This window comes from Falco cherrug, chromosome 10 (genome assembly GCF_023634085.1).
Source record: "Falco cherrug isolate bFalChe1 chromosome 10, bFalChe1.pri, whole genome shotgun sequence".
In the NCBI taxonomy this organism is placed as follows: domain Eukaryota; kingdom Metazoa; phylum Chordata; class Aves; order Falconiformes; family Falconidae; genus Falco; species Falco cherrug.
The window spans coordinates 8,887,696-8,959,784 of record NC_073706.1 but is presented as its reverse complement, the minus strand read 5'-3'; the positions used below and the strand labels follow the sequence as shown (position 1 = coordinate 8,959,784).

The window sequence follows — 72,089 nt, the reverse complement described above, 5'->3', positions numbered from 1 at the left end:
GGCTTATTGGCTAAGAAATAAAAGCTCAGAAATCGGTGCCCCCAACCAGAAGAGAAAATACAAAATATTCTTAAACAACTTACTATGAAGTCTAAAGCTACCCACCAAAATTTGGAGCAGGGTCTTACATAATTGTACTATAAGCAAAACCGTGACTGCATTGGAATCAATGGTAAAACATTCTTTTGATGGAATCAAAGCCAGAATTCCAACTGTTTTTTCTGATACTGATGAAAATAGTGCTTCAGAATTGAGCACCAAGAGAAGATAAATGGTCTTTTCATCTACCTTACAGGAGAACTGATCACCAGGATAGTTAACTTTCAGAAAAATGTGTTTTGTAGCCACATCGAAATCGGCACTCTCTGGAAAGCTAACAATCATTAGCTAAAATTGCAAATTTAAATCTGTTTTGTAAAATACTTTACCTTTCTGAAGTTTCCAATGCAGATAGAATCCAGGTGGTTGGGGTTTTTTACTTACAATTTCATACCAAACTCATGGGATCAAACTTTGCTCTTGCAAACTCTAGAATTTCAACTTAGACAGGGACTCACGCTCCCTACTGTTCACTGGCTCGTGAGCTGGCTTCTCTCCGTACGTAAACCCAAGGGGAGAAAGCATCCAAGGAAGGAACGACCAGCTTATGCTCAAGTTTGGTCTCTACAGACCTGGGGCAGGTTGACCGACTTGGCTTGTGAGTCTGAATTAAATCCGAGCTAACAAAACCAGAGGAGAGGTAGCCAGTTACTGGTGGGGAAATTTGGAATAGTTCTGTCACTGCTAATGAAGACACTCCAAGCACACAGCAGCGGAAAGCCCAGCATTCAATTTGCTGTTGCTTCTGCATGCGAGGGTTTAAAAAGCAATCAAGTATCAGGGATTCTTACTGGCTTCCCTCCTTAAACAAGTACAAGATGCTCCTAGCTGTGCTTCCTTCCTTTCCTACACAAAGCCAAAATGTGCTTTTATTCATGGAAATCAAATGAAGCAATGTAGCAGCGAGGAAAAGAGTAGGCACTAAAACGTAGCTTATGGGATCATGCATACCTACACTAAAAATTTCTATAGAAGAGTATCTAGCGATAGATGCAGCCTATAACAACGTGTGTTTTTTGCTTTTTTTTTTTTTTGTTTTTTTGTTCCCAAGTCCAAAGACTGTGAGGTTTCACTTTTCAAGACACAGTCGTTTTTACAGTGCACTTTCATACTGTCAGAGTTGCTGGGGAAGAAATTCAGTCAGCCATTAAAAGGTGGGAAAGCATCCTGCTGTTATGTATATGAGAGCAGGGCTTTGTCTTGTCACATGTCAGATACGCAGCAGTAGAGGGAGAGAAAGTCGTATTGGTAGATGATGGAGTTTGCAAGATGTCCTCCAAACCTTAATTATTGGAATGTGTCCTGGGATAAGTGATGCTGTCATTTGAACCCTGATTAGCTCAGAGGCAGGGCGGATGCAAGAGGGAGGAAACATGTCAGACTGGTTAATTAGCAAGCAAGCAAGAGCAACCCAAATTGTACAATCTGATGAGCAATTTGTCGCCCACTAATTTTAAATGAGAAATGTGGTATCACTTTGCATTTCCTTTAGATTTTCCGGTTTTGGATCTCTTTATACATGTGCTAACTTTGTGACTCCTCTGTTGAATAAGCGAGTGTTAGTGTACTTACTACTAGGTGAGATATACTCAGGACTGAGAAGAATAAATGACGTGTCCAGAGGTTACACACCAAGATCACTGGCAAAAAAACCCTACAAGTCTGAACTGGCAGCCATGTACTTTAGCCTGGTTTGGAAATAAGAAAAGATGGTGCAGAAAAATTAGAGAGATGGAGAAGAATGTAAAATTCAAGGTCAGAACATTCTGTCTGCTGATTACACTTCCCGCAGCACGTCCAAGGTTTCAGTTCATTTAGCATTCTTAGTTGGCATACAAAGTTTTAGGGCATGAGCTTGGGGTAAATACATTTTGTGCTGTTTTGGTGATACAAAAGCTACTGAAAGCTAATTTAAATTAGCAAGTGGGAGTTTCTATCTGCACACAGATATTCTTCCGTGACATGGTGCTGCCAAATGGCTTCTCTACCACCCCTTCTCTCATCATGGGGAGTCTGCAGGGGGGAACCCAGCACCAATGCCCCGCTGCACTGCACAGGTCAGAAACAACCACACAGAACGGACAGTGATTTTATTACTGTAGGGACTAGCCTGGGTCAAAATCAGAGACATGCTAAGCATTCTTCCTTCCACCTTTAAATTCCTGGGCTGCATCACAGCCATTACTTAAGATCATTTGTGGATGCTGAACTTCTAATATACCTGTGAGCCATTCTTCCTGACATTAATTATTTGAACAATTCCTGATACTAGTTATTTGAACGTTTCACAAAAGCAAACCCAGCTCTCAGCAGACTGCTATTTCTTTGTAAACGCTCAGTAAACATTACCGTTTAAAATGGAGAAGGGTAATCATCCAAACATGCAACTTGGAAGGTGTTCAGCCAAAAAAAGCAAAATCATTTCCTATTGTTCGTTTACAACAGGAAGATTTTCTTTAGCCTTTGAAATGTACAGAGTACTTTAGCATTTCCTGGATCACTTTTGAAGACTTGCAGCTTCTGAAGGAGTCCTTGAGCGATCTTACAAACGAGGAGTGCTTTAAAGCATCATATTGAGCTTTTATAATAGTGTCTTCAAGATGTCCATTACATTTAAAGTCTGAAGAAGGGCTTGTCTTTCAGAAGGTTTGTCTGTCTTTTGCCAGTCTAATCAGCTGATCTAATAAAGGGTATTACCCCTACCTACAAACTGCATATTTCTTGTATCTGTGGAGCATTACAACCAAAATGTTACTCCTACTACCACCATAATAGGTGCATGTGGGCACCAATAACTGTTTCCAGGAAATACTAAAAATGACCAGTTCAACAATTCCTCTCTTTAAAGAAAAGGAAGGGGAAAAAATGTTTTTAATTCTTAAACAACATATGTCTTAAGGGTAAAGATTTCCCATAAGTTCCCTGCTGTTCTTATAGGATTTGGGGATTGTGAACTGCCCTGAACTCTCCTGCTTTATCCTTGTGGTACCTAACAGTTTCCTGCTTTTTGGCATTTATTGATGCTTGTTATTGATAAGGATTTCGCAGCACAGAGTTTATAGCAGCTGTGAAGCAGATGCTTTGTGGGTCTTCTGGATTAAAGATCTGTCATGGATGCCTGCGGGTCCTGACCCTTCAGTAGTCCTTTCCTTTCCATATCGGTGTAACTCAGGATGTGACAGTGACATCTGGACAGAGAGGGAAATTTAGGAAGCCTCTCTTTGTATTTATAAAGCTTTAGAGACTTACATATTCAGAGCCCATGCGTGAACTCAGCTGAACCCAAAAAACAACATTCAGTGTTGTAGGGATCTTGGCAAACAGGTTTCTGTGACATTCCCAGCACATTTTCCAGTGGGAAATATATAGCTCCCCACTATAGCTTGTTCTCCAGCATAGTAATGAAATGCAGAGTATCTTGTGAGGAATTTAGAATAGTCATAGGGTAATTTTTGCTTTTCTTCCAGTAATTGTTGACCTGGTGCTGTATACGAAATGATTACATGCCTAATACAACGCTAGGCCAAGCTCTGTACACACATGGAATGTAAACCTACAGAAGTAATCTGGAATACGAGAGATGGCTAAATTTAAAAATTATATATATAACAAGACGAGGGAGAGGGGAAGGAATTTTTTTCCCTAAATCATCCAAGTTTCTTTGTCTTATCCAAAATCCTTCCACAGACTTTGCCTCTGATGTCAGATTAATTTCACACCAGAACAGAATTTAACATTTATAAAATTTTGTCTTAGATTTCAGGTACCAAAATCAAGATGTTACAAGTAAAATCAAGGTGAACTTAACCATCATTGGTTATTGAATAATTAATGATTAAATTAATGATTAAATGATTGAAAGTTAAGTCATAAACATTAGGATCTCAACTAGTAAAACTGAGTTTTCAAGGGTTTTAATGTTGCTCTCCGTTCTATATTTAAACCTAGGCTGGATACATCTATCTATCCCTAGGTTGTCTGTCCCGAGACAGCCCCACTGGAGCTCTCCTTCACTTGGTCCATGATGGCAATAGAGGCGGTGGACGTCTGTCAGGTGGTTAAATGTGTCACACCTCAGATACTAGTCCTGCAGCAATTCTGCTGTGTTGAAAGTGGACTATTTATCATGCCATCCCACTGGCTTTATTTTTGAAGAGAGAAAATATGACATGGTCAGATTTAACCTGATATGCTGCACAATTGCTTCTGATTGTTTTAACTTATTTCAAGTCAGTTGCTTATTATCATTTTGGCTAACAAATATTGACACATCAGTATTCCACCCATGGCTGAACTGACATGAGCATATAAATACGATGCTAAGCAAGCTGGCAAGTACCTTTTGTTCACAGCTACTCAAATTAAAGACAGGTACTTTGGTGTGTCTTCAACCAGAAACAAACTGTGAAAATTCATTTCCCAGTGCTATTTGGGTATTTTTGTAACTCACTATGATCACACTGCATATGCAGATAGAAGTTAAAAATAAGCTTTTCAACTCTTGCTTGTTTACACAATATTAGAAGCACTTTATAAAAGTGGATGTTAATTAATGCTGTATTTTAATGGCATTCCTGTGAATTTTTAAGTACGTTCTGGAGAGACTTTCAAATATAATTTACTTTCAAAACAATTGGGATCATCATGATCAAAATAATTCAAATATTACTTTTTTATTTCTACCTCCTTTACTATGAAATTAGTTTTGCTTAAATGTCTCACACATACAGAAAAGGAAAAAAAACTAAAGAATTTTTTTCTTAAATTTTTCAAAAATGATTTTTAAATAGATTATCCCTCTCCATTTCAAGCTACTCATTTTCAAAGAGAGCTAGGTAGGCATTAAGTTTTCAAAGAGGTTAGTTATAAATTTTTGCTTATATATTTTATATATATAAATTTATATATTTAATTTTATATTTAAGATATCTTGCACACAGCCAGCTGTCAGCCAAGCAGACTCACGCAGTCATAAGAACCGTACAAACATGTTAAGTGCAGCAGCATTTACGATGTTCTCCACAGAGATGCACTTCTTGATAACCCTACCTAAAATATTTAGAAGAAGATATGATGTTTTCAGTGGAATTCCTTCAAGTTGTGGAAATTATTTGTTATGCAAACTATGGTGTGAACTTTCCTGATTTAGCATGTCATTCTGTAGGATTGAGTGGAGAGCTTTCCAGTGCAAAGTGTTAAATTATGATCTGCAGAATAACAGGACCATACGCTGCTCAGAGGAGTGAACGTGTAGGGCTACGCCATATGCTGTGTCTGAGGGAAGGGTGGAAGCGTGGCTTTATGCACTCTTAAACCCAGCCTTGGGACAATCACCAAGTTCCCCCAAATGCTGAATGCCTTTGGCTGATGTCTTCATGCTCTCAATTCCACTGCGAAGCAAGAGCAGGTGTAATGGGGGAATTTGCTCAGGCATTTGGAGAAAGTCCTGTAGTTGCTCAGGGGAGTCAGTTAAATTGTTTCTTGCTAATAATAGAAAGAACTTGGTCAGAATAAATAAGACCTTAAACTCACTTGACTTTGCTATATGTGTTAACTACATTTCTGTATTTTTCTATATTTATGATTTCTGGATTGGGCTGAAGCCAAAAAAAAGCCAAAATATTTTTGAATTCATCTGTATTTGTGGTCATCTTCTCTCCAAAGCGCATTAGAAATGTTAGCAACAATGCCTTTTCTCACAAGATTTTTGTCTCTTACACAAAGAAAATGTTCAGATAAGCAGCCGTACTCTTGGGACCACCTCTGAACAGGCTGCACAGCCAGGCACAAGCTGCCACCTAAACAATTGCTTAATTATGTCAAGTTTCGGTCTTGAGCTGAGTTTAGAGGTTCCATCTCCACTAGCAACAACAGACTGGAACCAAAATCCTTCACCCAAAAAATCTCTGAACTTCTGGAAGGTCGCGGGCTGATGAGATTACAGCCTTCTTGGTTTGGACCCACCGCTCTTTCTTTGTATTATTTTTAGGGGTGAATTTCAGTGGGTTTAGTCAATACCAAAAAGACAGCCCCACTGTTTAACAGCTGCTGATAATTCTCTCTAGGTTTAAGGGTATGTGCCCAAAGTTTATTTGGCTTAGGGAAAGGAATATCTAAACTGTGCATCAAGGGCAGGGAATAGCAAACATTTCTGCTTCCACATCTATCTGAAACGCCAAGAGAATATCTTGTCCAGACAAGTGAATTATTAAACTTTCTTTTTAAAGAAAGCATAGGAAATGCTTCCTTTATCATCTGTCCATTAATTAGAAAAGAAGGTACGGCTTTCACGTCTCCCTTTGACTCCTTAAGTGGTACAGAAGGCTCATAACAGAACTTTTTAACCAGTCCATGGAATTGTCAAAACACGAGGAGGGGAAGGGGATGTGTCAGATGAAGTAAATACAAAGGGTGAAGCAGCGTAGTTGAAAGTTATTATGAAATGGTATGCTTCGTGCAAAAAATGATTGCAAATGCAGAGACAATAAAACTCGAAACATGTTAAAATCCAGCACAGTTACACATCTGAGTTTCCATTTATTATGGTTCACTATTTTAAAATGGATCCTGAGTCATAAACATGGCTGCCAGGAGGTCCACCTGGGTCCCATGAAAAAAGATAATAAATACCCCTCCCTGACTTTCTTCTGTCATATTGCAGATATTGCAGTGATTGCTTTGGGGCTTTCAACCAGGGCCCTAGGAACCGTGTCCCCTGTGCTTTCCTCTCTCCATAAGTCGTGGTTATAAAACATTTTCATCTGTGCTCTGTATCAGAAAGCATCTGCATTTTATTATATTTCATCCTTGTGCCAAGAAAGGAATATGTTTTGGAACTTCCGAGCACCATCATATAATTTTCATTAATAAAAGGAGGAGGGAAGTACCATCATCCAGAACTTGAAATGACCTTAGAAGGGGACCCGTGCAAAACTGCACAGAAACAAAAGATCTGGACTAGCAGGGCCCAGGTTATGCTAGGTGGAAGTTCCTTGGATGTTACAACAATAATGAACAATCAGTACCAACGTTTCGATATTAAAAAATGAAGGGGGGAAAAAAATACTGATTACTCATAGAACATAAAATACTGATATCCTGTAGTAGCCATATATCAGCTCAGCTTAAGTACGTTCAGCAGTATAACTAAAACGAGCCGTGGCTGTTTTTTAAAAACCTTGCAGGAGAAAGCAAAGCCTTTAAAGCATTTCTTATTATCATTTATTTCTAGAATAATCTGTGCCAGAATTTTCCACTGTCAGCAAAGAGAAGGCTGAACCAGCCTTTTTTTTATCTTCTTTTTTTTTTTTTTTTTTTTTTTTGGCAGAAATAGCTGTAATAGTGCAGCCACAAAAACTAAGGAATTCCCTGGCCTTTCACGGATGTTGGCAAGGCATTAACAACACCTTGCTCTCTCCTCATCTCATCCTTGCATTTGTTTTTTTAGTAGTATAAAGTGCATCAACATGTGCTGGCAAGTATCTGGTGGTCTGTATGGAGGAGATGTTCTCTCCAGTTACAGAGCTCGGTGTTGCTGGAAAAGCTGTTTGCTATACAGAAGAGTGAGCTCAGCCCGACTGGTCCCTCCCTGTCCTGTTTTCTGGTGACATCTATTTTCTTTGTGAATTTAGGAGATCATTTCATCTACCTCAGTTTCCCAATGTGTAAAATATTATTCGTCTCCATGAGACCATAATTATGGCAAAGAGGTCAATCAGAGCTCTAAGCTGAGAAGTGCTTTGCAAGTGCAAATTATTTTTCTGACATGGACTTTTCTGCAAAGTTATGTAGCTAATATTTCAGCTTCCCCCCCACCCCCCAACCCCGTTTTAAATTGTTATCTTGAAAATGCACAATAGCAAATTTTTACCAACTTTAGCCAATCAGGATCAGCCCTCCCAGATAATGTAAATACAATTAGTTGATTTAAAGCACATTTCATGTTATGCTTATCTGCTAAGTGTTTCGGTTATGGCGTTCATACAGAATGAGTCACTCATACATATTCCTCAAGGAAGACCCAAAAGATGGAAGGAAAATACAGCCTGAGGAAAAAGTCTATAAAGATTTCTCGCTTTTCTAATCCCTTCTCTCTAATGTTTCTTTGTAAATTTGTCAGATGGGAATGAAATTGCCTCATAACTCTCCAGACGTGAAGAGCATCACTGCACAAAATTACGTACTTGTCAAAGCAAGGGGAAATTTATGTTGGTGTTCCTGAGATGTGATTTTATTCAGTCTATTTCCTTTGTGCACATCATAGCAACCAGAAAGACAAAAACAACTAGTTTATGTATATCTTCTCTTTTTTTTCCCCCTTTTTTTTCACCTCTGGTGAATTTTTTAGCTTCTATTTTTCCCTTCTGTTTTCTTATCACCCCCCCTCCTTCCTTTTATCTACTGCTTATTGCTAGTGACAGTAAACTTCCATCCAACAACGCTGTGATGAGAGCAGCTATGATTCCACCAGCACCAGGCAGTTCAGACAAGTGCTACAGTAATTTCCCTACGGAGCGCGGAGAAAGGTGTGGCTTGTCCCTGGTTAGGAAAAATGTTGGTTTAGAAACCTGCAACTTTTCTTACTGGCAATCAAATTATTATTTAGATCAGTACTTTGCATTATATTTTAGTATTGTAATTTGAACTCTGTGCATTTTCACTCCAAAGATTCTGCAGTAACCATAATGATTAAACTTACTGAAAACTTCTTCCGATAATACCTAAGTCCAGGTTCTTTGTGCTATTTTGAATAATATTGTTCTCGGGGGGTTGTGTAGTATTTCTTCCTTTAGTTTAAAGCTGTTATTAAATGACGTCTAAAGCATTAGGTACATAAACTCCTCTGAATTTCAGCTACTTGGGGCCACGACCTTCTCAGACATTAAAAAAATTTAAGCTTTTTAATCCTCCTATTTGTGTTTCTTCAAAACACCTAAGATGGTTTTAAAACCAGTATTAATGGGGAGAGAAAAAAAAAAAAAAAGCCAACAAAACCAAGCTCTTCAAAACATTATTCATGATGGATCTGTTAACGTCTTCTAAGGAACTGGGATAACGCATCTCACCCAACAGGGCAAACAGGCATAGGATGAGAGAGATACAGATCAATCTATACTTCATCTCACCTGTCCTAAGTACAGGCCAGGGCTTCCCCCCTCTCGCATGCACCTATTTCCATCAACTGTCAAGGGGGGGGTCTAGATGACCAGCATAGCCCGGACATCTTTTAGGTGAGATGAATCTAGATGCAGGTGCCCAGCCAGCTTGGTTTATTTTACTCCACGTCACTCGCCTGGGATTGTGTTAGATCAGATGCCCCTCCATCCATGTTTCAGGAAGAGTCAAGCTCTGGTTTCATTTTAATTAAATAACAAACATAGTTTGGCTCCTACAATCTGGCCATATATGAAGCCTTGTATAACTGAAGATAAACCTAAGTTAATAAAAGCAAATGCCTCCACTTCTTTCACCCCCGCCCCCCTTTGGAAATTGGTGCTCGTTTCCTTACATATATGTAATGAATTCTGAGAGTGCTACAAGGGTAAACTTCGGTTTGCTCACATACCAAGACATGTCGTGTATTTACAAGTAAAAGAAATATTCTCAAAATGATGAATGTGGTGATACAAGACTAGGTGTTATGCTGAGGATGTCATGATTTTGCAAGGCAATGTTAGGAAAAAATGATTTAACTGGATGTTAAGTTTTCTGGGAGATGGACTGTGAGGTTATTCATTATCTAGCAAAACAGACTCCTAATGTATGCTTCTAAGTGCCGTTACAGTATAAAAAAATCATAGGTACTAAAGCCCAACTTGGCTCTGTCCCTGCTAAGAAAGCATACGTAAAAAATGTATTTGAACTAGTTGTCGACCCGGTTTTAAGCTGCAAAATCCTTCTTATGGACTCCATCACCAGTTCCTGTATGAAAAACACCAGGAGGCTATAGATAAGGCAAAGTCTGTGCAGATCCTCGTAATCAAACATCCTGTCTCTTTTTATATTACTAGGCTCTACAGCTTTTTGTATGACCTTCCAAATATTACCCTTATGCAGTCAAAACCAATCTCTCATTGTATACGATCTCCAAAAATAAATACGTGTTGTAGTATACAGAGTGATAAAAGGAAAGGTAGTGCCTGCCGCCTTCGTTACCACCGCTACGGAACACATTCAGGCTGGTACTAGCAGTGAAATAATTCACAGCTGAGAACAGTCAATCACAGAGTGTGTGCCGGGACAGAGATGCTTTATGCTACCTGTTGGACAAAAAAGATGAGTGTATTTCTTTTGCCTTCATCATGGTCTGGTCCTGTAAGTGTCTGTGTGTGAAACAGTCCTTGAAGTCAATGAGCCCTTAATGCTGTTGGTTAATATTAGATATCTATCAGCATTTTACCTTAGCGATGGTGTAAAATACTGGCTTAGAACAATGAAGAAGAGTTCCTGGAGTCATCCCAATGACTTCTTAAAGCAATTTTCCCTGCGGTATATGGGGTATAAAATTATGATGGTATTGATGGAGCTGGGAGGCTGGTCCTAGCAGCCTTGATCAGGGGCCTGGAGATCCCGTCAAAAAGCAGCAAAGTAAATGCCAACCCACATATTGTAAAGTAACAAGAAGAAATTTTATTATTGCTTTTTTTCCCTTTTGTATTTTCCTTACCATTTTGATCAGATGTACATTGTTTATAACCCCTAGTTTACTGGCCCCAAATATCATTACAGCGCCTGCACTATGATATATGTTTGGTTGTTACCCTTTTAATGGATAAAAAAAGATTTAAGTACTTCATTCTGTTGCATTTTGACAGCTGTTAGCCATCATTTTTCCATTCACCTGCATTTAGCAATCCCATAAAGGGAGGCAATCTTAGAACTAACAAGAGCTGGGCACTGCAAGGTGATAATTCTGTATCACTTTGGCCTATAAATACCTGACAGGCTTTGCGCTGAGTCAGCAGTCTGTAACAAAGTGGCAGCCATGCCCTTTTATCTGTGTGAGTGTTTCACAGCAATTGGACTATCAGCCCCTGCAGTGAAAATCCATAGTATCGATCAGGCTATTTCTCCACTGTAATTCTTTTGTAGGAAATCCCTGATGACAAATTTTATCTGCACCACTTTTTGATTGCTGGTTTGATGTAAGCGATCTCCAAGGGCAGAGTTAAGCTCCTGGCCGTTCCACATTATCAAGCACTAGCTTTATTTACTGAAACTACAGTTGTGGTCACCAACAAAAATAAAAAAAAAGCGAGAGAGAGAGAGAGAGAGAGAGAGAGAAAGGAGGAGGCGGAGGAGGCTGAAAATTAAGAGCAAAATAATATTTCAAAATGCAGGAGCGAGGGGGAGAAATCAGTTGCATCAGCTACTTGATTCTTAACCGTAAGTTATAAAAGCATGTACTGCATTTATAAACACATAGATAGTAGAAATATGCTTTGATGAAAACGTCTACATGACGTAGGTCTGTATCAGAAAAGCGGAGTGGGTTTGGACCTGATCCTGCAAGCTCTTGTTCATCTGAGTGATGCCACGAGTCCCCCTAGCACTGCCCTGCCTTGAAAGGACCATGCACATCAGTAAGCAGAAAGAACTTGATTTCATCCTATTTCCAAACTGATAAATACTCCTTCTGAGCTGCTTCACATGTCCTTACTGCAGTACGTCTCAGGCCACACAAGGGCTTGCTGTGTGATGAGACCAGGTTTTTCTGTAGTCTCGAGGGCTGCGGAGCGGGGGTCTGTTCAGACACACATTCAGAAGACCAGATGCTCATGAAAAGCTTATATCTACAAACCTCTGGTTTAAATGTACTTTCAGTAGAAACCTGTATTGGTGATACCACCCTGTGGATTAGTTTAGGCTCTTTAGTCTACAAATTTAACTTGAAAATCCTACAAAAAGTAGTTCAGGAATTTCTGGGTAAGACTGAGAAGCATCAGATATTATAGAACGCAGAAATGCTGTTAATGTGAGTTCAGATTTTTTTCCGGTTTTGATTTAAATGTGGGTTATTGTCTCAGCAGAGTTATTATGTATTATCCCTTGGACACCCTCAGTTTCTAATCGTTCAGTTCCTGATGAATGAACCCTTTACTCCTGTACCCTTAGGGAAGTTTTCTCACCGACAGTTGTTGCTGTAGTAGATTGGTGTTAGTATGACTTTGCAGAGATGTTTTCTTTTTTACCCAAGTATAGCAGTATGAAACAGTGAAACAGTGCCTTATGTTTTTATTTAAAGCACTGAGTCACCGACATATCCCAAACATGGCACGTGCAGTGCAGAATTGCTTAGGAAAATAGTCTACCTCTGGTTTGTTTTTTCACCCAAAACATGTTAAGCACAAAGTTAAAAATTTCTTGCATAGCAATGAGTTCTCCATCGACAAAATATCTGTTTGTATAGCTGGACTCCTGCATACAACTGTCATTCTACCAAAATGCAGTTGCCTAGTAAACATGTATCTTTGGATATACGTTTGCTAAGAAACATATATTGGATTAGGCATGGAGCCAGACCAATTTCACGACTACACCTTTGGAAAATTGTCTGATTAATACTGAGAGGAATAATTGCATGTAAAGGAAATAGTAAAGATTACCCACAAAAATGGATTTTCAGCAGATAATGTGAAATACTTTGTCCATTTGGAACCCTATCCACTTCAATCATTTCCTCCAGCAATAGCTCAGACTAAATAAATACCAGTTAAGTACTGAGAGTAATCGGCATTATTTGGGAGAAATTATTTTGGCTTTTCATATGGTTGGGCACATTGAAAGTCTGAATAAATTCAAAATTTCAGTAAGTTTGATTCATAAAAGTAGAATCATAAAACCCAGAGAGAGACAATAAGATTTTTCAGGGGGAGCTGAATGAATTTCAAAATCAATGAAATCCTTTATTTAAGTTTTATGGACTACATATCTCTGTCCAAGATTTTTGACATAATACAGTGAACAAAATTCAAAGCACACTGTTTCGCCCAAAGTCTGTTATTATTACTGAATTATCATAAATCCCAAATACATTGCACAACACTTTCCTCTAAATTATCATCGGGTAATCATTCATCCTTCTTTATACCCATGAATGTAATTTTGCCCTGTGCTTGAAAGGTTAGTGTATTTGTGACTGGATTGACCAATGTAAGATCTAATTCATTAATTACTGGTTTGGTTGATGTTCAACCTTGTTTTATAATAAGGCATTTCAAGTGCAGTTGCCTCTGGTACCAAATTGAGGAGAAAGCCTCTTGGGTAGTGCCTACCAGGATAATGCCAGCTTTGATATGTTGATGACATATTTGAAAAAGTATGTGACATGGATTGTTTATTAATTATTTGGATTTATTTATTTAATATTTTATCTTTATTTCTTCCTGATCAAAAGTACTAAATAGACATCAATAGAGACTCCTTTTGTGTGTGTGTGGTTTAGACAGGTGTTCGCTTGATGCTACATTAAGACCACCAACCCATGTCACTTAAACTACTGAACAGCCATCAAGTAATAATGACTTCCAATTACTACTAACCTGAGCTAGAGTTGAACCAGTGACCTTGAAATACTCTGTATCCCATTAACAGTTCCCTAAGCTGTCCAGTCCCATGGTGTTTGATTGTTCTGAATACAGCAAAAGAGCTTTCCTTCATTTTTCTTTATTTCATTTTTTAAAAATGCTTAAAATTAGGGGTGGATAGGTATCGAAATACTCAATTTACAGATTCTCTGTATCTCTAATGCCATGTCTAGAAGAACAGCTTTCATTTTCACTAAGAATACCTCCCGCTGAAATGAAATTCTCTTTTCTCAGTCCTTGATGCCTTGTCTGTCAGTGACGTATTTTGCACACCTAGATCTCAAGAATCAGTAAAAGCTGCCACACTTCTGCTTTGCATTACATTACAGTGTGGTCTCAGACTCTCATGATGAATCCTGGTATATCCTCTCTGTCTTAAGAGCATGTTAAGAGCTGACCAGACAATAAGAAGCGAGCAATTAAACGCTGTTTCTGTTTGTGGGATATACCTCATTAGATTTTCTATATTGATTAGATAATTTTTCCCCCTCTTTTTTTTTATGCTCAAAAACAGGTATTTGAGTATTTGATATTGTCACCAAGTCAGTTACCGTGCTGGGCTGTTAGATACCAGCATCCTGTGCCACAGCAAGTGCTTGCAGGGAGGGAGAGGGTGGTGGGGGCTGCAGGCTCACCTCTTGGGCTGGTTTAGCCTCAGCTTGTGTGTTCAAATAGGTGACGTGCTAATGGTAGGAGCAAGGCCAACAACACCTTTGTACTTGCATGTTAAAACACAAACAAGTTCTGTAGCATCCACCCAGCTGTAAGGATTTGCCAATTCGTTTGCACTTTTACAATGTAAAATAGGTTCAGCTGCAGCACTTTGGTGTACCTTTGTGACACCTTCTGCAAAGAAAAGGTGTCAGATCATTATGGTTTGTAACCCACCACCTGCCTGTCTCGTAGCCGCATTAAGAGAGCCAGTTGACATTGCTGGAAAATTTTATCCCAACTTCTTCTCCAGATCTCTGGTGCTTTGGGGAAAATGCAGTGTTTTCATTAACATTAAGATAAATCTGGAAAGAGCACAGACATTAATGCAGATTACAGGCCAGAAATGCTAAGCAGTAACAGCTTCCTTTGATCTACTGAGATACGTCAGCTGTAAATATTTTTGCATTTCTGAAAATCAGCACTGTGTAGCCCTAGTCCAGATAAACGGGGAATTTAGCCATAAAAATCCTGGTACTCCTGCTCTGCCGAGCACATATAAAGTCCTTTCCCAAACCCTGTGGTTTGGGTCTGATTCTGGGCTGATACAGAATGAGCCCCATTTTGATGAGGATGAGCAGAGCAACACACCCCGCGCAGCCAAGGTAACGGTGGGCTGGGGTAAGCAGGGCCCTCTTGGGGGGACTCGTTTCAGAAGATGTTTGCACCTCCAACTACCATGGTCTCCTTTAGAAAATGCACCAGCAGCAGCCACCCTCTTTTAAAACACAGGAAGAGGCAGGAAGGTCTGTCTTTGACACAGTAACTCCTCCTGAGAGTCCTTGCCTGGCAAGCAGCAGATCTGAGCTGAGCAGCTTTGACATCGGGAATTGAAATGCACCAGGCACCCCTGGTAGATGTACGGCCTCTCCCCTCAAACTTTAGTTTATTTTGCATAGAATAAGGACAATTTCCAGTTTTCCTGCTGAAGTTGTGCTGCTGTGCAGAAAGAAAAACAGATTTAAATGCCAGAAAGAGACCTACAGGAGCTTCACAGGTGGGTACATACCTTGGGGAAGGACCTTCTGAGGGCTTGGTGTCCCTCTGCCAAGGACTGTTTTATCCAGTAGTTTTCTGCTGTGAAATGTCAAACCATTCTTTGGCAATAATCATCAGGATAATTGGCGATAATCATCAGGATATAAAGGCACGTGCTTTCTTTGTCCACAGCCTTCCATCCCCATCTCCCCCTTTTTTTTAGGCAAGTGACACTTAAGATTTTCTTTCCAAGTCAGTTACTGTCTCTGGTTGTAACAGCACTTTCCAACAGGAGGGAATTAAACCTGGATCCCCGACCTCCACCTGGAGTGTTCCCACCCTGTGATCCGAGTGTGCACCAATGCAGTTTGCCAGCTTCAAAAGGAAGAACATAAACCCTTTCCTCCTGTACCAAAAGAGATCAGGAAATGGTTTTGGACAGTGGATCCTGAGCAGGAAAGACAGGAACATCATTCTTAAGGGCAGGATTTAAGATTCAACCACGTCTTTATTATTTCCTCATTGGCTCGACTTAGGCTTCTGCTCTTCCACTGTGGCACTGGGTTTGGCCCTATTCTCAGGGGCCTTGTTCCCCCCATATACTTTATAGTACGTTTAAGTGCCTAAGTGTTATATGATTTTACCAGAATAGTCTCAATTTAGGCTTCAAAATTGAATCCTTTCTTTACAAGGACTTTAAGATCAGCAATATAAAATACTAGGCTCGATACGTGGGAAATTATTCAGGCTGGAATTTACAGCAGAGAGATGCTGCTCACGCGCAGGTCTTTGATTTACCCCTGAAGAATGAAACAACTCTATTGCAAACAGCATTTGGGAAGTAAGATGTTTTCTTCCCTGCTCCAAACTTGCCATCTTGATGGTGTTCCTGGCTGCACATAACCTTTGCCTACAATTTTAATATGTGACAGCAAGGTAGGTCCAGTTTGGCCAGGTCTAAATAAATACGCTCTCAAAGGCAGTGAGCATTCCTTCAGGTTGTTTTATCTTGGCAGTTTGTATCAGAGAAAACTATTCCTTTTAGCACAAGGGTACTTCGCTTGAGCAAAACATGGCTATAGTAAATGTATCTTGCAATGAAATTACAATGATGAGTTAGTGAGGTTTTCCCCTTTAACACGCGGATGATATTAATTATAATTGTAAACGGTATGTCAGGTTTCATCAGACCTGTCTTCTACCATCAAACAAAAATAGTCTAATGTCAAATTACTGAAGACTCCCAGCTGCCGGAAATTCCACTTCCCATCTCCGAGTGTTTTTCTTTACCACAAAATAACAAGCAAGCCCCATGTGTTTGTATCAGTCCTGAAAGTGCTGTCTGTAAAAGTCATGTCATAAGCTCAATCAATCACTCAACATTGACCAACACTTCGGTAGATGATCCAGAAATACTACTTACCGGGATTATACTTCAGGAAATAACATATTGCTGGCTGACAGCAGCAGCAAAATACTTTATAAGGAGGTCAGATAACCCAGAGTTACCCAAGTAGGTTCTGTCTGTAGCTTCTGGGGCTGCGTCTATTCACACCCCCCTAAGTATATGCCACGAAGTGCCATATGGAAACTGGGTGGTGGGAAGAGCCCTGTGAGCTATCTGATGCCATGATTACACACAACTGCTGATGGCGAGTAGTTTATGGTATTCCTTACCTTTCCCAAAGGAGCGCTGGACTTCACAGCAGAGCTGTAGATATATAGTTAGATACATACATACATACAGCAGAAAGGATGCTCACTGTAGGGGGTTACTGAAGCAGGGTGCGTTGATGCAGGTGGAACTGGGGTGCTGCCCAGCACTGCCAATACACCAGCCATCCGCAGCGGGGGCTGAAGCCTTTGTGTTGCCAAGGTGAAGTGCAGAAGCGGTCCTTGGTCGGGCTTCTGCCCCATGGCGAGCCTGCAGGCAGCCAGCAACGTTAGTAGGTGGAGAGTATGTCAGAGCAGCACATCTGCAGCTGCACTTCGGAAAAACTTTTCTGGAACTGTTTTCCCAGAAAACCTATTTTAAATAGGACTTTAACATGGATCTCTTAAGCCTGGGAATCAAATAACTTGCACAGTAATTTTTAACCTAAATTACGTTACTACTACTAATTATTTTTCTAGAACTAAATTCCTAAATATAAGTAGAGTATTTATTAATTTCTTTCACTTGCTCATGAATATACATATTAAATTTTCTGGATATGGACATAGCTCACTAATTAATCAATCTGTTATGGAATAACAAAATGCTACTGACCGTTTAGATCCATGGAGAATACAGCCTGTGGATCCTAAGCCTGTCCTTTCTTAGACTGGATATTCAAAATTTATAGATCTGCCAGTCAAGACATAATAAAATGCAGAAACATGCTTGTAAAAAGAAATGTGATATTTACTGTTCACCCATGTAATATCTTCTACTTATACATCTCTCTGGAGGGTAACTTGATGTTACTGGAAGTGTAGTTTTCTTAGACATGCTTCATTTTCCTCTTTTCAAGATCTTTTCTTCCTTTTTGTCACTTTCTCTTTCTTTTTTTATTTCTTAGATCACCTTTGGAAAGTGCCAGCCCCTTGATAAGAGTAGCATTGCAATAGTAGAAATTAGTAGTATTGGAGACATAATAGTGGGCTTATTTTAAATAATTTGCAATATAAAGCTGAAGAGCAGTGTAGAACGAGCATGTTTAAGATCACTGAGGATTTAGATTTCAGTTATTTGTGCCAGAGTCAGTCTGAACACAGACTTTGTGGACATCCACCATCACTACATCAACGTAAGTCAAGTCAGAATTGGGGCTTTTCAGTGGAGCTTTCCTGCGGATTTAAGCCAGTCGGTAAGGTTCTGGCTCTGCTTCCTAGCAAACGTTGGGAACTGCAGAACTGTTGCTAACAGGTAAGTGACTTAAATGAGAGGTCAAGTAGCTGTAACCAAATGAGAATACAGTTATGAATTTAAAATCCTCATAACTTGTCTCTGTTATTCTAGCTTACTGTATGTATAGGAGCCATGAGGTCTCTGGTGTCACATCTGTCTGCATACATAAGTCTGTCTGTATATGCACATCGTATTCCAGGTGCTGCAATGCTGAAAGGATGCCAGCTTCGGGTCTTAGAGGAAGCAACAGCGTGTTTTGCAATACTCAGTAAAACTAAATGTCATTTGATGATGCCTGTTGGTGAAAGAATAGAGAATACGCCCTGCCACACACTGTAACTTCAGGTCTCCTTGCTTTTATCACTTTACTTGCTTTTATGATGTGTGCAGTGGAAAAAAAAAAATCTCCTGTGAATGGAAGTCTAGCTTTCACTGCAAGGGTTATAAAATGTGGAGAAGCAGTACAGGCCCCTCTGCTGCACGTAAAAGGTGTTGCCTATGTGGTCAGCCAGCTGCGGAACAGAAAGGGGATGACTTCTCACCACAAAACTAGTCTCCATAACAATTTATATAATAGTTTGGGGAAATCCCTGTGATGGGCCAAGGAAGACGCAGCGGATCCACTCTGTTGTGAAGCTCTGCTACTCAGTGCAATAAATCTGGAGGAGATGTAACTGCTCCTCCAGCATCCACAGAGGCCTACTCCGTATGTCAGATTTGTTTCTTGAATTTCTCTCTTCTCGTTGCCTTAAGCACAATTACAAATACATTATGCAGTGTGAATTTTCACCCTTTTTTAGCATTCAGCGGTGCTATGAAACACCATTCCTTCCCCTTAGTGTACCGGGTTGAAATTAGTGCATTCCCCAAATATCCTGCTGCCTGTGCCATCCCACTGTGACCCACAGAGGGGATGCTACAACCAAATGCTTCCCCTGATGGGATTTAGTCAATCACATCCACAATATCCTCCGACCTCAGCTTTCACTAAAGGTCAGGAATCCAAGCCTGCTGCTGATCCCAGGTCACCGCACAATGAGCTGCTGCCAGGCTCCGAGTGATAATAAGCTCTTGATTTTCAACTAGGGGAACGGTATGATGTGCAAAACAAACAAAACAAAACAACAACAACAAAAAAGTTAAATCTATTTATCCATTGGAATGGGCTTACTCTTCTCCCTCCTTCTACGGGGGCTTCAGCTGCTCATTAAATTGCATCCTTTTATGTATATTTTTGGCAGAAAGGCATTGCACAACACCAGGCGTTGTGCTCTGCTTTAATGCAGTGCAGAGCATGACACGGTGTATTGGCATCTCCTGTGCAAAACAGAATTTGACAGAAATTTAGAAAAAGTTGGGGTTTGGATTGAGAGGCAGTGATCAATTCTGACAGCGTCCTGCTCTGCTCAATATTATCTCTGAACCGCCTGGAACCAAATGCCAGCGTGCAGTGCATTTCTTCCCAAAGTTCAAGAGGGTAAATGTAAACACAGGCCGTAAAAGACCTGCATGTCTTGAGCTTGTAGGGGTCGTAATTCTTTCCAGCAAAGTTACCTTTCCTGTTTCTATGAATTACTCTTACATTCTTGTAAGAGATACGGTTTGAGGTATTTATGGTGCATTCAATTCTGCTATCATTGATTTACTGGACTAAACCTGCTCCAGGATATGATGTAAAGCCCCTAATTCCAAAAAACTCTTACATCTCGGCAAGAACAGCATTTTCTGCCCTGTTGCCCTCAAGCAGATGACCAACGGAGATAAACAGAGGGCACTCCACTCTCGGTTGCAATGTGCTTGGTGATGTGAAGGAATCAATCAGACAAAAGCAGATTATTAGAGTGTCTGAGAGAGATCAAACATTGCTGGCATCTTCACCCACACACGGTTGATTTACAGGCGAGCTGATAAAGTGCTGCAGCTCACTGTCAGAAGTACATGACAGCTCCTCTAGCTCTATGGATAAATTATTGCTGAAGCCCATGATAACATTTCTCCACCTAGCAACCAAACATAACAGGATGTGGCTTTTAGTACTCGGAGCCAGAATGATACAAAGAGAAAACACAGAAACTCTTCAAGCAGCGAGGTAGCGCACGAGGAAAGAGAGACATGAATAGATTTTCACGCACACCGTGTGTGTATCTATACGGGCTCTGCCAGCATAAAATTGACTTGGTGGTAGGGCCACGCGTCTGAAAATGCACATGCTAAAATGCATGTAACCGGTGCAGGCAGTGCGTGCAGCAGCGGGATGGCGGTGATGGTAATCACACCAGTGTGTACGTATGCAAACGGTGACTCGGGGCTACGGGAAGAGTCCCGTGTGCGGGTGTTTGCGACTGTACAGCTCGCCTATATACCCAAGGCGACAGTGCATGAGTGGCTAGGAACATGTATGGAAAACATTAGGTGTTTCCTTTTGCTTGGAAAAGTGCCAGTGATATGAAACTAGCCAATGAGCCAGACTTTAAATAACCCGATCTGGCTTTAAAAAAAAGGCAAATCAAAATAATCCAATTATTTGGAAGACAGTGCAAAAGAAAGGTGCAATTCAATTCAGATATTCTCTTTATTTTTATGCGGTGTCTTATAAAATAGTAAGTAATATAATCTGCTAAATATTGCATCATGGTTTAGACATTGGGACTGCTCTCAAAAATTAAGTTGGGTTAATTAGAGCATGTACTATGTGCCTATAAAAGACTAAATCAGGCTCTGTCTCAGGAGCCAGACGTGAGTGCTTTTCAAAAACTGAGAATGTGACCCTGACAACTTAAAATCTAAAGTATATTGAAAGTACTCACAGGTTAGAGGTTCTGCTGCCTCAGATGCCTTTAACAAATTTTCTTACTTTGAAATACACTTCCTTATTTAAAAAATATTTTTTCTCTTTGTTGCTTTATCAGAAGTCAACCCACAGAAGAGTAGGGAAATGAATATGGAAATAACTGTATGAAAGAAATTACGAAACCTGTTTATCTGCAGTGTTCTGCCAAATGAACAATCAGAAAATGTGGGGGGTTTTTTCTCCCTGTGGCTTTTTCAGTTACAAGAATTTAGAAAAGGTGAGAGGTAAGTGAGAAATTCTGAGTTGTAAAAATGTAAGCTGATGATATCTTTCAAGTAAATCTTCTTCATATTATTTGTTAGTTTGTCATATTAAGGATTCGGTATTGCTTATATTAAGGACTCAGTACTGTTTATTTGCAAACTGAGATCTAAGACCAGTTTGCATTTGTACGTTTCAATTGTTTCTTTAGTCACTGCTGTGATTGAATGTAGTCCCAGCAAGCAAGCTCACAAGCTGGCTTAATTAACCATTTGCACTTGTTAATACCTGCACAACTGCATTATCTGCATGCACCATTATGAAAGTACAGACCTGACCAGAATGTTTTCCTTATTAATAAGCATGTTCCTGGCTGGATTACTTGAAGCACATCTTATTTTTTCTGCCTATTGGAGGTTGAGTGCAAGGATGGAATCTGTGATTGTTCATGATATTTTTAAATCTCCATCTAATTTTGCCGTACACTTTGCAGACTTACAGGCACATTACAGGTTGGTTTCCGTTGGACCTCATGGGGAGGATTTAACAGCACAACTCTTGTAACAGCCAACAGAAATTGCATGGCTTAATCCTTGCATGCTGCATTGAAAAATTACCCATAAATATTTCACCATTATGTTTTATTATTACAGTCAAATTTGTTTTATGTACTTATTATTTAAGGGATAATAGGGCAGGTGTCCCATTTTATGAGGCAATAATCTGGTTCACGTTGGCTCCATAGTTTATCCCTACCAGTGAGCTGCATTATCGCCAAGGGACATGGGGAGCTTGTCTTACTATAGTAATAATAATAATACTTTATATTTCTGCAGCACCTTTCCTCTAGAATGATCCTAAAGCATTTTGCAAATCCTGTTTGATTTTTGGCAACTGGGGTCATCTCAAGATTATTTCAACGATGCCAGTTCTGGAGTCAAGATAGAAGCCGGACTTTAGACCATCCAGGTATCTTCTCTTGAACCGCTGAAAATGTTTGCTGTTTATAAGTCTCTTAGTCAGATAGCTGGGTGCAGGGGATGAGGCTCTAAATATTGATGGTGATGGTCTCCTTGGCTGTGGGACCATGGGTTCACATACTTTGGAAGTGGAATGTGATGCCCTTCAGTTCAGATGTCTTGTAAACATCTCTTTGCAAGGTACATCAGAAAGAGCTCCCTGGGGAGGGGCTGAGGGCCGCACAGCAGGCATGCAGACAGCCCTCACGTTTATCAGAAGGTTTGCTTGAAACCAGATCAAAGGGGAGCAATTCCCACCCCTTCATTAGGTAATGTTCCTCTTTGAGATGATTCCGGTTATGTATCCTCAGTACAGCCATGATGATAGTTAATGTTAGTGTCCTTTTGGTAGACACAGGTGCTTTCTATTTTCTTCCAGGCAGCTTAGATGTGCACCGGTTTGGGTTTGTATTAGTATATTGGCTACATTCGAGTGTATGTAGCGTATGAGCTATATTCAGGCTTGGCCTAGGCTGCTGTTATTTTTCCTGAATACCAGCGACTGGGTAGAAAATTGGAGTTGCCTTACAGCCAGAAGTGTCGACGTGTGCCCAGTCCAGCTCCCTTTTACGAGCCTGTGCCACACGGGGTCTTGGTTAGTCTCTGAATCACGTTATCTCACGAATACGCCGTGGGTGCCCAGCCCTCCAGCCAACATCGTGTGCTGCAGCGGCCAAGGTATTGCATCACTCAGTGTTTTTCAAGCCCCTGGATGACTTCAGAGCTTGTGACTCCAGCGTTTCCTCTCGGTTACAGCCTGCCCTAGGGAAAAGAGTTGCCAAATTGAGATTACACTTGCCTTTTAGTAAAAGTAAAAAGTGGATTTGCCTACAAATCTTACAGGGTTTTGGGGTTTTCTGCTGCTTCTCTCTTTTACATTTTTTCTTCCTTTTGTTCTGTTTCTTCAGCTGTGAATCCAGAAAGGCAAAAAACGTGTATGTCTTGCTGTAATATGAGTATCTAATAATTTCCAGTAATAGAAGTGGTTTATTTCTACTTGAAAGTTGAAGCCAACTCTGATGAAGTTATATATTCTTTGATTAAATAAGATATATAAGGCTGTTTGCTCTATTAACATCCCACAGTCACAAGGGCATTAGCTACTCAGAGGCGGCGTTACTCATTCCTCCCTTATCCAAAATCCCAGGCTGACCTAACTTTCCCAATTAATGCCTCACTAAAGTTGCCAGATTTCCACTTTGAGTTAGAATTCTACAATTTTAATTTTCCCCACAGAAAAAAAAAAATTATTTTAAAAAAATTTCCAGAGTTTTGCTTACTTGTGTCTTGCATGATTCAGCATTCTCAGAATATACTACTTTATTTAGTGCTGGAGGAAGAAAGGATCAGTTTCTGCCATCTTCACAGAGAATTAGTTGACCAACCAGATTTTTAAGATATTAGTGTCTAACTGTACCAGCAGTTGCTTGAAAGGATTTTTATTAGTCCTTACCTGCTTTTTTGAATACCTAAACACCTCAAAATGTTTCCTTTCATTATACTTCAGCATTGTGGCTAAAGGATAATGCTTTCATTAGATCTATCATCCATTCACAAAATATAGCTGTGTGCGACATTTACATCAGTAAAACAAATCATACTGTGCCTCAACTTTCCCCCATTAGTAACTGAATGGATGTCTTGCCTCACCCAGGCAACAGGATATGTCAAAAGTTCATTGGATTTACGGATAACAAATCACTAGCTATCTTTCAGGCATTGTACAAATTATCAAACATTATTTTATGTCACTGAGTGAGTTGACTGGGCCATGATTCAGGCATGTGCTGAAGCACCTTGTTGACTTCAGCATCTAAATATCTAAAATGAGTATTTACAATGAGAGAGACAGAGGTGCTTTCCTTCTTCCCTGGACCAATGTGTAGGAGATTTGCTCCTAATCTCATACCTCAAAAAGTATCAGAGCTTGGAAGTTCAGCACCTAAGTATTTTGAATATCTGGATCTCTTTTAATTTTCTTTTCATTTATTTGGGGTGGGGGTGGGGGTTTGCTTGCTTATTACAAAATTTCGGGTTTTCATAACTTCAAGAAAGTTGATAGTGCAAGAAAGAAAAAGTTGCATATATCTCATTACATTAAAATGTTAACATTTCTAATATTTCCTAACACCACCTTTATAAACTAAACAGTGGAATGAAAAGATCTATGACAAAAGTGGAGCCTAGAGACATTTAATGTGAATGCATTTCTGGGTAGCTCAGGATTTGTTTTGGAAATGTATAGAAGATTATAGAAAATTGGTTCAATTATGTCCTCAATTACAATGTGTAAAGTCATTGTACCCTGCAACTGATGGCAGAATTGGGACCAAACAATGTATATTGAGAAATATCACATAGTTTTTCTATTGATTTCATATTTTCTGGTTGTGTATTGTGTTCTATGTTACTGTTTGTTATTTATGCGAGACAGTTATCCTTTGTTATCCAATTGTTATTTTTTTAAATAATAACCTGGATAGAGCCAGGATGGCATGCCTTATGAAGACCCCCATTACAGTGCTTTATCGACTGGTGAAGGTCCCATTCCTAAAGGAAACAATGGTGTGTTTTCCACGTCATGTCCAAGTCCAGGTGTTCAAACTCTGTTGAAACCACTGCCGCACAGAAACAGGAGGGTTATTAAAGTAACTGAGCTTTAAAACAGCCACAGTGCTGGCAGCAATGTCCAAGCACTCCTTGCAGAACCCTTCCCCCACTGATGCTGTCCCTTAGCCTCCTCGCCTGGAGCAGCCACCTCTGAGTAAGCCGGTCTTTTTAGTCTCCAGAAACCATTCCAATCCAGCTGCTAACGAAGGTGCCAGTAATCGTTTTGCTGGGTTTGTAGGATGGTTTTCTGCTTTGTCAGACACCACTGAGCAACCATTATTAATACTCATGGACATTTTGGCTGTGTTAGGAGACGAGCTACAATGAAGGGTGATAGGCGCTTGACAAACACTGAGGGTTTCGTCACTGATTATATCCTGGGACTCTGAGCACTCCCAGCAGTTGGGACTTTTTTCTAATTCAATACCTGCGGCTACAGCCAACCAATCCCCCACAAACAAAGCATGCTAGAACATGAATAAAATACGAAACAAATACTGGAGTTCATATTTGCAAAGAACGTTATGAGTATAAATCATGACTTACAAAGCTAAAGGAAGGTACCAGAACAGTTAACAAATGTTGCTTGTCTACTGTGTTGATTGGCTCTAACAATACATGGATCCGTGGTTTTCAGTCAGGCTTGCATGATTTAGCTGATCATATTTAACAAAATCTGCCAAGATCTTCTTGTACCCCATAAATGAGCTCCCAAAATGTATAGCGTATAATTGCCTCCTGTTTTTTTTAAATGAAAGCCTCAGCAGCTGGGAGATTCTACAGTTCTCTGAGTATTCAGACAATTGAAAAGCGATAAAAAAGAATCCTTTTCTGTGGCATCAGGGTTTTTTTTTGTGGCTGTGGATATTAGGACTTAGATGTGTGATGCTTGTGTGATCAGCAATACAATTCTATATTCATGAGAAAGTAAAATATGAAGTATAGTGTAAAGTAGCTGTTGCATTCGTGCTTTATCTTGAAACAGTAATTGAATAGCTGCTAAGTGCTGAATCCTGAAGGGGAAAAAAAAAACCTGTATGGTTCTTTGGCATTCTTTTATGCTACAAGAGTTCATCCATCCATCCTAATTTATGAAATGCCTTCATATTTTGGTCTTCCAAAATTCAACCAAATATGTTTCAGATGCAATGTCTTTATTATCTTGTGCTTTATCAGAGGAGAGGATGAGGGCACTGAATTTCCATGAATTCTCATTGTTGTTATCTCTGAATATGCAGCCCAGACAAAGAACTCTTTGAATGTAAAGTAAGAGAAGTGCTAATGCTCAGCTATAGCTTGATGCTGAACTCTTACAAGCATGAAAATCCGTCTCACATTTCAGTGCATGCAGCATCTCTGGCTGCTAATATACAATAAAAGAAGGCGCGGTGAAGCCTTAGCACCATGGAAAGTTTTTAGTAGTCTGTTGAAGGTGCCATTCATCACATTATTGAGTGCATCTGTGATCTGATCGGCTTCCTCGACTCCCATTAAAATGGAAAATAAGGGCTTCATAGGTTCAGTACCTTTTAGGTCACCAGCAGCTTGCAAAACCTGTATCTCCTAAAGGTGCCTGACCTCTATTGGAGGAGACACTGCTTGGGCTAATTTGTCCGTGACAAATTTATTGGCTATTTTTTTCTTGGTACTTGAGCTCCTTCAGCAGCAGCTCAGATGTTGCTCCATTACACTGCTCTCCTGGATGCAGACAAAACTAAAACGTGGTGCTTTGCCGCCTGGACCTCTATCCCAACACACGTTTGTTGCCTGCAGTATTTCACAGGAAATGTAAACAGCCTGCCTCCGCTTGGAGTTCAGCAATAGCCAAGTTCCTGGCAAAAATATTGGCAGAAAACAAAAGCTCCCTGTAGTTACAGAAGGTCTCACAGAGCTGAGGTTAGATCCACGGCCTTCCAAACTGCTGAAGGCTGGGAGAATTGCGGAATTTGGCTCAGCTGGGCTGCCTCCTTCCTGCACCAAAATTTCAACGCGAACATGAAATGAAAATTTCTTTCTTCAAACATACTTAATTGCTTTCAAGTTTTGGCACTTCTGTTACTATTGGATTTCCAGGGCATCCCATGGTAATGATTAGAACTAAGCAAATACCTCAAAATATTTTCCATGAAAACTCCCTTGAATAAAACATTGAATAGCCTTCAGCTGTGTTCGCACCCCTTTCATATTTGCTTTCTCTGAATATTCCAGTGACTGATTTATGGGCAGAAATGTTAACTGAAACAGCAATTTTTAAGGGAATGTTGCATAACATTTATGGAAAGTAGGTTTTAAATATGGATATAGTAACTAAATGCAGTCTAATTGGAGCAAAAATAAAACCAGCTGATTTGGGTCCACTCAGTCTAAGTAACCCCTCTCAGTATCCCAAACTGCAGAGGCCACTAAGAAAAGGAGTCTCTGTCCACCATAAAGACCAAATCTTAGGTCCAGATAGAAACAAAACTTAGGAGGTACTTAATAAGTTTTGAAAAAGTGCCTGATGAGCAGCGTATGTGTCCAGCTCCTGTTGACAAAATACCTTCATAAATCTGGCGATAACTCAAAGTAAATGTTGGATATTGAATACATTTGAAAGATGTGAAAGTAGTTAAAAGTTAATTGTGAATAAGAGAAGAGACTGAGCTCATTGACTTAGTTGTTTACTATGAATAAGTTGATTGGCCTTACTAATGATACAAGATTCTTGGCTGCTTCTTGAAGATGTCATTGTCAAAGAGCAAATATTTGCATATTGCTCTTCAACATCATTAGTTTTGTTTTGGAAAGTGAGTCATTAAGACCTACATTTTAAAAAGTGTACAAATATTGCATGTCTAATTTGCATCAGTGACTAATATGTGCATAAATCAGACGAGATCACACAAAGATGACCAATCATGGCATCCTTGGATGTGCAAGGATGCATATAGGCAACTCACATTATCAGCTGCATTTAAAAAAAAAAAAAAAAAAAAAAAAAAAGAAAAGCTGGACATGGTTTTAAACTATGGTCTTAAAACTCTCAATTTTTGCATATGAAGCTCTTATCCATTCTGTAGCATGTTCCAGGGAGAGATAGCTTTGCTGGTACAGGGAACCTTAGACAGATCCACATTATTCCCCTATGAGTGCAAAAATATCTTTATGCAATATCTGAAAAAACTCATTTAAATGCTCTGTGAATACAGCCCTTCCCAAAGGCCAAGATGTATTCATGTATTTTGGATGATCTTCAGCTAGAAAACTGTGCAGCTAATGCACCCATCTCACCATGTAAAAGATTTAAACAAAAAAACTAAACCAAAACAGCAACAAAAAAAAAAACCTGAAAAAGCCAGCCTACAGCCCCTAACCTAAATTCATGTTTTTAAATACAGATGGTCTGAGTATGTTCTTATTACCCCATTCCAACAACAGCTAAGGTTTGATCTTTAAAAATGAAGAGCCAGAGTATTTTCTTAGTGACACTTACACTACATTGTACCTTTTTCACATTCCTGGTAAAATCTCTTTAAAATAGCAGAATCAAACAGCAACTTCAAGGATGGAGAGTGCTTTGTTTCCTTTTTCTATGGAATGAATGGAAAGATTTCAAAGGATAGCAATTATGAGCAGGTATTAGAGGTGCTTTACCCAAGAAGCAGTGAAGTTCAAATTCAAACTAGATATCAGGTTATTAAAGATACTCTAATGGCTACCATATCTTAGGTAGAATGCATAAGTGAACAACACACCTTAGTTTCCCTTTCTTACCCTAAAAATAACTTGTTCACCCTACTGCCATCACGTGCTAAATTAAGTCATGTCTTTTATTAATAAAAGTCAGCTATTTTCTGAGCTTCTTAAACTTTCTAAATTTTCTTACCGCAAACACTGTTCATTTAATTTCTTATCCTGAGACTGATAACAGGGTTTCTATAAAAATGAACATTCATGATCAAAGAGCAACTCTGTATCATAAACAAATTACAACTGGGCATGCTTTGAAATAGCTTAACCTAATTAAGCTCAAACACTTTCACAAAAGCTTAAAAAAATGGGTGTAATTGGAGCTCCATTCAGGTTCAGCTGACTTAATATTTTTAGTTTGATTGGCTTTTTTTTTTTTTTTTTTTTTCTTTTAGGGCTTTGCATAAACAAAACATTTTGACAGTGTTGCCTTCCTGGGAAAAATGGTGGTGGTGCTGAAAATTCAGATTTCCAAATGAAATGCAGTTCTAATTGCTCATTTTTACAGTCCTTGTAATTCACATGAAACATGCATGCCAAATGCAGATGTAATTAGTACATGACTATTTCACAACCATGTACCACTCGTGTGCATACCAGTAAAGGTAAGTGAGCTGGTGCCCATCACATGCTGGAATGCCAGTGACTGTGTGTGCATCTGAAATGCAACTGCATGTGTTTTTCTTACAAAACCATTTCCAAGGTAAGGGTTTGGTTTGGAGGACTGAAATGGAAATCCCTGTGGCGTCATCTGATGTTGTGTGTCAAGTGTGTTCCAGAGCGGTACACGTTACTCCAGCCACAGGGTGCTTGCATCATTTTCAGTGCAAGTCGTTGGCTCCTTATGGAAAATGAACATTTAGGCTGAGATTAGCAGACACTGAGATTTTGGGATCTCACTCTCTCTACCTCCAATTTAAAAGTGTTACGTAAAACTTTTCTCTAGTATTTGTAGATTATAAACCACCAAGTTACGAGGATTGATTATCCCTTAAATCTGATTCTAGAGTCATTTACAATAACATTACACCTGAACCCTTTACTTACTCAAGGCAGTGGTTTTCAAGGTACAGATACACCTGTGGATGATAAAACGGCACAGAAAAAAATTTCTTTATTTAAACATCAGTTATCTTAAAATTAGAATGAATAAATCTTCTGTAATCTATGTAGAATTGTGTATTTCCCTCATCACCATAAAACCGGAATGCTTTCTAGCACAACTTTAGGTATCATGATTATTATCTGTTATGTGTTATCTGACCTTTTCTTCTGTAGTGAATGATTTCCTACTTTTTATAAGCTTTTAATGTTATTGATTTTTAATTTCATAATGAAAAGATTTTGCTGTTTGCCTAGCTGTAGAATTTCCATACGGAGATAGTGAATCTCTGCATGCTCGTGGCTTTTTTATATTTGTTCTGCACTTCAAATATCAAAATACAAGCCGTGATAGCTGTGTGGATAAATGTCTGTGTGACTAACTCTACTACAATGTATACCTATCGGAATATTTGTGGGAAAAGAGTTTCAAATTCATTCTTACCTACTCCTAGTATTCCTGCATAACTGTTAACATTAAATTTTGTTCTTTGCATATCTGTGCTTGTAAAAGTTTACTACACTGATGACTACTGAAGGCCTTAATTGAAATGAATTTATGTATATATTTCAACAAATATTTGTGCTCTGCAATACACATTTTTTTCAGTATTTATCATTTCTTTTCCATGCCATGAGAAGAAAATTTTCAGTAAAATTTATTTTAATAATTGGAAAGTGTTAGAAGCGCTAAGCCAAATTACCTGTAATTATATAACCTTCTGATTCTGACTGTGTTTAACAGATTAAATGTTCTGTCTTTACAACTTTCAAGGTTAAGTGCTCATAATGGGACATGCTGGTGAGTAGGTCATATAATCCCCAGCAAGTGGTACTCAGCAAACCAAATGGAAGACAGTTATTAAAATCTGTAACATACAACTTTAATCTAGCACTCAAATTATAAGGGAGCCACTTGGAAAGAGCTAAAGGCTATTTGCAGGTTCAATATATTCACTTTGCTCTCAACAGTGATCAAAGTTTAGAACTTCACGTGTCTTGGACTGGTCTAACAGCTAATTTGGAGGAGCTGCAAAAATACTGTTATATCCCCAAGCTACAGCGGTTTCATAATTGGAGTCTTATAGCTGTGAATGAGCGAAGAGCTGCCTGCATTGCAGCGCTCTCCGCAGGTTTACATCACTGCATTTGTAAGGGTTAAAAGTCAGTGAAATGAATCTGAATACCAAGACAAATTATACTCGCAATTTCTACGTAAAGTTTTCTATCGGAAGTAGTTCTTTTTAAATTGGTGAATATTACTTTAAAAATGCAAGATGGAGAGTCTTTTCTGCAGGGATATTTCAGTCACTGCCAAGCCCTCCCAATAAGTTCATGCCTGCCTTTGTTCCATATATTATTAATTTTTTAGCTTGAATTTTCTTGAGTTTACTGATATCTTTTCCTAATCTATCCTGAAAGCCATGTGAAGTCTATAAAGATAGGTCTGAAACCTACTTAGCCTTGGGGTGACACATTAAAAAAGAGGGTGGCTTTCTTTTTTTCCAGAAAGGCCACCTTTGCATGTGTAACTATTACACTGAAACAATCATGGTGAAAGCCCTCTATCAAAACAACCACACCACCTCTGCATTGCTGTTTTTCCTCTGTCAGTCCTTGAAATGACCTTGGTTTAATTACCTGCATCTCAATGAGTGAATCTACATAGAAAGTGAAGGTTAATTAATGAAGGATCGTGTCTTACTTTAAACCCATCAGGCAGTGGCTGACAAGCAAGTCTGGTCCATGCAGTATTATCCTATATCTCATTAGAAGTGGTCAGATTGATGTGCTAGCTCTGGTCTAGAAAAAGGAACAGGACAGTTTGTTAATGAAGAGATGTGATGGTACTCTTGCAAAAATTTGAAAGCCTGTGTAGGGGTCCATTATCACTAACATTGTTGAACTTCGGCTTTTTCCACTAGCTTTTTAATTTCAAGAGAGTTTAATTTACTCCTTTTGAACTTAGCAAGCTTCAAAGTTTTCCACCCAAAAGTTGCTGCGGTTCTGAATCTGGCTAAAATTGGCAGAGCAATTTGATGCCCTTTCCTATATTTGTGTAGCTGTTACAAAACCCACTCAGTTTGCATCATTTTAAATCTGGTGGCTACAAGAATTCATACTCTTGACCTGTACTGGTAGATCCCTGAGGGAATCCTCGCCCAGGAGTGCATCGCTATGTTTTAAAGCTCAATGCCACCCTGTTGCCATTCCTCGTGGTGTCCAGCAAGCCATCCACAGACACGGCTGAACCAGCCTTCCCCCTAGGACGTGCTTCCTCATACACTCAAGAAAGCTATTTTACAGCTCTATAAAGGAGAAAAGTAATGAAGCAAACTGAGGAGGGTCTTACTGTCATGCTGTCAACCCTATAGGTAAATCAGTGATTAAATAACGGCTACCTTCAGCTAAAGCACACCGAGCAATGTGCCACAGGACCAGACCTCCTAATCTACTCCTGCCCTTACCTCCTGCAAACCACACATCCTTACTGTGACAGCTTCAACTTTGCTCGTTAGAGGTTTTAGAGGTTTTCTCAAAAAAAAAAAAAAAAAAAAGCTTATTATGGAGATGACAATGAGGTGAACCTTGGAGTTGTGCCAAGACTTGAACACCAACATTTTTACTGTGGAGCAGTCTGTGGGTGTAAAATACCCACAAAGAGCACTGAAGGCCAAAACAAAAATCCAGAAAATAAGAACTAGAGGAAGATGGTTCCTTAAAACAGCTGAAACCAGCAGAAGTTTTACTGAGAGCCCTAAAAGCCCTCTTAAGTTATACCCATAGAGACAGACATACACTGGACATAAAACTTTTATTTCCAGTCACTCATGGTGTCAGAATAAAGTAGCACATTCACAATTTTAGAAAACCACTTGCAGTTTATTTCAAGGACCACGGTGAAGAACATATTATTAAGGCAATAAACATGAGTATCGCTTGGTATGATGAGGTAATCTGGTCCTATGTCACGTGGAACTCTTCAAAACACAAAGTGAGACTCAGTTTGCACAGAAAGACTTTTAATAGACATTTGCAGACAGATGGATTACGCCTGCAGTGTTTAATTGCACTCTTAGCACACTGGATTGCAAAGATCACACCAGAACCTGTCCCAGCATAGGACCTTGCCTTCCAAAGGCGATACCCCCCCGGAATAAAGAGTGGGAAGATTTCTGGGCACTGTAACCAGATCAAAGGGATCCAGCCTCACCTATGAAACCATCTTTGGGCATTTGGGGGTTCAAAGCATTGATCATTGATGCTTTGAGGTCAGAATGTACTTTCGTTTGTTTTTTTGGTTTTTTTTTTTTAGCTTGGGAGTCAGGCTGGATTCATAACCACCTGCAGCGCAGACACTAGGCAAATGTCTGCCAGTTTTCACATCACGGGCAAGTTTTCCAAATACAAAAGTGGCCAAAGAGGCAAACACTTCTTTTGCTGGTGAGCACAGAACGTATCAATACCAGAGGTGTGTTTGTTTCCATGCTTGGGCTATATTTGATCTTGCAAACGTTACAGGGTTTGGCTGCCTTGCACTTTGTGAGGAAAACATTGTTTCTTTGCTTTAGGTTATGATATGCTCTTCAGCATCTTGCACTTCCTCCACCTTTTCTTAACATCTTCCCTTCTCCATCTTAACCACTGATTAAGAAATAATAACAAAACAAGTCTAAAAATTTTGATCTTGCTTCATAATGATTTTTGAACTTTTACATAAATGAAGGTGGGACTGAGCTTAGAGGTAAAACTTTTCTTTAATACACTATATAAAACAAATTTTTCATAAAGATTTAAATGGTAAATTGTTCCCGCCTTATCTTAGTGGAAAATGTTTTGTGTGATCATGCTCTTGTCTGTCCTATAAAATGTGACTTTTCTATAGGCAGAAATATTAAGAATTATTTGTGGTTTGGGCATGTGCCAGAATTTAACTCATCACACTTCTATGTTTTCAAGTACCAGGAAAAAAAAAGATATAAAAATGATATTAGAAGTTTTCTCTAACTGTGAAACAGAGCTCATTTACCTTTGTAATTTTCTATTAATTTACTACTAGGATTCATTTTGCATTTAATTCAGTCCTCTAATGGCTTAAAACTGTGTCTTTGCTCTTTACACATTTGTGGTCTCAGTTGTGTCAAGCTTTTTCATCTACTTTATGTTCATTTATTTTAACTTTTAGTGGTCTTCTAGCCAATTCTTTATCCTTTTTATTACAAGAGCATGAAATTTTATAATGCCCTAGAGCTTTGTTAGTCAGCTGCTACAAGGTTCTTAACCTTAGTTAATTTATTCTTTCACTTTTGACTTTCAGATATGGAGCATGCTTTAATATTTTGGTTTTGAATATGAAAGCAACTTTTATTAAGTAGGTTTATTGCATTAATAGATCCTTATTTCATTTTTACAGTAGTTTTTAGGTATCCTGCTAGCCACAGAATGTATAATTTTACATAATGATTTATAATTTTTGTAAGATAATTTAATCTTTACTATACTAAAATATTGCTAATATAACAGTCATAACATTGTTAGGTAATTTTGCTAAAGAATCATTGTAAACAAGCATAAGAATGTTCTTTTTCATTGTAAAACCTGATTTTTTTTTGGTTTCTTATTACATTAACAAATCCTAAGCAATGGCAATTTGCTCATGTACAGAAAAGTAAAGGGGAAACCACTAAAATTATCACTTGCCTTAATTTTACATGATTATTCCAAACACATCTTGTATCACCATCAAGTGACGTAATGCTGGCTGCTCTTGCAATTTGGCTAGTCCCACAGGAATTCATTAAATCCCTACAGCCATGTTATTATCCAAGGGTTTCACATTTTTATCTTTCAGAAGTAATTATTAGCATTCCCAGCCAGAGAGCAAAGCTTGGAAATCTGAATGCTAGTCTCCAACTTGAAAAGGCTAATGAAAAACAAAATATTACGGGGGGGGGGGGGGGGGGGGGGGGGGGGGGAATCCTGTTAATTTCTATTTTTAATTCCCCCTATTCTGAAGCTTCTCTTCAAATTCTGTTTTGCTTTGGCTAACATTATACTTGGAATGGGACCACTACATAAACATTCAAGAAACATAAGAAATGGCAAACTCAGAAAGAGGTTTTCTGAATTTTTTTGGGACCTATATCTGGTTCTACTTCAAAATCCACTGAAATGAAGGCAAAGACTTAATTTTGTTGGAAACTTTCATACTCTCTGACGAAATGGCCATCTTAGAAAGATTTTGCTGTGAAATTCAACCTGCTTCAATCCAAAGAGTATAACCTGCTTCTTTTCACTTAGATAAGGCACAAATTTTTCACATAATGTTTTTTTACCATTAAAAATCACCAAACTACTGTGCCCTTTAGTTTGTAATGTCTTACATCTCTGTTGGTCTTCCACTCTTTTGACATTAAAATATTGTTATTTAGCTCATTTAAATCATCATACTGGCGCTCACAGCAGTGTGTCGCTTTTAAAGATGCTTTAGGACACAAATACAGATGGTGCCCTGGCCAGGGAAAGGTGGTGCCCCCCATCAGAGATGGGCTGGGACACCAGTGAGGGCCACCCAAAGGTCTGCACGAGCCCCGTGCACCATCGTTATCCCACAGCCACTCAGCTGTACGTGACAGTCCCTCAGCCTGTGCAGCTCCCACCAGTGGTTTGCTGAACAGCAGAGAATAAAAGTGTTATTAAGGAAAAATTAGATACCAGCTTAACTGAGTTAACCAGATTAACATTATCAGATTCTTCAGTCTCATTGAAGAAGCATGTTTTGAAGAGAAAGGCTTGAAGGAGAAGAGGCTGGAGGTGTATGAAAGCTGCAGCTCAAATGGCGCTGTTATATATCCAGCTCTAAATGTCATGGCCTAACCCCAAACGTTATTATGAACACAATATTGACGTTATAACTAAGATTATTTGCCTTCTGAGTCTTCAGAGTGTGCACAGTTCACATTGCCAAACCCTTGCTTTTATGGAGAGCTACAAAGCAATATCCTACTTCTGTTCTTAAATGAAAGATGTTCTCTGAGAATACCTTGGCTTCAGCAACCCAGGCCCAAAAGCGTTCCTTGATAACACCATGGCAGGAAGGGAGTTCTGCACTGAATGGAGAAGATGCAAAAGTTAATATCTGGAAAAAAGACCAAGGTCCTGAGCAGACAGATGACTAAACTTGAGCAGCTGGAGAATAGGTAGCAAAAGAAAGATAAGGAAGAAGGAGCTAAGCCAAGTTGAACCATCTTCAAAGTAGGAATAAGAGGAGGCAGTCCTACCCACTGCTGGTATGGAGGTGAGTGAACATGAACAAGAAGAAATCTGAACACTCGCTGGAGTAAAATAAATGTTCAGGTGAAGGCTAGGAAGCGATTGCCAAGGAGTCCTCAGTGTCAGAGTTCAGGCAGGCATCTTTGCTGAAGTGTTTGGATAAAGTACATTCCAATCCTTTTGAACAAGGATGGCAGAAGTCATCACAGGAGAACAGAACAACTGAAAAAAATTCCCATGGGATTTCAGGAGCACTGAAGGTACACAGTACTCCCGAGGTCAGCAGCTCCCACTGCACCTCCCTCGTAAGCAGCCTTGTTCATGCTGCCTCCTCCTCCAAGGGCAGAGGGATATGGCAGAGCTGGGGCAGAGCCAGAGCCTCTCCAGGAGGCAGGCGAGGGGTCCCGGGGCTGTGCCTGGGAGCGCAGGGCAGCCCCCGCGCCCGGCTGCCCCGTCGCACGCCTGCCCTTGAACCTGCCTGGGCTCCAGGTCTCCATGTGGAAACAACAGGCGAAGACCCAACCCGGAGGGAGGCAAGAGAAGCGAATTGCTTGAAACAGGAAAATGAAGCAGGCTTTGAAGCAGGGGGCTGTTCAGTGTTGGGCTTTTTTAGTTTGCTTTTGAGGCAGGACATAAAGAGATCAAAATACCAAAGTTGAGCACCACTGTCTTGGCAAGCGTACAAATATCCCACCCCAAATGTTTGCACAGGGGGGACTGTTAGCGTTGCAGAGGGCATCGCCGCCACTCGGCTTGCTTTCTGCTTTAAAGCAAAAGAGCCAATCCAAAGGTGGGACCACTAGAAAATTAATAGCAAAGGAAAAAAGAGCTCTTATGAAATGCACTGGCTAGACTTACAATAACCATAGGTGTCTGCAGTGCTACAATTTTATACTTTTTGGCTTACGTGAACCTCCATTAATCTGTAATTTTAATAAAAATGCATCTTCATTTCAGAACAGGTAAGAGGGCTTGCTATAATTCTCATTCTCAGTGTGGTATAGTTGCTATTCCACCTACATTATTTACTTGTGTGTAAGTATCAAACTAACTCCAATACACTGGAGTTTTGTTTCTGTTCTACAGGGAGCTAACACTTAACGTGATTTTATATACATATATATATATATACGAACACTTCTTTGTCAGGTAGAAGCTTTTAGTCATTCTGACATGAGGCTTTCATACAGCAAAAATATTACTAATACTATTTTGCCTCTAAAGTGCATTTGTTATCAATATGCACTTAAACTAGTGATCAAGAGTTGGTGGGAAAGACACCTGCTCTGCATTTCTTATCTTTTTAATACCTTAGGGATACATCACTTAATAATTTAGTGCTAAACCATTTAGCATTTTAGCCCATCATCTCTTACATTACACATAGGATTTCAGTAATGTCTGGTAAAATTATGTGTTAGCTGCCTTATGTGTGTGTAAAACTTAATAAGTCTTCTTCCCCCCCTCAAGTTTAATAACTGATTTCTTACATTTATGGATGTGAAATTTTATTGCTCATGGATATAGTTTGAACCTAAATCTTCATATCTTATAAATTGATTTTTAGTTTCCTTTTTGACCTTATGAATTTCAATCAGACATTGACCTCTTGTTGCTCATGAATCTGACTGATTTAATGCCATATAACAATAATACTGTAGAAAAGCATTATCATAAGAGCCCACAGGGTTTGCTGAAACCCATAACTAGATTTTGGAGGCCTCTAGCAATAATAATTCTTGACCCAAGACTATTCTCTAATGTCTTCATGCTTTACTGTTCTGGACTGGCTAGTCCTTGTTTTAGTACATTCAAGGAAAGTGGTGGAGACTCCCAGGAGGACATGAGCTAAAACTGTATGGAGAAGATAATGCTGAATATACTCCAGTAACATGAAGCTTATGAAAGACCAATTCTGCCTGGGATTTGCCACATTTGGAGTGAGAGGGAAAGACTATTTAAAAGGAATCCTTTGTAACAAAAAATAGTATTTACTTAGTGGTTAAGATTTAAAAAAAAAAAATAAAAATTTAATACTAATTGTCTTTACTGGAATGTATTGTTATTCTTCAATCTATCGTTATGGCTGCAGCCTAAATAGAGGACTTGAATGATTACTGCTTTGTTTGCTTGGCTGTGCTAATTTAATTTAATTTAATTTAATTGCTTATATGCTTTGGTTTACTGAATAACTGGGTGTTGATGTTCATTATTCCTTATTAAGAAAGAATCTTAAAGTGAAAACAAAAGTATGAAGGACATGGGACTCTGGCATTAATTTATGAATGCTGCATGTGACTGTATTTGGGCATGAATGTTTACTGTATGACTATATTTACTGCATAGGTACATATATATGTATATGGGAGTTTCATGTATTGACTGATTGCTAGGAAATAAGTAGGGAGTCAACACAAAAAAAAAAAAAATCAGATAAAAGTACCTCTGGTAAACAGGGCAGGGGGTTAGGAAGCAACGCATGAGCTATGAGCTGTGAAACACTCCTTCCAGGCTCCAGCCAAAATTATACAGGTGTTTCAGCATGACAGGGGTCAAACAGATCAAAAGGGCTATACTCTGTTAAAAACTCCTTCTGTTCTGAGGCGATGGTCAGTTTATCAGGGATTTATTTATGAGGAGCAAACTGACACAGTCACTGTCTTGGAGGGCTAAAGGATACAAGGTCTTAAGTACCCAGCATCATGTAAAACTTCGGTGAGAGAGAGATCACTTACATTAATCCTTTTCGCCTATGCTTTGTTATATCCTTGCTTTTAATGGGAAAGTTGCCACAAAGAAAGGCAGAACTCGCAGTCTAACATGAGAGTCCGCATTGCTCATCATTGTGGTTGTAGGCTTGCATCCAGAATATGTGTGACCTGTGAAAGCCTAAAACTTCCCGATCGCTTTACGGTGATCTGTGAAGCAAACCCCAAACCATGGTTCCTGCAGGACGTGTGCTGACCTGGTCACATCTATATTCTTTTATGCTATATTACAATCAAACACATACACACAGAGGTGCTCTTGCATTACATCCAGCAACTATTATTTCATGTTGCAAGATGGTCCTGTACTTCTCATTAAGGATATCATGTCCTTGATGCTTTGTATTTAAAAATTAATTAAAAGTGAAGACCTCGTTACAGCAGTCCGAAAACACGCTGGCACAGAGCCACATCCATTCGTCTTTCCCTAGAGAACTATTCTTTGCATAATGATGGCACTGGACATTACTGGCATATCTTCTCTGGTTCACACAACAACTATCAGACCGACTTCCCGAGGCTTCCCATGCAGACAGAAAGGTTAAAACTCACATTCCCACAGTCCAACTGAAGTTGCTTAGGGCTTTCTCCAGACATCACTTTTCTTATATGATGGAGAGCGTAAGATGAGGGCTTGCAGTAGTTTTGAAGAAAGGATGCCAAGTGTTGCTTAAGGACCAAAAGTTAGCCTAGACGTAATCCAGCGATGAAATCATATTTCACAGGACCTTTTTTGCAACAGCACAGTACTGCTTCCTGATGCACTGGGTAGTGAGCTTTTAAAGTGAGAAGTTTGTGTCTGGTGTATTAATGTTCAAGGCTTTCCAATTTAAACATAGAATACAATAGGTGAGTAGTCCAAAATATAAATATATGAGCGGAGCAGTATGGTATTACTACAGACTCTGAAGACTCAAAACCATGCCAAGCCATTCTGTTCTCTTATAAACTATCTAAATTATTTATTGACATGTAAAGTTAACAATTTTCTGTGTTCACTCCAGCTTGTGTTATATCTGATATGAATGAGGCTCTTCGGACCTTGCATTTTTATCTAATTTTCTCAATGTTGGCAATAGTGTTGCTCTTTCAATAACTGATCTTATTTACCTGCTGCTAAAAACACTTGTCATGTTGAATTACATACCCTGCACAGATATTGTTGCAATTAGCAATTATAAAATATCACAACAGAAGTGTACAAAGGTTTTGAATCCAAATTTTTAACTCTATTTAATCATGTCCTAATTTGCTTAAGCATGTGCCAATGAGTTCTGTTCATTTGTACGTACTGTTTATTGATCTGTGTGTGCAGATGTAGTAATTGCACGTCAATTTGGAGCAATGCGATGAGCATAATCCAAAATTCCATCCATGTCCTCATGCCCAGTGTTTCTGATTGACTGGTCGACTGCCATCCAGCCAGTCAGAAACACTGGGCCCACCAGCTTGGTGGAATTAAACCCATCTGAACTTCGTCCGTGTCTTTTCTCAGTTAGAAAAAGGTTACTGGCGATCGTTTTTTTGAGGATGCTGAGTTCATGAATCATTTCCCTTCCACAACCAAGTATCTCCAAGGTAAGATTCAACCAATTTTTTGGATACAAATTCACTTCCCTTCTCTTACCACACCTCTGCTAGCAATTCCAGGTGCGATAGATGTCCCCTAGCCCATGGCCAAAAAGCACCTTTGACACCATGTAATTATCTTCTGGATGTAGCCAGAATAAATTAAATTTGCATTTAAACCAGTGTAGGGATAGATGGTTTCCAGGAGGCCTCCTGAACTCACTGGAGTGTGTAGCTTCTCTGCCGGTGTAGCTGCATGTGGGTCACACAGCAGCAGCGTCCGAGCATCCCGCTGTGTTGGTGGGAGCTGGGGAGCTGGGCAGGTTGGACTCTGTGGGCAGGGCTGGTCTGAGTGAGGCAGGGCACAGGCTTGAGGGAATTGGCATGTTTGAATGGTGGTCCAAATCGTAAGGATTTTTTTTTTCCCTCTTGTATATGTAGCACACATAGAAAGTACACACAGGGGCATATCCTTTTTTAAGACATAAAAAGGAAAGTAAAAGAAAAAATAATAATAAAAAAAAAGAAATAAAAAGACTATAGACAGAGGAGAAAGACCAGGAACATTTATTGCTGCTGTTCCCATCCAGTGTCTTGATCCAATACTAAACAGTCAGTTACTGGGGATCAACAGCTATTTCTTCTTTTCTGGTTCTCCAGCAACTAGAATCTATTTTGATTTCTTGGTGTCCTTTCTAGTTAGGCTGTATTACTCATAACTGCAGCGCAGTGGTAGCTGCCAATACAAATTTAGTCTTTTCTGTTTATTCTGTACTGTCCTGTCAAAGCAGATAAGTCTGCTTTGCATTAAAGCTCAAAAACTTAATTGTGGGAAAATGATGAGTCACTCCAGCTAAGGTAAACCAATGTCTGTGTCAGGGGACGTTCTTTTGATGTACAAAGCAACGAAATGACATGAGGGCCATGAGCCAAAATTACTAACTCTCACACAAAGGTGTCATTTACATTTCCCTGGGACAATGAGGCTTTTTGAACCAAAGAGAAGACTGATTTGGGGTCAAGCTAGGAAAAAAAGAGAATAAAACAGGAAAAGGGAATCTTCCAGGCTCTATTAGCAATTCAAGCCATCTACTTGTGAACATCTAATGAAATCCTTTGAAGAGATTGCTCAGGATAGTTATTTTCCTTTCTCATCCCTCCAAGGTGTGGAGAGTAGCCATGAAATGTTATGAGGGACCACCTCTCGGAACCAGAAATGCAACCAAGTTGAGAGGAGCAGGGTCAGTCTGCAGCTTTGACAAGGTTTGTCAGAATTGCTCTGAAATCATCTTGGAAGGCCTTTTATTTCTTCTTTCCAGGATGAAGGTGTGGCAACCTGTAGCTGATGTTACGTATTTTCTGGCGGCGTTCTCCACTGCAGAGCTGTGTCTCTAAATCCAGTTCACTTCAAAAGAGTTACACTAGCCTGAGTACTACGGGTAATGTACCTTAAAAACCAGAGAACCTGGCCTTCTACATGTCTGCTAGTGCCGTCTAAAGGAAGGGCAACTTGAACAACCCAACCGGGCTGTCCCTTGGTGCTACCTCAGGCATATTTTGACTCTTTCCCAGGTTGAATGTGGCCTTCATCGGTCCCTCCCAGGCTACTGGAACTGCAGCTGTGAAGATCTGGGTTGCTCTGAGGGCCTGTATCAAACGCGTGTATCTGAGTTTCATTTGCCTTCCTCGGCATTCTAGTCTGTTGAAGTAGACCTTCTCAAGGACAGATGTAGCGAGTCACATGAAGACTAAATTAAGTATCTGCAGGATGTCCTTGTGATGTGATACATTTTCAGCAGTACAAACAGCAGAAACTGAATAGAAATGCATAAGGAAATCCCATGAAGGATTGATAGAAATGAATTCAAAACCTTTTTTTCAGCATAATTTGGAGAAGTCGTAACAGAGTCCACAGTTTACAAGTGAAAAGCAATAAGCGAGAAGTATATAACTAGTAAAACAGCTCTCAATTAATTTACATTTTCTACTACATCTTTATGGTGAAACTCAGCTGTGTGTTAATGGTCCTCAGAAGAATCTAGACAACACTGATGCTCTACTTATACTTCTTATTAAGGGTAAAATTCACCCTATTGAAGAGGACAAGCTTAAGATCTATGCACCCACTTAGTACCACTTATCCCAATTTTCACTTAACAAGGGCATAAGTAGTGTATACGTCTGGATTGTCCTTCTGCACTAAAGTGAATTTTCTCCCTAGTAAATTAGATTGGTCTGATGTGTGCTTAAAAGGAAGAAAATCTTTGCTTTCATTAGGAGTTGTTCTGGGAAATTGCTGCTTGACCTATAACTTAAACAAAAATTTTCAGTTCTTCAAAACTGCTTTGACACTCATACATGGTATATTTACATGATTTACCATTTGATCAAACAGCAAAGTTGAAGTAATGGAGCCCATCAATCAGGAAGGGGAATATGGTCTTTGAGGGAGCTGCTTGTTCCCTTGCTATTCAGATCCTTCCTGTGGATGGATTTTTTAATACGCATTTATTTTGATGTTTGAGTAAAATTGGTATAGAGTGGGTTGAGTAGCATCATAAGACCATAAGCATATCCCTCGGCAGAAAACACAGAATGGTGGAATGTAGTTATATATTTAACTTACATATAAGTGAGATAAACATAAACAGGATAATTTTGCAAGCCTAGAAGTCATGACAAAGTTTACTTCAATGGAAGGTCTTGTGTGCACACGGACCTGGGCGTATTTTTCTGTGCTCAGTTTGTTACTGATGATAGGTTAGACCCACCTGTATGTGCATCGATCTTGTTGCATGCACAAGTGCTGCGGTTGTACAAATATATACTCGCCCACTCCCAGATGCAACTATACAGAGCCCTCTAGCTTTGCACTGTAAAACAGGCAGCTAGTTGTGCACGTACACATTAGGGCACGCAGAATACCTTCCTCTGGCCTCAAACACATGTTTTTATTTGCAGGAACACAGGCTCTGCAAGATATTCCAGTCGCACTTAATGAACTCCTTAATGAACTGATGGGCCTGTTTCTTATCTCACTTACGCCAGATTTAAACCTATGTAACTCCATTAACTTGTTGAGTTGAGCCTAATTTTACATAAGTGTAAAAAAGATGAGAACCAGATATTTTATGTTCTCATTATCTAAAAGAATACAGTATGAAGTCCTTAAAAATCTCTTCTCTGTTTTCTATCAGTTGCAAAGATACTTAAGCACTCCCACACCTCTGACCCTCCTCGCTTTCTCTACGTACCAATTTCTACAGCTGCTCACCCTGTTTTCCAGCAGTTAGGCTGCCCATGTAAATTTTGATCTCATGGTTTCGTACCTCCTGAAACGAGTTTTGTAAACTTTATTCCCGTTCCTTCTCATGTGAATCAAAACTATGTGTTCCTCCTCCCCTCTAACAGCTCAGCCTTCTCCATAACATTCCTAGCTTTTTCCTGATGGAAAGAAACTACCAGTATGGAAACCAGTCATAGAGTGTGAAATTGTGGAACTGAAAGGAAACTCTTTTTCCTACTCGGAGTGGAACGTTGGTAATGTTTAATCTAGGCCTATTGTTTTCAGCTGATTGCGTTGAACTTTCTCTGTCTCCAGCAGTTTACCTTCCATGTGAACCCTGAATTGAAAGATCAGTTTTACCCCAAGGAGACATATTCTGTGTACACAGAGAAAATTATTTCAGATGTTTTGTTTAACTTTTATTGTGTTTTGATATTGCCCTGATATGATTTACAATATAGTAATGTACTGTACGATTCTGTCTCCAGAGCCAAGTTCAAATGCCAGCGTGAACCTGATCTTCAAGAAATTCAAGGCAATGATTCCTGTGAGAAGCTCGAGTATCAGGTACTTCTGCCAGCTCACTCCAGCCACATACACAACAGAACAACAGAAGTGGCCAGCAATACACCAGGAGCCCGAGTGAGGCATCTGAAATCTTGAAAGCGTGAATCTGAGCTGACCTATGCTGTGTTAGCACTGGAGTAATGCCTCTGACTTTGATGGAGTCACTCATAATTTACAGCTAAGTAAAATCAAATATATAGCCCAGAGTACAGAAATGTTAACATGGATAGTCTCAGTCAGAGAGGGGTTGCTTATTCTAATGGTACCTCCTGTCAGTCAAGCCATAGACTAGATGTCACTTATGAGGACAATGGGTGACCCTTTTTCCTCTATTCTGAATATGATTAAAAATATAAAAATGAGAGTTAGAATGGAAAAATTAACTATTAGGAGAATAAATAAGAGGCCTGAAGAGAGAAATCAGCAATGAGAATGAAAGGCAAGTGCCCTGAACAGCCCCAAACCAATTGCCTCGGGCTTAGCAGAGGGTGAGGTGGTTGTCTGAGCGGCTTAAAATGAACCGCATTACTCAGCTGTGTTACAGTAGTCATTTCCTATTTCGTTCTCCCAAGGCTTATGCAAGGCTGCTCCAGAAAGTGCCAAGTTTCTGCCAAGGCAGGCAGCGAGAGCTCCAGGATGTCTCCGCAGCCAAAGCCAACGCAGGTTGAGGGCAATCCCCCTCCGGAGCTGCATCTGGTGGTGTCAGACCAAGGGAGAGAGGACACAGCCACGGCCATCTAGTGAAGTCACCTCCGATGTGACTAAATGCATGCAGGGTTCAGACCATTCAGGGATGCACGTGGAGCCCTGCAATTGCTCCTGAAATCAGCGGGCACTTACTGTAAACATCACTGAAATACAGTCCCAGATGTCTCATACTGGAATTTTTGAAGCTGAAGATACCTGAAAGTTACAGGACACTTCAGGAAAGGTAAGCTGGAGAGGGCAGTGCTTTTTGAAGCACAGCAATACTTAAGTATGACAAATACTATAGAAGTGCTAATGCTGTTTGGCAATTTCCTGGAAGGTCTGTGGAGTGGAAATTCAGTTCATTAACTGGTGTTGGTACCTCCAGAAGTCATTTCAAATTGTTTTCCTGAAATAAGACTTGAACCCAGATGGCAGAGGTGAACCTGCTTCTCTAGCCTCCAACAAGAGATGTTATAGGTTCAGAAACAATATTTATATTCCCAAATCTCAATCTCTGTCTCTCTTTTTTAAGCTTATTAAAATTAAAAGCATGACCTGCCACATCACATTACATCAAAACATGATGTAACTTCTTAATTTAAAAAAAAAGTTTTAATTTATGATGTTGTATTATGCCACAAAAAGCTTTTGTTTTCCCCAGAGAAACTATAAATTTTTTACAGCGACTGTTTATCCAGTATCTTTGGCAGACTGAAACAGTGAGCGTTGGCAAAAAGCAGATATTTAACAGCTACTGACGAACAGCTTATGAATCACCAGGCTTGAATCCTGGCACACATCTCCCTGTAGGTACCTTACTGAAATCACCCATCTTCCCTTCACCTCCTTCTAACTGCTGTAACATTGAGTAACTGACTGATCCTGAACCACTAAACTTGATCTACTTTATCCTTGCAAGCCTTTATATTTTTGGGGGAAAGCACTCTTGCTGTAACGGTGTCACTGCAGTAACATTCCAGAAGCAGTGTCCAATATGGATTTCCCAGATTTCGAACAGCCCAGGAAAACACTTTTCATTACAGCAACATTTGGCATTTATATGTTTTTCATTTACAGATGTAAAAGGGCTTTGCAAAATGGTTTTACCTATATGGTTACATAGGTGGGGGAACTGAGGCACGAGCAATAGATGGTATCGGTAGAGCCAAGAATAAGCTGGTCCAGGTCTGCTCCACTGGTCCATGTATCTTCCAGATGATGAATTCCTGTTTGGCTTATTGTTTTACATGCTTCTGCGAGGCAAACTGGACTACCCTAGGACAGGTAAGGCGGTATGTTTGTTGGCCTGGGTCTCTCACAGTCTGCTTACTTGTCTGGTGCTTTTTCTTGGGTCTGCTCTGGCTGAAGCAAAGGAAGTTTAATGGAACTTGAGAACAAGGACTACTTGTCCGAACAGGGCTTTTTAAGCCCTTGGTTTCTAAACAATTGCTTTATAGGGTGGACCATGTACCATAAATCTATACCATAGGGGTATGGTCATATTGGCTTAACTGTCTTACTAAGACTGGACTTATTTCTCATACAACTGATAAAAGTCATAATGCTGTCAGTCCCTGGTATACTAGCTGTACTCAACTTTTACTGCTTCCTAGTTCCATGATCCATAGTGCACATATGGGGTATAAAGCCTTCTTAAAATCATAGCCCCTTAACTAAAAGCTTTTTCTGGGAGACAGTGTGGTTTGAATTATATTGAGGACCCCAAACAGCAATTGCTCTTGGGCCACTGCCTTTGAAATAGATCTATTTTAGGTGGATATTCCTCTTTCGAAAGGGAACTTCTAACCCTATTTATGAGCCTCACTGCTCGTACCAAATAATGTAACAGGGGAGTGAAAGCTCCCTCAGTATTTTTGATATAAACACACAACGATGATCTTCGTCACATGCAATGTGTCGGGTGAAAAGGGGACAGGTTTTTTTCACCATGGTGTAGCTGTCGCTTTGGGTGCCCTAGTGAGAGCCAAACCACAAGGCTACAACCCATTTTTCATGAAAAACCTGGAATACTGTCTGTTCTATCTCAATGTTGACTAGGGGAAAGTTCTAACTTCAAAACCTGTCCATGGGTCAGGAAACCATTTCTGACACCATTTCTAGTATCAAGCACCTTCCCCATTAGCACCTTTTTTCCCAGTGAAAGACTGGCAAATTAACCTGGATTGGGTTTACATGAGAACAAATCTTCAGTATGGTTCCGTACGTGGTGTGCAAACAACTGCACCACCAAAACTGTCAGAGCACCGAGTCTGAAATGAGCTGGGGGCTGCTTAAAATACGGTCGTCAACCCACACCTAAAATGCATTTGTGACGCTACAGCCTAAGAGAGGATGGTTGGCCAGTGAGAGGGAAGGGAAGAGGTCTCAGGTGAAAATGCTGGATGCAGCTGAGCTAAAAAACTCTGAACTCCCTTGCGAATATGGAAGGAATTGAATGAAATCTCCTCTTGACGTGACATAGGAGGTTTCAAGTTTTATGGCATCTTACATTATTGTTTAAATCTGTTTCAGGCAAGAAACATACTTTTTAAGGTCAGGAATACAGATTTGTTAGATGCTAAGACACCTGAAAAGCAAGAATACTGGTTGTAGAATGAATATTTTACAGAGTAATTATTTAAATATATTCAAGTATGAACATCTTTAGATCCTAAATTTAGTATTCCTTAAAAACATAATCTTACAATAAAACCTAGCCCATCCTCACATTGTTCGTAACATTCCAATCTTCTGTTTGAACTAGTTGTTTTGAAAAGTTGTGTCTTGGTTGTTTATTTCAAGTGCCCCACTGATATTTTTGCCCCAGACTTTAATTTCTGGCATAACACTTGCACATATGTTGATGATGATATACGTCTGAAGTTCTCAAAACACGATCGCATACTACGGCTGGTGTGTGAACCACTCAGATGTGATGTGCAGAGGCAGCTCCCTGTTTCCTACATAGATCCCTTGCCTGGGAGGTGGGTTGAGTGCCTGCCTGGGGCATACAGCAGCAATCCAGCGACTGCAAGGTTGTTCGGCAGCTCCACTCAGGACCAGCCCGCGCAGTGAGCCTTCAGGGACCAGGAGCAATATTGTCCTGGAGAGATCTGACTTGAAAGACATTGATGAGTCAAGGAGTTGGGTAAGTAGTTAAGATGTAAGTAGTTGGGAGGTCTAAAGATGCTGCTGGAAGGAGGAGGGTTGTATTAAAATACAGCACATGTGAGAAAGGAAGGGATAGACACATGCCCTCGTCTCTACATGTGCCTTGGAAGTTAATAAAAAATCAGCAAGCAGTAGCAGTTGCTATTGTAACCTTCTGAGCAAACTGAATTTGGGGAACCTCGATATAACACAGATAAGAAATCCATTGGCTCCCCTGAATTACTGGATTGTAAACCACATTTTCAGTTAGGTTCTCCAAATCCCCACACCAATGTGAACTCAGATTTTAGGGTTCAACTATTTTGTTTAGGTACCATAAACAACTGGATCTCAGTTTTATGTCTGATTATACCTCTCGTACCTCTGAGCTTTATGCCTCATTGTACGGGCAAAACGGGCACCTGCAGAAACTTGAGCTGGCCTGCATTTGGCTGAAAACAACACAGATCAAATTTAACCACACCTGCCCTATACAAAATGAGTAGTAAATGGTTATTACATTGAAATAGAGATAGCCGCTATTATGTAAAGGTATCATTAAAGTACACAAAGATCTTTTGTTATTCATGGTATCACCAAGCTTCAATAAACAGCTTCAATTTTGCAATTAAGTTAGGGGTACTTTATTGTCAAGTATTGGCCATGCTATAATTGTTGACAACCATCCCTGGTCACCTGTCTTCCCACATGGTCTTTGGTGTGGGACTGAACCTTAGCTTCCTCAACCCTATCCAAGATTTTTATTCTGGATCTTCTGCTCTGCTAACCCAGCGGGCTTAAGTACAATGAAGGCAAGAACTGAATTTCCTCTGCGTGCATCATACAAGTTTCTTACTTTATATCGTGGCCAGTGGGACAAAAGCAGATGCAGTAGAAAGCTTTAGTCTGTCATGTGAGTGTTGTCTTGGAGGGACTTTATCAAATACTCCCAGAGCCCTTCCAGGTTTAAAGTACAACGCCACAAAATCATAGGAATAGAGACAGAAAAGAATGGGAGAGTCTGAAGAACAGGTCTGTTGGAAAGGGCGAGAGACTCTGTCCCTGCATTCCAGCTCACCCAGGCACTTGTAACTCATTAGGACAGCACTGAACACACAAATAACCACACGTGCAGCTCGGGCTGCCTTAAGTAGATCAACTCGGAGCTACTACTGCAGTATAATCATCAAAGGATTGGAAATATACCCGCACAGACCCAGCTCCTTTTTCCTCTCGCCCTCCTGGCTGGGAGGTTACATGGTACTGCCCACTGACAGTGAAGGTAGAAGGACCTGACCCGCAAAACTTCTGCTCTGTTTCTGGAGGCTTCAAAACTAGATGTATGGAGAAAACAAGGAGGAAAGGGCTATGAACTCTTAGAAACAGCAGTTGTGTGGAACTCATTATACACTGTTTTCCTAAGTGATATATGAGATTTATAAGGTATTAAAGGGAATTTAATCTCCTTAGGTGCCCTCGCTGCATCACTTTAAAGTAGGGTGTGCAAAGATGATGGGGATGGTGCAGGAGAGCTCCAAAACATTCATACCCTCAGTACTACCTCATGTCTTTCTTACCAGTAAGCCTACCTAATTTGTGAAAATCCAGCAGGCATTATATCCTTCGCAGCAGGTATTATACATGCACTCTTATATTTGCCGCTGTTAAATATAATGCTGGAGCCAGAGAATGATCACACACACTGTATTCGGACCCAGGTCTAGCTTCGGTATCCCCAGTTTTCTGGAAGTAGCACGTTAAGTCACAAAAGCAATTCTAGTCCCAGCCCTGCAGGGTATTTACCAAAGGTTTCCTTTCGGACCCTTGACTTATTTTTCCAATTTGTTTCCCTGTTATCATACCATCCACTAATCCAAACCGAATCTTCCCTAACAAAAAGGCCCTTTCTTATCAAGATTAAAAGCAGAATACTTTAAGTAATTTAGAATACAAATGTGCAATGAAATATCAGTCTGGGTGATGTTATGAGAAGAAAGAGTGTACAGTATGCTTTATGTGCTTTTAGCTGTTCTACCCTACACTGCAACATGTGCACCCACTCTTGTAACCTTTACTGCTGTGCAAAGATGATCTGTCATTTCTACAAAATATATATATATATTTTATTATTTTTTGCACTGAGGCAGCTTTGAATCCTTACTGCCCTCTAGAGAAATTCTGCTAGAAAAGCTCAAACTGACAGAGTCAGCAAAAAATAATTGCAGTCCTAATCTTAACTACACCAGCTGCGTGCAGTGTCGGTGACAAGATCTGTAGAAACAGAAAAGCACTTAAAGGACCCTTTTTCTCAAGCCTCTCACTATCATTGGGAGTTGTGGCCAGAGTCAAACACGTTTGTCCCATTCACTGCACAGGAAAGCTTGTCAAAAACTGAGTTTTCATTATCCATGGGTTTAAGCAAAAAAAGAAACAAAAACATTTTTTGTAAAGAAATTACAAGTGCAAAAGCTGCCTTGATTTCACATCAGCAGCATGCGATGCTTAGATTATTTAATCTACGTGTCTGTAACTGTATGAGTTACTTTGTCATTCTCACACTTCTGTCTCATATTAAACCTGTAAGCCTGATGACCGTGGATGGAACTAGCTGTGACTGAGTGCAAAAGCCTGGACTCGAGCAGCACGGCCGCGCAGGGCTTGAGCCAGTCCTCTGGAAGATGCTGAACTCCTGCACATGCAACTGAGCTCTCAGAGGTATAACTGACCGCTTGCGTCATTAATTGCTGCAAATCCAGGAGTATTTTTTAGCAAGATGTATTTGCCTAAGTCTGTAAAATCAAAGAATCAGAAGGCTTGGCAAAAAATCATGTGGTTTACAATGCCACGGGAGTATTACTTCATGTGGTTGGGCCAACAAAGAGAAAATGGCAATTGCGATGTTAGCAGTGAATGATAGCACAGTGCAGCTAAGAATACATTCAGCAAACTGAGATCCTATTTTTATACTGACAAAAAAGCGAAAAAATGTAAAATGTGTGTCTGTGTGTGTATATTTTTTTTCCAAAACAGCTGAATCCCACTATCCTGCAGAATCTTATTCATTTAACAGGCTGTCAGTGCAAGTTTCTTTACATAGCTCTGCCTTTTCATGCCTAATGGGGTTTGCCCTGAACCAGACAAAGCCTATTAAACATGGCAGAGAAACAGATGATGGGAGAGGCTACTGGAGCAGTGTTGGCTGCCCTCTAATGGCATGTGTGCCACGAGCACACACCTGAGCTCCCCAAGGACTCCTGCGAGGATGCCAGCAGACTATTGTCCCAGGATGCCTCCTATTCCCTGCGAGAGGAATGTTCATACCCTGAGCAAAAATGAAAATCTGGTGGTGTATATGCTGTTTTTCAGACCGCAGTGGCAGGACAGCGGTAGCCAGCGCAGCCCAGCGCCGTCCGCGCAGAGGGGAAGATGCGCAGTCGACAAAGCCACCAAACCGAAGGGCTGGCTGGCTCAGGAACAAAAATGTGTTGGGTGTGTGAGTACCAGGGGCTGTGCCCTGCAGCTGTCAACCAACAGCTATAAATGCTGGACAGCCTCAGCATTTCACTCCCTTTGATTCACGGGGGGGGGGGGGGGGGGGGGGGGGGGCAGAGGAATTCAAAAACTTTATGGGTTCAGATTGAGTTACAACTCCTAACTCGTAATGTGCGCCGAGCCAGAATTTTAGAACTGTTTATCTGATTTGAGTGTGTGTAAATATCAGTGTAGACAGGAATAAGCTGGGCACTTAATCTGCGAGTCTACTGAATAATTGTAGAACTGTATATATAGAAGAACATAACCCTCTACACCTGAGAGTGCAAACTTGGAATTGTCACACAGAGACAAAAAGCAGCAATTATTATTATTATTATTATCGCTGGTTTGTTACAGTAGTAGTAAGGGACTCAGTGCACCCCTCTCTATAGCCAGCCTGTCTTATATTCTAAATAAATAAGGGCTAAAAAGGAAATCAAGGTTTCAGTAATGAATTATTCTGCCCAGTCTCTAAGCAGCTCAGGAACAGTGCTTCAAACTGAACCCACAGCTTCTGCATCTCAGACTCTTCCCTCATTCCTTGAACCTTTGATGTCCTTTCATGTTCTCTGTTACTTACAACGTTTCACTCGCTATATTGGTTAAAATCTCCACTTGAATCAGGGAGTAAAGAAACAGCTGAAATTTTATTCACTTCTAGAACAAATTATTCAAACTTTTCTGAAACTTGAAAAAGGTTCTGCTTAGTTTGAAGCAAAGTTGCAGTCAGAGTTTTACTTCATCTGAACCCTATCTTACTCCATGAATTTATTTATTGTAATTTCTATTGATTCTTTCTGCTCTTCTCCATTGAGTAATCTGGAGGTCTGCAAAGGATGGATTAAGACTTTGAGCTAACAGGCAATTTTAGGCATTTAGGCATTTTGATTTATTTTTCCAGTATGTTTACTCTGAAGTGAAGCTTTGTTTGCTCCCTGAATAGCGACCATCATTCTGATTTTGTTATTGCTGCTTAAAAATTGTTTCTGAAGATCCCACACGTTTTCCCCAGTGCATTGATGATCTGTGGGTAAGCATTGATACAGAGATCAAATAAATGCTAGTTCAGAAAGCAAAATTACCATTCCAAAAGACTGTCCTGCTTGTATCAATTTAGTAAGCTCAGATTTAAGAAGACATTCTCCAGGGCAATGCTCACCTGCACGTGCATGAGTTTTAGTGAAGCCCATGGGAATGGAACAGCACTATCTGGTTCCACTTAAGAAGAAAGTCCATGTCTGGGGGAGGAGGACACAATATCTTTGTGTCTTCAAGACCAAACACTGATTTTTTCAAATTGTTCACAATTACTCAACTTTGTGTTGGCCGGCACAAGGATGGAAAGGGGGATTGTAACAGGTGGTGGCTGCTGTTGGAATAGATGTGATGAGGGTATTGCCTACCTCCCACTTGTCTGACCAGCGCATGCTCATGGACAGAGTATGATTTGCAACCAACTTAGTGCTGTGGTCTCCTGGATCCATTAGCACACCTCTTAGCCTGCTGAAAGGGGAATAACAGTGCCAGATTTCTGCTTGACCTGGCAACAAAATCGGAAGCAAATCCTTTTTTTCTTTTCTGAACCTGAGCAAGTGGCTGTTTGACAGGGTCTCCTTTCTTCTTGTACAGTCCAGAGAGAGCAGCGAGCTTTACAAAGAAAAGGTGACACGAGTGAACGGGCAGTGGTTGCTTCTCACTGCAATGTAGCTGAAGCAGGTACAGGGAATGCAAAGCTCTGATACTTTCTGTGCTGGAAGAAATACTCCAAATATTCTGATTTCTAGTTAATTTTTCTGCCTTTGTATTTGCTCTGTGGAAGGAGAACCTGCAATGGATGAATTTTACCAAGGAACCAACATCATGGAGGCATTTGAACGTGCATCTCCATGGCTGGTGAGTGCCTTACCTACCGTTGGTTCTGAGGTTTATTTTGCTTTTGAACATAAAATCTCCTTGAAACTCAAGAAATCGTCCTGACAAACACTAATTCAAAACTGATACGTTTCCACACAATAAATTGGTTTACATAATCAGTAATTTCCAGGGAAAACCTGTTCAGGCAAAAAAGTACGCAGGTATCTCTATTAATTGACCTAATCCTCCACTGCTGGTGATAACTCAGCACGTGTTAGATAAGGCCTGCTCAGCTCATTAAAAGGACAAACTATCCACAGAGGAGCTTTGGTTTGTGACCATTATCTGTCTGAGCGATTCATCCTCTACTGCACCATCCTGTCAATAGCCAACTGTTTGGCTTGCATGTTTCTTTTTAAATATTTTCTCACCTTTTCATTAGTCAATTTTCATCTTCCCCGAAAACTTTCCTAACCCAGTTAACAGAGGAAACAGCAATCTGGTAGCTTGTTGGCAAATCAGGTAACTTTTCTGTGGTAATTCTTACTGATCTTCAAAGAGCAGGGTACCCTGCCATTGGTTTCCCAGCACAACTGAATTTCTCACTAATCTCATCCCTGGCCCATTTCAAACAGATGTTTGCATTTATGTCAGATACGCACTAAATTGGATACTTTGGGGTGGAGTCCAACACCAGCAAATTTTCTTCTGACAGTTGTCAGTTGCATTATTCAAACCAGCCTAATGCTGTATGGCTTCATGCACAAAAATGTAAAATGCTGATAATATCCATTCCCTTTCTTCTGTATCTTTGTCTTTCTCCATTATTATAATTCTGTCCTCTAGCTTTTTTCTCTGCTGAGCTTTCAGGGACCTTCCTAATCACCATTAGACACAGTGGGAGAACGGGTGGCAGCGGCGTGGGTAAAAGGCTGTACTGCATCATCTTCATGAGTGACGGCACAACCCAAGCAGCAAACATAGCTCACTCACTCTGGGGAAAAACTATTTTATTTTAGATATAGATGTATTTATATTTATGTGCATATGCTTGTATGCATCAAATATTAATTTCTTTTATTCTAATTTTCTCTCATTTGCATCTCTCCCTGTGCCTCATCATTCTGGGGCTGGGGTGGCTTTGCACAAGCGTTGCCTTTGAGGTGGCACAGAGCAATATCGTCCCGGCAAAGAAACTGTGTCTGCAGGAGGCCCAGTTCTCACTCTCTTCCTCCCTGGCCCAGGGTGACCGGACTGGGCTGCTGCCCACATGTCACCCCATGTGCCAGCCAGCCAGCGCTGCAAAGCGCTTGGATTCATGTTCCCCAGTGTAGAGGAGCCAGCCTCCGATGCGGATGGTGCCCTGCGCCCCTGAGCATGCCAGGCTGCACGGCCGTGCCAGGCGGGTTGAAGCCCACACAGGCAGTCACAAGGAGGTGTCTTGCAAGAACCTCATGCAGATGAGAGCAAACCTGGGAGCACACCCTGACCCAGGCCACGAACCAAGACCATGATCCCAAAGAGGTGATGTCCAAGCCTAGATATTAGATGTGACACAAACCACATCTGATTATTAGCCCCTATAATTTGTAACAAATCTCTCCATTCTTTTTGATCTGTATATGAGGTCCTTTATGTCCTTAACCAGGGAAAAAATCACCTTGCCTCCCTCCATGCTATATTGGAGGCCACCAGGTTAATTCCATGCTATATGCATGGATAAAAAGGAGGATAAGAAGAAAGAGTAGGTCATGCAGTGGCAAAGGTTGAGAGGCTCTGCTTTAAACACTTTATGGGAAATTGTAAAACTTCTAAACAACTTAATAGATTAACTTCCCCTTTCAGTGGCATCAGTAAAACTGAATTATCATCCTCACATTTAACTGATGCCTACACCCAATACTCATCCATCAGGGATCATTTAGTGATAAAGCAATCAATCCTGCCATGGTGCAGAGGGGACAAACTATGCAAGATACCATCACCAAATATCCTTTCCACCCCAAAGCATTCTCTGAGTCTTTGTCAATGAAAGTGCATTTGTCTAGTCTTATCTGCTGCTGTATACGTGGAATACAAAGGAAAAAAGTAAAATATGCGTTTGATGTACATGTGCAGGTGCCAGACGTATTATCAACCCAAGGAGGACTGCCTTTTTTCCAGGAACTGAACACAGCACCTGAAAACCAACCACTGCACCACTACCTCAGGTACCAAATTAATAGAAACAAAAGCAAACATGAAGCTGCCTTAAAATAATGCTGTGACATGTGAAGGATTTGAGGGAACAATGAGAGATAAAGTTGAAAAAATGCGTTTCTGCCTTATCCTTATTTTAAAAAATCTTCTGTGACTTAAGCCAGAATCTCTAAAATTCTGGTCATCTTTTCATCATCAGAGCAGGCAAAGTATGCTTCCCTTTTTTTGACTCCTCACCAGTAACATTTTTGGGTTTGATGTTTGCCTTTCTGATACATTAAAGAGTTAGATATGTATTGAGATTACAGCTCAAAAATAATTGGGAAAAGTTTTATAATTATTTTAATCAGCAAGTGTGGTTTATTAAGGTATGTATAATGTGTACAACTCTATCATTTGAACAAATAACTTTAAAATATTTTTTTACTCAAAATATCCCAACTCTAAGCAAGAAATTGTCTATTTCTACTACAAAACAGGTAGATTCTTAGTAATAGGAAACATGTATAACTTATTTTCTAAAACAGAGGTGTTTGATTTTCATGCTAACTGTAGTAACATTTCGGTATTATTTGACTATAAGGTAAAAAAATCAGAGTAAGTTTATTTCTCAGCCAGATATGAACTGTACTAAGACCAAACTCCTTGGACATTTTGTGAATGATAGCATGGCTACTGGAGCAAAAGGAAACATTTCCCCGCTGCTGCTTAGGAGTTGGGATTTTCATCAACAAACAGGTTCAGGCTAAATTAAGAGGTTCAGTGTAGCAGGGTTCTTCAAAGGCTTTGTAGTTGTTCAACTCCAATTAAAAGTCAATTGAATTGGACACGTAATTCCCATTTGTGTCTATGAAAATCTCTCTTCTATAATGTACAGTGTTACAATTCTGGGCTGAAAAAACATGTACACAGAAATGTGTAAAGAATGCAACGCATGTACTTGTTTTGAGGGGTACGGAAAATAACAGCTTTTATATCAAATGCTTAGCATTTACACAAATAACCAGATAAAAGTAAATCAAGATCTTAATATCTGCATTGATGTATGTGATCTAGCACCCAAGAATTCATATGATTTTTATGTGTTCTATATTGTGTGCCAAAGGGAGCTATAAGTAGCTCATGGAGGATAGCCAGTACAATACGGACCTGCTGGTGACACAGAACTGAGTATCTTTTTAAGGGAATTAACAGGGGCAGCAACCGTAGTGGGGCTCCAAAGTGATGACAATAGAAAATTCTTCGGGGAAGATAGTCTGACTCTGCAAAAAGTTACTGACATATGTAGGACAGTAGAAACAGCCCAAGAGCAAATGCAAACCCTATCTAAAGATCATGTGGTGAAATGTATCAGAAGGAATTACAGGAGATGAAAATGCAAAGGTAAAATGTAAGGCAGAATTGTGTGCCGCCTGCTGCAGAGAAAACTGACACACCGCAGCAATCTGGCCGGGAAGAAGCCAACAGTGTCAGAATTACAGGGGACACTGGAAGGGCCAGAACCTGATATCCAGTCATCAATACTTTTGAATTCATATTTAAATCAGGTTCAAGTGATCAGACCAAAACCCACCCTGGAGGATTTTGATTTTGAGAGAGATTCACAAGTGGAAGGACTTTTATTTCTTGCTTCTGACTTGGATGTGAGTGAAAGTTGCCAGCAGCAGCAGCCGCTCCCTGCAAGCTCCTGTCGTTTGGGGCTGAAATACTGTCAGAAATGTTCTTGGACTTTCAATTTCCCTGGCTAGTGCTGAGCAGACCAAGCTGCCAGTCTGTGCACCTAAAGCAGAATCCAGCAACCCTAATACAAACTTCAGGCTTGTAAATCAGTTAAAGCACCTGGTGACCACTGTGTTTCTCTCAGCATCCTCTGCTGAGTCGATCTGGTGTTAAATACCACGTCCACCAAAGAGCTGCTAATAGGAAGCGACCCACCAAGAAAGCAGTAGTCCCCCCACCCTGCCTGTGGTCATGCAAAGTTCCTGAAGGTTCCTTCTTCAGTGGTTTTGACTGGTTTTATGGAACCTGCGGATAAACTGTCATTAAAGAGACTGTCCAGGCTCTGAGAACACAATAGTAACTATAAGGAAAATGAAAACCCATCCTCGAGGTGTGACTCTGTTGAGCACCATTTGGTCAGCAGCAGTTTCAGACGCTAAAAGCATGAACAAAAAGTCAGCCCCACTGCCTAAGAACTATTCCTGCAAGCTTGAAGTCTGGCTTTACCCGGGCGGTGTTAAGCAATAAAAAGCTCCTGCTATCAGTATGCTGATCACTCATTTTATAGAGGACACTAACCAGCACTTCTCTATAGAGTAAATACAAGAAGCATTTCTTAATTTGGCTAAGCAGTCACTGGCTGAGCAGGATTTCTGCCAAGAATTTGTAAACAATGTAAAGGAAGCTGAAGAAACAGAAACTTGCCCAGTAACATAAAATGTGGTGTAATATGCACACATTCTCTGCGTGGACAAACAGGGTGGCACAGAGCAATAAGGAAATCAGTGAAAACCTCACAGTTCACACAAACTGTGTGAGAGAGAAGCATGCGGAGATGAGGAAAATCATTTCTGCATGGCATCAGGCAAGAACGGAAAGGCTCACCACTTTCCTCAGCCGCAGGGATTCGTTACCTGGGTGCAGCCTGGATGCTCACCCGAAGCAAACCAAATGTAATTTTGGGCGCTGTGGAGCTCAAGGCCTATCCTCATTGTGCAGGGGGTTGCACTTTACCTAAAAAGAGACAAGGCAGGAGGAATGTGAAGGAAGACACGGAGCCCAGAGGGAACCCCAGGAGCCTCCCACAGCTCCTGAGCTTGCTCCAGCTCTGTGCGGCCGAGGGCACACCTGCGAGCCACACACCCAGTTTACACCCAGCCCCTTGTGACTCCTGTGGTCACCAAAGTGCGAGCGGTATCTGGATGCACAGGCTGTCATAAAATCTTATTCCAATACATCTTTCTCCAGGCATCTCGTTTCTTAAATAGTCCCCCCGGCCCCTGTGGAAACCTTTCTGAGATCGACTTTTCAATATTTTTAACAGTATTAGAAGCGACTTCTTGCCTCTGTGCATACAAATGATTGTAACTATCCCTGTTTATCACTGTGACACATATGCGCACTAATTAGATATTCTTTTATACATCCAAATCCCAACTCTTTTGAAAATCAGAGCCTCCGCTAAGCTCCTCGAAATGGCTTCTTCCTCCCAGAGAACGCTCTCAAAGCACACCCATCCCACCACGAGGAAAGGGTGATGCTAAGGGTGCAAACCAATGAATGCTGATGAAGAAAGCCAAAACAAAACAAGCTTTTGAGGCGTAGTGATTTCTAAATATAAAGTGAGGCTGCAGACTGTATTTTTACAACTAAGTAAATGAAACAGTGGGCAGAAGACCCCAGGTGCATGTCTTCCATGCGAATGATCTTTGTGCTGTGTTACACACAGCCGAGAGAGCTAAAAAGGCACAGGGGCTGCCCAATGCCCCGGACTTCGGCTCCTCGGGACCCGGCAGAGGACCTCAAGGATGAAACACGCAGCAGCTGCTGCATCGCTGGCAGGCAGCGTGCCCCTGCTCGCCTGTGCTTGTGGGGAAGCTGCAGCCTCTATTCACCCCACACGCTCTGGCAGCAGGAGCCAAGAACGATGAGAATGATTAAAGACCTTCTAGGAGAAATACTAGGCTGGTCTTTCTCTCTGCCATGCCAGTTTGTGCACTTGGGACTTGACGTGCTTCACAAGAAAGCATTGGAGTGACCTTCAGCAGGTGCTCCAGACCCTCAAAGGGTTCAAGGTGCCACCATAACAGCCTGCAAGGCACTTCCATTCCTCAGGTAGCCCTGGGAACTGATCCGCATCAACAACTATTAATAGAGGTAAGGCTTAACGTGCAAATTTTCAAAACACCTTAGGGCCAGGTTCTATATGTTTATTACAATGAACTTGAGATTTCCATAAGCACTATGTTTCTATTTAATTAAATAAGTGAGAGCCAGCTTTTTCAAAGTGCTTCACAGATCCCACCCCACTGTGATACCGCTGCTGAGCTCTTCTGGGAATCTGGCTGCAAGGGCGTGTGTCAAGTCCCTGGAAAATCTAGCTCACTCAGATCTGGCAGGCTGATTTTGAAACAGTATCTGGAAATCCATTTGCAACATTTGTAATAAATATCCATTTGCATATACAAAAGCTGACTTTTGGCATGTATAAAATTTTCTTATAGCTTTCCTTTGAAAATCTGATCCAGACTGTCTAGACAAGGCAAAACTCTCATTTGTGCTTAATATTTTATAATTTATTATTTTGCTTTCCTTTCTGATTAGTTTGGAAATGTCCCTTAGGAAAGATGTAGTGATAGGAGGATGTAGTTTTATAGGCTACTCATATAATCCCACTGCTCTGGTCATACATACCCTTGAAGTTTGCTTTAAAGCTTACACACATAAACCCAGCCTCGTAAATCTAATTCTACCTACTGGCATGCACTTTCAGACATCCACAGTTCATCCAAACACACACCTATGCATTTGCTTTTTATTTCTTCCTATGCTTTTTTTTTTTTTTCCAATAGTAGCATTGTAAATTTTTAAGCAGATGAACATTGTAGAGCTAAAAGAAATTGAAACGTGCCATGTATTTGGTAAGCAAGCAAAGACACTGTGGCAAGACAGAGACACCTTTAGAAGGGTATGCCTCTCTCTTTCTCTCTCTCGCTCTTACTCAAAATACAGCTTTTACAAATATGACATCTTAAAATTAAAATGTTTGTTCTGAAAGTAATAGCCAAGATCATAGAATATTTATGTGGTCATTAATATTTGAATTTTGAATAATGCATACTTATGTATTTCCACAAAAGAATGCAATGCGTGTTTTATACCAAAGTCATATTATTTTCCCTGTAACAAGTACAGAAGCAGCTTTATTTGCATTACTCACTTGCAGGTATGTAATATCAGATTACACCGTTAATTCTCTTTGTTTCCTGGAAATATCTGTGTCAGGCTTTTTCACTTTGCATACATAGGAGGTCCATATTCATAACAGTCTGTTTTAAATGCAGGAAAGTTCTGTGCACTTAGCTGTTAATTTTGAAACAGCTTCTCTTAATTCATTCTGTTTCATTTGTTACTAATTCTATCTGCTTCTTACGAAAAGTTTTGGCTCTAGGAAATCTAAGCCACATCCTACCACTTCATCAGTAACGGTATAGCTATGCGCAAGGACACACAGCTGCATATCAAATAGCGCTTCCATGCGCTGCCATTCACCATCACTCTTCGGGATGCTGATGAATGTGCTGACAGACAAAGGCTAATTGGCAGACTGTATGGAGTCAGTTTTTGATGACACAGGAGAAATAATAGGAGACAGAGCAGGTAACAAAGAAAGTTTAGAGGGAATAATAACAGAGATAAAGACAGAAAGGATTTCAGGCGAGGAGAGCGCACAGCCTGAAATACAGCAGGAGGGAACTGAAGACCCCAAGAAATGCACAAAAGCATGAAAAAGGGAAAAGGTAAAGGGGAGCTAACCCTGTACTTACTGCTGTTACAGCACAGAAAACGTCTCTGATAGGAAACCAGGTTTGGGATGACACTTTCAAAACTGTGAGCTGGTTCGCTGAAATGTTTGCTTAGGGTTTATGAACCTACTAAGCAAATGTGAACCCATTTTCGTAAGAGCCTGGACTTGATAGATATTTTGTATTTCAGACGGGGGGATCAGCATGCAGCCATTTCACCTAATTTTCACCTTGAGGTTTGGGTGCAGACACACCCATTTCAGATGCAAGCATTTGTTAAAATATTTTGCTGGGCATTCATTGGCAAGCATAATTACAGTACGTCATTTATGACCACCAATGTGTTCATGGTTTTTGGTGAGGCTACTTGCAAATGGACAGTTCTGAGCATGCGGACACGGAGTTAATTTGAAGACAACCCAGATTTCACACTTGTTCATGCTGTCTCTTACTATGGGTTTCTATAGCACTCAGCTGCAGGATAGCTGATCAGGTCTTTGAGCACAACTGTAAAGCTTAAAACCTGAAGAAGGGATTTTATGTGAAAACCATCTGAGGAAGATGATGCAAAGTAAAACAAATCCACTAAATCATCCACGGCCAGTTCTTCTTTAATCGCAACTGATTGGTAAAGGATTTCCTATACTTAACTCTAATTAAAAGAAGATTGACAACCTCAAGTGCATTCTTCCATCAGAAATCTTGCATGTATTTCCAAAGAGCTGAATTTTGAGCCTTAGAAAATGCATTTGAAATATTGGCTAACATAAATCACCTTTTATCCACTATTCTCAGTAAAACTGCACAAGTTGAGAATACAGATCCATGTTTCTAAAATATTTGCGTAAGTGCTTATTAGCAGAAACGTGGGGAAGGTTTCCTTGCTCGATCAACTAATGGATGTAACTGACTGAAGAAGAACATGTGCATTTAAATTAGTTGAGCCTGCAGCTGAAATCTTTTGCCTCAGTTTTTAAAGGGAGCCAGAGTGCTTGGCATCATCTTCCCCAGGATAATCCCACTGAGCCAAACAGACTGTGGCCAGACAAAGCGTCTGCACGGCCGACTGTGAGCTTCCATCAAGGATTGAGATATCTCCCTGATCTAAACTCCAGTTATAAATAACTGCAGGTGAAATATTCACCCATAATTATTGTTTTCCTCACAAAAAAAAAAAAAAAAAAAAAAAAAGTTGGCATTTGATCTTTTCCTTTCTCTTGTTTTTATTATAAAGCACAAACACGAAAAATATACCATCACACTCTGCACTGTGCACAGAGACTTTTTACCCTTTAAGCCTCCAAAGAAATACCAGGCCCAAGCAAATGACCCAATTACTGTGTCCCCATTCAGTGTGTCCCAGGTCAGTGTGCAGATATATGCATAAAGGCAATAGCAGCTTTGGGAAATAATCTTCTTGATTATAAAACAGCCATATACATGTTCTCCTGTGTGTAAATACATGACACTCCCCAAAATACAACCACGCGGTATTGCTGATTAGGTATCAGAACGGAGGAGGTGGATGTATATACGTTTAAGGAGGATTTTTAGGAGCCATTTTCTCCTAAATCACACATAACATCGGTCAGTGGGAGTTAGCCTTTTAAAAACTGACCTTTTCAACACAGAGAATGTCTTTAAGTTGGGTATTTTGTCAGTAACTTACTCCAGAGGTAGCTGAATAACACTCTCTGATAAACGGAACAAATACAATCCACGTATTTACTTTTATTTTTCCGGTGCCCATAATTTTGGGGGTTAGTGTTCAAAGATGAGCATTTATTACCACACTGAGGTAATGAAGAAGACATGTCTTTTTCCTCTTCTCTTGGCATACAAATTGGATTTCTAAAAATTCACTGTAGTAATCACAAAATGCTGCTGCAAAGAATTACTTGATAAAACCTTTTGAGATTTCAGCCTACCTCGTCCCTTTGTTTCATAACTAGAAGGAGTATAATGAATGCAAAAACTCTGTGAATAGAGCTCAGCAGGGCCTACTTTTTTCTCATGACTCCTGTGATTATAATAATTTGATTTTATAGGTGTCTATCCTAAGACCCCAGCTAGGGAGCAATCTTTACTGAGTCATGAACTTTCACATCATTAAATCTCTCTACATTTATTTTAAACATATCAAAAGTGTCAAATAACTTTAGATCTAATAAATTTTATTTGCATTGGGTAAAATGAAGTTTAGCCACTTGGGAAAATCAATGAAATAGTTTCTTTAGCACTCGGGAAGGTAGTTGGGCTCTGGAGCCTGCATGATTCCACCCCTGCAGCAGTACAGCCCATCTCCTGTACGGGCCAGGACACATGTTTACAAGGACAGGAATCTGAGTAATTTCCTACCAGTCTGAAGGGAATATTAAACTCTTCTGTCAGTTGGATGTATATTATTTACGTCCCTTTTTTTATTGTTGTTGTTGTTGTTGATTTCAAAAATATTTCTTTGTTGGTTCAACGCTGACTCCCGATAGAAAGTGATGAAATGCCCAATATGTTAAAAAACCTTATCACTAAATCAGAAGCAGAACTATAAATTTTGGCTTTTGAAACTGAACTGACTGTTGAGGATCATTTTGCTCCTGAAATATTACAGCAGTGATCAATTTGCTGTAAAATTAAGCAGTTTAGCTCTGCAATCTATAGATGGAAAACATGTTGTTCTTGAGCAAAGTTTATGCCCTGCCCAAGGGATAAATTAAATTTTATGGATAAGACATGCATTATTATATGCTTATCTGTTTAACATATCATTCTTTTCCACATCAGTATTATAAATATTTTTAATCATACATTTGATCTCTTGTGCATATAGTGATATGGTAATTCCCCCTGCCCCCCTCAAAAAATACGACCAAACACAGTTAATTCATCACAGAACAGGGGAGAATATTCTAATCTTCCTAAGAAATATGTTGAAGATTGAAGCAGAGGCACTTAAAATTGGGGCTACTTTGCAATCATTCAGTGGAATAAAATTTTCCTGAAGGAAGGGGTGGAGTTACATTACCCATTTTTATTATGGTTGTTATTATTGAATATTTATATTACAACTCTCTAATCAAAACTGGGGGCTGCAGGCCAAGACAATCCAGTTACAAAACTTAGGGAAAGCAGTAAAATATATGCATTTAATAAACTTGTTACTGGTTTTGTAATTTTCTGCTGATTTTCCTTGAATTCTATAAACTAGACTTGAAGCTCTCAGACTGACCATCACCCTGGCTTTCAAACACTGGGCAGCCTAGAAGTCCCAACAGAAATGGATCTTTAAAGGAAAAAGAAAGAAGAGTGAGAAGCTGAGAATCCTTTGCCTTTCATATATGAGAGACAGCACAGAGAAGACCCTTAAGAGGTTTGTAGGAAAAGGAGACCAAAGAGTCCTGATGCAGTACCGAATAAAATCATAGGTACCTGTTCAACATTCACAATATGTGACACTTTAGTGTCCAAATTAGAAACGGATGAATTCCACTTGCTCATGTTTACTATCAGCCACATCACTGAATATATTTTAAAAATGGCAGTGTTTTAAGAACAGAGTTGGAGTGAAGGTGCACAAGTTGGGAGAGTCAGTCATCCCCAGTATCTTTTTGTTTGGTTGGTTTTTGGCTTCTGTTAAAGCAGATTAAAAGGGGTAAGCTCAAACCCTTAATTATGAGTTAATTCATCTGGTCAGTCTGAATGGGAAAAGTAAACAGCAAAGATGTAGATAGATGTCTTAATTTGGATATTTGCTCACCAGTTGCCTTCAGCATCTGTCATTTATACTTAATGTTGTCCATCGTGAATACTCCATGTTATACTACGTTTTATGTGAAACCTCTCCCCATATGCCATTTTTACTTGAGATACATACAAATTCCACTAATTTCATTTGGAACTGTGCAACTTAATTCTTTACTCAGCTTTGAAAACCTAAAGCGTGGGTCCTTGTAACATTATCTTCATGGCTGACAGCCCTTTCCTGCTCTCGCCGCCCACTTGCTTCCTTTCAGTCACACAGATCATCAGTCTTCTAGTTTTTGGTGACACGGGTATCACTGACATATTATTTCTAGTCACCTTAATCTGCAGTTCTTTCTTTCTTTTTATTTTCTGTAGCATATGCTTCCATCGTTTTTCTTATCAGACACAACTGTTTTATACAAGCACTTTTTAGCCCATATTTTAGGCTGCCTGTGATACATTTCCTTGTGAATAACCTTTTCCCAGTTTTATAGAATGAGAAGTTTAAGGTGAATATCCTAAAATAAAAAAAGGAGAAAAAAACCCCACACCTTCCTTCAAGGTGAGATCTATTCCACTGCAGAGAATGTGCTGGATGATGCACTGCACGGGACAATCCTGCCTTGCCAGGAAGATGTACACAGTAGAGGTAACTCACCTTCCTCACTGGGGTGCTGTGAGGATTAATCGGTGAATGTATTACAGTCCTTGGAAGTTGTTAAAAAGCTACAGAATTGCTAAACAATATCATTGTTTCATTGTATCCTCACACTTTATATTCAAAGGTGAGTGGTTTTGAGGAGACAATGCAGCTGTGTCTCTTATTATCCACGTTCTCCATCACAGCAAGGAAGTTCTGCATATGCACGTTTATCTCAAGAGTATTCTGCCAAAATGTAATTGCTGCAGGTGTATAAATGGGCTGTCTTCTCAGGCCTTTTGGTAAGCTTTAATTCTATTTTTATAAAATCCCTTCTAAAATATTGCTCTCTGGGGCAGGCCCTGTCTGTATGATCTGTGTTTGTACAGCTCAGTGGGATCTTGATCTGTGACTCAGTGTCCTGGATGCTAGCAGACAAAAATAAAACAAAAATATATAAAAATGTTACTCACTAAGCCAAAGTTTCTACCAGGCAAAAGATTCAAGTCCTAGACTTAATAAAGTAAATACCAAGAAATTCTGACTAGTGTTTGTGAGGGATGTAGTGCTGATATGAAATCATGCTCTGGCAACTGATTTGTAACCAATTTATGAGCACAGGTTGTTACCTGCACACTAAGGGGAGGTTATTGTACATCTGGATTTTAAGACTCTGCAGAACAGTTGCAATGATCATACATAAATGGAAACTATTTGAAAAATGAGCATATAATGAAATAGCATTCTCCAGATGAGCACTCCAGAGGCAATGCCTGGGGTAGACATAACTGAATAATGTTCATCTAAGGCAATGTGATAAAACTGTTTTGTACGTTGAAGATCTAGAGAAGAGAACGCTGAAATGTTAGAGAGGCTTCTGAGGAGGACAAGGAGGTGGACAGTCCCTGTGCTCTAGCATGGAAGGAGGCTCTTCAACTGGTCTGTGAGAAGCAGCACTATTTGGGAGACACTTGTGTATCAGGTAAGGTAAACATGTATTCATACACAGAGTGTTTTTAAGAGGTAATTTCTCTAACTGGACAAGTGTGAGCGTTGAATCTCTGGTTACTAATTTTATAGCCTCTGAAGAGATTAAAAATTCCCCATCTACTCAGATCTGTTAAATCTCTGTTAACACAACTCACGTTCTAGTCTGAAGATGGGAGGATAGCGTGAGCCATCCTGAATGAGATGACAACTGAGGCCAAAGCTCTGAGAAATCTGCACCCAGAGGCACCAGGAGACCCATGACATACCAGATAATGTGAGATGGGGTTTATGTCCTGTCTTACAAAACAGCCATTATAACTTTCTGCAACATGTATGGAATTTTGCATTTTTAAAAGCCATCCTACGTGAACTACTTCATCTTCTAACTCCTGAGGAATGTGTGGTAGGCACCGTGGGCAAGCATGAATGATTGTAGCAGGATATTAACACTTTGGTTCCATGCACTGAATACAATGACAATTTCCCACTGTCTTCACTGGAAAGTGGAATGACTCCCCAGACGGGAAGCAGAATACATTCATATTCTTCCTTGTCTCTTGGAGAAGAACAAGACAAAGGAGGTGGTTCCAGGACTCCAATATCTCACACAACTCAACTACACCTGATTATTATTTGCTTCTCACAACCTGAAAAGAAACCCACTACCAGATTTGTCTGTCTCAGCCCTGCTGAAGCTGAATACTTTCATACATATGTATGGATAGCTTAAGTTTTTATGAGCATAATTTGGGCTTTTCAAAATAGTGACACAATAACAAAGCAAAATTGAGACATGCATGTAATTTGAATACTGATTTGGTTTTATCTCTTCCTGGTGCTGGCACTTTTGATGCTGCTCTTTTCCATTCCATCTTCTTTCTGTTCTTATTTCCCAATGAATGGAATTAGTTGTGAGTGCATTTGCTGCTTCTACCAACCAAATATGAAACCTGAAGAAATATGTATCTATGACCTCCCTAAGAGTTTTGGACAGTTACTCATTTACTGCTATCTCTTGAGTTTTCTATCGATTACTTAAAGACACATTCCTGCTCCTCTTGTCAAATAGGAAAATGAGCACTGTCAGATGGTTATTGCCATTTTTTGTGGTATTTTCAATACCCTAAGCCCTTATTTTTATTTACAGCAATGCAGCATTTCAAGGAGGTTACTGAAAAGAATGCCTTTTGATTGTATTTCAGGTCAAATACCCTCAGTGAGCTGTTTGCATCAATTCACAGACACAGGGCAGGATTCCCAGTGCTCTCCTGGAGCGTGTGGAAGGAACTCCACCAGCCGTCCTGGGGGTCACAATAGTCACAGTCACGTCTGCCTCTGCTGCTGGATCATCTTGCAAGTTTAGAGTCATTAAAAGGTAGTCTATGGTAGAGAACTAGGTATGATAAAACTCTGCCATGTCTCCTCACTCTTTTTTGAGGTTTATGAGTAGCAGGCAAAACCCCAGACCTGTCACACCTATGCAACGGCACAGAGGTGCCTCGCATGCAGCGGCAGGCAGATCCAAACAGTTTAGCATTGTGGAGAATCTGGTCCTAAAATCTATCCATAAAAAGTAGTCGCTTAATAATTTCAGAAAGAAAACTAAAAATGCTTAGGGGCAATCTATGAACAGAAAAAGGGGGTTAAATTCACCTAATAAATTATTTGCAGACTGAATAATTCATGGAAAATCCAGGGTGCATTTAGAAGGGTTTGATTTGGTATGTCAGCCTCCTCTGGAGAGTGAAGCTACCTCAAAAACTCTGCATATTCTAAGGTATCATTTTGGGCATGTTACCACAGCAGAATTTCTGTCTGGAACCAGATGCGTGGTTCAAGTTTCCTGTCCCTGACACCAGCCACTACCTTAAAATAGAGAGAAAACTGCAAGAAAAATCTTACAACTGGTCTATTCTGTCACTATCTAACATTTGCCCAGGTGGCCAAGGCGGCCAGCAGCAGCCCGGCTCGTGTCCCAGACGGTGTGGCCAGCAGGGCCAGGGCAGGGACTGTCCCCCAGCACTTGGCACTGGTGCGGCCGCACCATGAATCCTGTGTTCAGTGCCGGGCCCCTCACTGCCAGAGGGACACGGAGGGGCTGGAGCGTGTCCAGGGCCGGGAACGGGGCTGGGGAAGGGGCTGGGGGGTGGCTGGGGGAGCTGGGGGGCTCAGCCTGGAGAGGAGGGGGCTCGGGGGGACCTGATCGCTCCCTACAGCTGCCCGGCGGGGGCTGTAGGCAGGTGGGGGTCGGTCTCTGCTCCCAGGTATCAAGTGATGGGACAAGAGGAAACAGCTTCAAGTTGTGCCAGGGGAGGTTTGGATTGGATATTAGGAAAAATGTCTTCACTGAAAGGGTGGTCATGCAGGAGCTTGCATTGGACAGGGTCAAGCACTGGAACAGGCTGCCCAGATTGGTGTGGAATCATCAACCCTGGAGGTATTTAAAAAATGCGTAGATGCAGTGCTTAGGGACATGGCTGAGTGATGGACTTGGCAGTCCTGGGTTAACAGTTGGACTTGATCTCAAAGGTCTTTTCCAACCTAAATGATTCCATGATTCTATGAAGCTTCTTGCATTGGGCAGACATGGGAATAAAGGGTTTCCTTCATAACTGCATTCCCAACCTAGCAGATATTTCCGTATGTTTGAACTTTCATAATGTGAGCAGAGATTTGCTCACTTCTTTAAAGTTAAGCAGATGTATAGACCAAGTGCAAAAGTGCATGTGTGTATCATTTACTGGTCGCCTTATCATCTGAAGAATTATTATTTCAGGGACAGACAGACTTAAAATTACTCATTTATAAATGTAAATAAACATCTAAGACCTTTTTGAAAGCTGTTAAACATTTGGGTTCATCCTGTGGCAAAGAGTCAAATTCAGCACAAGCACTGAGTTTACTTTAACTTCGGGTAAAATTTTCAAATGTACATGAAAGTAGGTTGAAGTATGTATAAATGCAATTGAAAGCCTAGCATTTTAATACATAAAGTAGATAACAAAAGAAGCATATAAGACTTTGTAAACAGATATTTTAAAACAAATTTAATAATAGACTTTTTAAACTACCAAATCACTGTCGGAGCATATATATTTTAAAAGACCTATGACTATATTTTAAAACAATCTATTTTCCTTTCACTCACTTGCCAAGATCTCCATTAGGAGTTTTTTTTCCTTCCAATATTAAAGAATATCTCTAACATCTGTTGCAATGAATGGTGAAGGAAAGTGTCGGTTCTGCCGCTGAGACAAGCAATGCCACCATTTGAAGGAGGAAAAATGTGTAATAATGAATGTCTTCAGAGAGCAGTCTGTGGCGTACAGAAGATGTGCAAAGTCTTTCGTTAGGTTGATCTTCTGAGTTTCTTCGATGCACGTATAAGGAGTGTAGTTAATCATCCAAAACTTGGTCGATGGGAAAAGTATTGCCCAGAGATGCTGAACCCAAATATAGTGCCACAACAGAGCATACCACAAGGACTTTGTTTCCTTCCTTCCAGGTATCAGGAAGGAAAGAAAGGTATCCCATTAAAACATGAGTCAATCTCAGCTTAACGGGAGCAGCCACGACTTGAAAAATTATTTGCTTCTGTTCCATGAAGGTTCGCAGAAAGATGAGAGGAAGGGAGCACTGGCTGGGGATTCGGGAGGTTCATGGTTGCTTCTCCACAGTTGCTTTCTGTGTGACTCGGGCCCCTCTCTGTGCTTCATTTCCCTACCAGTAAAGGAAAGCAATAGCATTTTCTGATGTTTTAATAACCATCAATAAACAGGTGGGTATACTAATGACTGCAAAATGCTCAGTTATTATAGCAAAAGGGAGGTATGTACAACCATCACAGAGTAATAAAAATAATGTCTGCAGCAGGAGCTTACTGGAACCATGGTAGAGCACCACAGATCCGGCTATAATAGGATGGGCAACATTTTATCATTGCAATTATCTTTAAAAATAAATACCCATGTCTAATCTATAACCAAGAAATGTAATAGGATCTGCAGAACTTCCAAGGCCAGGAGAATTCACAAACAACGTTTTCAAGCAAAGTGATCTCATTCCTCATTTCAAGAAGAAAATGCCAACAATCCACACTAGGTGTTTTAAGCTGTGTAAATTATGTTTAACACACAAAGATACAGCTGATAAGCGTTTACTCTGCCTAAAATTGCAGGAAATGTTTAGCATGAAGGTTTTCACAAATATTTCAGATATTCCCAAATTTTATGTGGAAAATTTCCTGCAATTATGCATGGAAATGTGTCTTCCTTAATCTGGATAGGGTGTCCTGCCACTTCTGCAGGTAAGTATAAACACAGACTTTACTCAATCTTAAAAATAACAAAAAGAAGAAAACAATTTTTTCACAATTTAAAAAAAAAAATCACACTTTTATCTCAAAACTATATTATATACCTGTACTTATAAATAATTTCAGCTGACATGAATAGGATAGTTTTACACCCAGATACATACATATAATGATGAGTGTGATAAAAACATCGAGATATTCAAAGGACTGTATTTGCAGATCTGAAATTTTTTTAAGACCTGATTCCTGATACTCGTGTGACAAATAGTCTGAAAACCACAGTGGTTAAAAATTAAGATAATAAACTGCTTGCTACTCGACCTTAACTACAATGAAGGGGGAAAAATCAGTGTTAATCCTGCTACTCAAGCCTTAATCAATTTTATATTTTGCTTAGCTTTTCCTTTTTCAGCATGTATATAATTTCATATATAAGATATGCATGGTTTTACATTTATTATCTGTATATATGCTCACCCCAAACTGCTAATTCAGCCTTAATTTTTTTGGTTAAAGTTACACACTTAATGTTATTTTAACATAGGGCTTTTTTGTAATGTAATGATATTTAATTTGCATTAGCACAAGTGACATACAATAGATCATGCTATTATCATGATTGATATCAGATGAACTGGCATAAATTCAACGTTATAAATTGAGCCTATAAATGAAACTATGATTTTACAGGAATTACTGTAGTAGAAAGGCTAAGGACCCTCAAGTCAACCTTAGTCAAACCCACTCTTTAGAGTTTTATATTTTATGCCTGCAATAAATGCTTTTGTGAAAGCCTATAACCCGCAAAAAAAAAGTCATTGGAAGTCTATTAATTATAATAATACTATCCAAAAAGCTGTGAGGGCTTATTTTTGTGACATCACTCTTTGATTTCTTACTGCCTTAAATTATCCCTTTGTTGGCTGGGTGAGGGTAACAGTCATACTTTTGTCATTAAATATAAGGAGTTTTAAAGCCTGATCCACCCTAGCTCTAATTGATATTGCTTTCATTTGGCAGATAGTGACCTGATTTATAATTTAAATATGCATCATTATATGCACCTCTTCTGTATAATGAAAAAGTGAAGTTACTCTCATCTTTTCCCGCAATGTTAACATCAAGGAAAAGTATCTTTCTTTTTTTCCCTTTTATACTCGGAGCCTAATTGAAAACTGTTCATTGAATTTCAACATGATAGAAAAGTCTTTTT

The 72,089-nt window shown here is 40.0% G+C and overlaps 3 long non-coding RNA genes across 5 annotated transcripts; all 3 read left to right on the top strand.

Annotated features, from left to right (window-relative positions):
• Nucleotides 1-20,369: 20,369 nt before the first annotated feature.
• LOC114017459 (uncharacterized) lies at nucleotides 20,370-41,648 on the top strand. Its single transcript, XR_003562530.2, has 5 exons — nucleotides 20,370-20,546; nucleotides 21,174-21,339; nucleotides 22,153-22,285; nucleotides 40,312-40,394; nucleotides 41,550-41,648. It is a non-coding gene; the product is annotated as an uncharacterized LOC114017459 (long non-coding RNA).
• A 3,980-nt stretch (nucleotides 41,649-45,628) lies between these two features.
• Nucleotides 45,629-51,562, top strand: LOC114017461 (uncharacterized). The gene is made up of 3 exons (XR_008734218.1): nucleotides 45,629-46,212; nucleotides 47,897-48,076; nucleotides 50,663-51,562. It is a non-coding gene; the product is annotated as an uncharacterized LOC114017461 (long non-coding RNA).
• Nucleotides 51,563-51,694: 132 nt separating this feature from the next.
• LOC114017460 (uncharacterized) lies at nucleotides 51,695-68,674 on the top strand. Of its 3 annotated transcripts, none has more exons than XR_008734303.1 (4): nucleotides 51,695-59,541; nucleotides 64,396-64,557; nucleotides 65,426-65,580; nucleotides 65,717-68,674. It is a non-coding gene; the product is annotated as an uncharacterized LOC114017460 (long non-coding RNA). The 3 variants fall into 3 exon arrangements; XR_008734304.1 differs by having other exon boundaries at nucleotides 64,396-65,580; nucleotides 65,717-66,553; nucleotides 67,764-68,674; XR_008734302.1 differs by having other exon boundaries at nucleotides 64,396-65,580.
• The last annotated feature ends 3,415 nt before the right edge of the window (nucleotides 68,675-72,089 follow it).